General features: G+C 37.7%; 3 protein-coding genes across 4 annotated transcripts in view; 1 reads left to right on the top strand and 2 right to left on the bottom strand.

Annotated features, from left to right (window-relative positions):
• Window positions 1-5,628: 5,628 nt before the first annotated feature.
• On the top strand, window positions 5,629-6,428 carry LOC148201625 (uncharacterized). The gene is made up of 3 exons (XM_088109082.1): window positions 5,629-5,688; window positions 5,784-5,918; window positions 6,003-6,428. Exons 1-3 carry the CDS (start codon window positions 5,629-5,631, stop codon window positions 6,426-6,428), a joined length of 621 nt encoding a protein of 206 aa, XP_087965208.1.
• Window positions 6,429-7,716: 1,288 nt separating this feature from the next.
• LOC148201624 (protein FAR1-RELATED SEQUENCE 5-like) lies at window positions 7,717-12,240 on the bottom strand. The gene is made up of 4 exons (XM_088108763.1): window positions 10,087-12,240; window positions 9,919-9,993; window positions 8,078-8,431; window positions 7,717-7,992 (listed from the first exon to the last, which is right to left on the bottom strand). Exons 1-4 carry the CDS (start codon window positions 12,238-12,240, stop codon window positions 7,717-7,719), a joined length of 2,859 nt encoding a protein of 952 aa, XP_087964889.1.
• Window positions 12,241-48,729: 36,489 nt separating this feature from the next.
• The window catches only part of LOC124820789 (uncharacterized), a 15,863-nt gene continuing 599 nt past the window's right edge, over window positions 48,730-63,993 (bottom strand). The window contains exons 2-12 of one of the 2 annotated variants that reach the window (XM_047292553.2): window positions 63,688-63,786; window positions 63,142-63,285; window positions 62,062-62,937; window positions 61,492-61,579; window positions 61,329-61,402; window positions 53,219-54,257; window positions 52,578-52,864; window positions 51,774-51,880; window positions 50,233-50,383; window positions 49,605-49,757; window positions 48,730-49,114 (exon numbers count right to left, since the gene is read on the bottom strand). In XM_047292553.2, coding sequence (XP_047148509.1) covers window positions 48,980-49,114; window positions 49,605-49,757; window positions 50,233-50,383; window positions 51,774-51,880; window positions 52,578-52,864; window positions 53,219-54,257; window positions 61,329-61,402; window positions 61,492-61,579; window positions 62,062-62,937; window positions 63,142-63,285; window positions 63,688-63,786 — 3,153 coding nt within the window. In that variant the 3' untranslated portion in view covers window positions 48,730-48,979. Of the gene's footprint in view, window positions 49,115-49,604; window positions 49,758-50,232; window positions 50,384-50,928; window positions 51,369-51,773; window positions 51,881-52,577; window positions 52,865-53,218; window positions 54,258-61,328; window positions 61,403-61,491; window positions 61,580-62,061; window positions 62,938-63,141; window positions 63,286-63,687; window positions 63,787-63,993 lie in introns of those variants that run through there. The other variant, XM_088110349.1, reaches the window with a different exon arrangement.

Here is a 63,993-nt window from a genome sequence, read left to right as displayed (position 1 = left end):
CCAACCAAACCAAACCCCATTTTGTGCCCGAAAAACCAAAGAACAAAGGGTTTATGATTTTCTCCTTTTACAAATGAAATCACTTAGGAATGAACAAAATTTACTTACCACAACAATCAGCAATTCAACATATCTACAACATCGAACACTAAAAGATGCTTAGACATTCGAACTTCTTCTTCTCTGTGAATAACCACAACATTAAACCACTACACACCAAAGAAATAAAGATATATATTAAAGGAACAACATTCTAGACTTACCAGAGTCACTGAGACTGAATGACGGCGACCCAAAATCGGAGTGCGAGAACAACAGTCCTAGGGTTCCTCTGCAACTGGAAGAGTGCGAGATTAAGCCTATGATTGATGACAATCGCTTGATGACAAGAATGGCCAGAGAAGAACCAAATTTACTAAGCATTAGGGTTTGATTTACTTACCCGATCAAGCTACTCAACGCCGAACTACGACACCGTACCCAACAATGAGCCCCAACCACAGTGCTTGATGAAGGTCACAATAATAGACAGAGAGAGGCGACGAAGAACCAAAGCACGATCTACACCCACACCGAAGACGACTCCAAAGACCAACACCTACACCGAAGATGGCTCCACAGAAGGACACTGAACTGAGACCGAAGATGGTTCGAAAGAGAAAGTAAAGCGTGATGGTTCGACAGAGAAGAAATGTCCAGGGTTCAACAAAGAGAGGAAAGCTCGAGGTTAAGAAATGACACCCAGCTTCCCCTTAATCAGAAATATATTTTTTTAAAATAATTATTTCCCTTATCCGTATATAATATTCGCATATAACATCTGACTCTAATTACAAACAGATAATACCACTTATATACGGATTCCATCCTTGAGTAATTTTCCCACTATCACGCGCCAACCGTATATACGGAATTTATATACGAAACATCCGTATATAAAAAATCGTATATAATATCCGTATATAACATTTTTTCTAAATTTCGTATATCAATTTCGTATATAATATCTATCTTATATACGGATTTAAATCCGTATATAAACTTCTGTATATAAATCCATTATTTCTTGTAGTGATAGAATAAGTTAAACAAATCCATACCACATAGAAAAAACATTTACTATTATCTAATTATTTGTTGTATTTATATATTTATTAGGCTTAATACCTTATTTTGTCCCCAGTTTCACTCCAAAATGTCAAATTAGTCCATTCTTTAAAAAGTGCGTTAATTACGTCCTCACTTAATAAAATTTGCATCAATGAAATCTCTTCCGTTAAATCCGTACAAACGACGTTAACTATACGGATTTAACGGAAGGGATTTCATTGATGCAAATTTTATTAAGTGAGGACGTAATTGACGCACTTTTTAAAGATGAACTAATTTAACATTTTCGAACGAAACTGGGGACAAAATAAGGTATTAAGCCTGTTTATTAAGTTAATTATGCAAGAATAAGAAAGAAGAATTCTTACTCATAAGTTAAACAATAAAACAATAACTATATGCTATTTATTTTCCTTTATCTATATCTTACCTTTTACATGAATGGTGATTTTATGCATTTCATTACATTAGATGAAATTAAATTCGAGAAATGATAAATCAAATAAAAATATCATTATTTAATTTTGTAAAATAAAGTATTTATATTAAATTATAATTATATTTTATAAACTTAAATGTATACTATGAATATATTTTAGTTTTAAAAACTTTACTATATTACACGGATATAAATATTTAAAAATATTTGAAAACAAAAATATATAATATATAATCACACATTTATTTATTATTTATCTTTTCTAAAATTTAAATTCACAATTAATTACTTATTGAGTGAAATACAAGTTCATAAACATTCTAAATATTTAAAAGTTATTCATAACTTGTCAGTTATTTAGTTGAAATAAAATATTAGTAGCCCTAAAGCAATTGGGGTATATATATTTTTTGTTATGCTTCCTAATCTCAAAACCCAATTCTATTCTTCAATATAAAATTATAAAATATATGGAAAGGAAGTTCCAAATAATGTAAGTGAGCTTGTCTAAGATGAAATTATGCAACACCAACTATGTAAGCAAATCCCTTTGTCCTTATAATTTCTGTGGTGTCTGGCACCTCTTCAACCCAAAACCAATTACATCAATCACACTTGTTATGATGTTAAGATGACCAGAAATAAACAATCAAACCAAGAATAAACTTCAATAATGACAAGTATTGTACACAATTTTCACCTCGAAAGAATAAAATATTTTTTTAAATTGAAGGTGGAAACAACAAATAAAGAACTTACAACGGCCAGCTGTATGAAAATGCATGACGAACTTTTCTTTCTTCCTTCTTCAAATGGAAATTCAGAAATATTGTGTTTTGTGGAGAAGACAAGCAGTAGTTTGTGAGAGAACCACCTTTGGGCAGAGCAAGGAGAATCACAACACAATCAGAGAAGAGAAAAGCAAAAAGCATCCTAAATAGAAATACATTATCGTGATCTAAGCTGTTAATCTCTAAATACATATGTATGCCAAATCTTGTGCAACATTTTCGCAAAGGAAAATGATACTCGAACAACTTAATTTGACAACATTTGAACACGGCACACGTGTCAGCGTTTGAGCAGTCCACGTTTTGATGGGAAAAAGCTGCTGCATTCTGAGAAAACCTGCTTCAACTGTGACGTGGCGAGGGACGGGCACGGGCAGTTTAGAAGGTGCGTTTCAAATTTGAAATTGATTTTCGAACTTCGTAGAGAGAGAAGCGGCGCGAACATTGGGGACGGATGGTGTGACCTAGACAGAGAGACGAGAGAGTTGGAGAAAGGGTTCACGAGCGAGAGAGAGAGACGGAGTCCTTGCCGGAGTGCCGCCGTTCATTGTTGAAGGCCGTGTTCAAAAAGATCGAACCCCTCCAGGTGGGTCCGTTTCACGGCGCCGCAGCTCCGACGTGGAGCGCTCGACGCGAACACGGCATCGTGTTTCCTCCGTTCCGGCCCAGCGACTTAGGGAGGCGTTGAAGGTGTCGCTTCACCCCAGGTGCTTCCGTGCCTGTCCCGGAGTGCCGCGGGAGCTTCGCCGGAGTGTGGGCTGTGAGGTGGACCAAAAAGAGGGGTTTTCCGGGTTGTCCGTCCCACGCACACCTTAAGCAATCGTCTCTGTTCCAACCGCCACACGTCGTCTTCACCCAAGGTTGGTTTATTTTTTGATTTTTCAGTGGAATGAATGTTTAATACATGGATGATGTTGTTTTTGGATTTCATTTGGTTATGTATGAAACGTCTCCCAAGTGGATGTTGTTCTGCTACTCATTTTTATACATGTTCTTTGGTTAATCTTGCATTGTTGCTGTAATTCTGTTGGATTGGTAGTCATGGACCTAGTTGGCCTTGCTGTCAAAAAACTTCAACCTAATAACCCACTTCATTCGGGTTTGGTAGCAGTAATGTTGGTGAACCAAGGGTCCTAGAGAATGTATTTTTATGGGAGACGAATTTGTTAATAAAATGTTAAGAAATTGTTCCCAAATTACTTAGAAGTAGGTGAAATGAGGGAAAACAAACAAGCCACCCCAAAATGAGAGTGATGGACGTAGTTGGCCTTAGTGTGCAAAAACTGGAACCCAGGTACCCACTTATTTTGCCTAAGGTACCAGTTATGTTCCTGTAGCATGAGTGTTTGAAAATGTTGTTTTATGTGGCACGAATATGTTAAAAAAATGTCAACATGAGTGTTCCCAGATTACTTAGAAGTAGGTGAAATGAGGGAAAACAAACAAGCCACCCCAAAATGAGAGTGGTGGACGTAGTTGGCCTTGGTGTGCAAAAACTGGAACCCAGGTACCCACTTATTTTGCCTAAGGTACCAGTACTGTTCCTGTAGCATGAGTGTTTGAAAATGTTGTTTTATGTGGCACGAATATGTTGAAAAAATGTTAACATGAGTGTTCCCAGATTACTTAGAAGTAGATCAAATGAGGGAAAACAAACAAGACACCCCAAAATCAGAGTGGTGGACATAGTTGGCCATGGTAAGCAAAAACTGGCACCCAGGTACCCACTTTTATTGCCTAAGGTACCAGTTCTTTTCCTGTAGCATGAGTGTTTGAAAATGTTGTTTTATGTGGCACGAATATGTTAAAAAAATGTTAACATGAGTGTTCCCAGATTACTTAGAAGTAGATAAAATGAGGGAAAACAAACAAGCCACCCCAAAATGAGAGTGATGGACGTAGGTGGCCTTGGTGTGCAAAAACTGGAACCCAGGTACCCACTTATTTTGCCTAAGGTACCAGTTCTGTTCCTGTAGCATGAGTGTTTGAAAATGTTGTTTTATGTGGCACGAATATGTTAAAAAAATGTTAACATGAGTGTTCCCAGATTACTTAGAAGTAGATAAAATGAGGGAAAACAAACAAGCCACCCCAAAATGAGAGTGATGGACGTAGGTGGCCTTGGTGTGCAAAAACTGGAACCCAGGTACCCACTTATTTTGCCTAAGGTACCAGTTCTGTTCCTGTAGCATGAGTGTTTGAAAATGTTGTTTTATGTGGCACGAATATGTTAAAAAAATGTTAACATGAGTGTTCCCAGATTACTTAGAAGTAGGTGAAATGATGGAAAACAAACAAGCCACCCCAAAATGAGAGTGATGGACGTAGTTGGCCTTGGTGTGCAAAAACTGGAACCCAGGTACCCACTTATTTTGCCTAAGGTACCAGTACTGTTCCTGTAGCATGAGTGTTTGAAAATGTTGTTTTATGTGGCACGAATTATATGAATTAATAAATGACTATTATATTTTTGTTTTTTTTTTGTTGTGTTTTAACAAATGCTGACAATGTTTGTTATGATTTCCAATTTGTTGTTTTAGTTGATTGTGTTAGTGTAATGTAATTTCAGTTTTTGTGTTGGTGTAGTGTGATGGAGGAAGAACTTGGTGAACAAAGTGACAAAGGAAGTGATAGAAGGAAGAAGGTACGTAGGATTGTATTTGATTTCCAAACATTTGTTGTTTGACTGTATTTAATTAGTAAGCATGACTTCGTATGCAGTTAGTGTTCAGACACTACTGCAGAACCAAGATGATAGGTGTTTTGAACGAACGGTTGACTATTGAGCAGAAGGGTTACATTGAGAAGAGTGTTTTTGGTTGGTTGTTATACTTGCCAAGTTGTATTAAGATAGGTCAGAATTTGTTATCTAAGTTATGTGGTCAATGGGTAGATAACATGAGTGGGTTTTATTTTGGGGGCAAAGTTATTAAGTTTACTGAATTTGATGTGTGTCTGTCGTTAGGGTTGCCTATTGTTGGTGAAGTGATAGATTTAAATAAAGTTGGGCATCGTAGTGTTTGTAGGGAGTACTTCCCTGAGGGGAAAGTGGATGTCAGCATGGTATATGACTTTTTGTTAGAGGAACATGAAAATTTTCCAATAGAACATTTTTGCAGCTTGTATATATTGGTAGGGATATCAGAGTTCTTGCTTCCGAATCAAAGTAGAGTAGTATTTCCAATCATTTTTTACCTTGTTTGGGAGTTGGGGTGTGTGGCTAAGTACAATTGGGGCAGTTTAGTTTTTCAGTACTTTGTTGAAAGTGTGTGTAGTGCTTCAACAACAATGAAGAATGAAACAACCAAAAGCCATATTCATGTTCAAGGATGTGCTTACCTGTTGCAGGTATGTGTTTGTTATGTAATTGTTAGTGAAAGACAATGATTCTTTATTGTTTTAATAATTTTTATTGTCTTAGTTGATGGATTAAACATTTGCAGGTATGGTTTTGTCACCATTTTGTGACATCGAAGTCCATTTACAGTACACGGGTAACAAAATTCCCAAGGTTGTTGAACTGGATTGATATGAATATTGGGGATAAGTTTATCAAAACTGCTTTGGCAAAGGGATCGGTGAGTAGTTGTTGATTACAGGAAGGTGCAAAGTTATTTATGATTTGTGTTATTATGAAACAAAAATTGTTAATCACATTGCAGGTTGTTATTGATGTTGGTGTGTCCAAAGAGGAGCTTTGTTATGGTATGGTGAAAGACGCTTGTGAGAAATTTGGTATTCCATTTAAGAAGCAAAATACAGGAGATAAGGAAAAATTACTTTTTGTTGTACAAGAACAAACACGGGTAATCGCGAACATGCAAAGTAGTATTAACGATTTAAGAAAGTTGGTTGAAGCAAAAAATGAAGATAAGAATGAAGAATTTGTGGAAGAACCGTTGCGGGGAAGTGAAGATGGTTGTCAAAGTACACCGGTTCAGCATGAGCAGCAAACCCCTGTGGTTGAAGGTGGATTTCAAATGCAACAAAGCACAATGTATGATCGTATGAAAGCGCAACCCCGAATACGGGTTAAGAGTGTCGTAAAAAGAAGTCCTTATACTGCAGGTGTTAGAAGAAAAAAATGAGTACCTCACTAAGTTGTATTACATTACGAATTTAAGTTTTAGATAATGTTATCATGTTTGGAATCATGTTGAAATAGTTGTTTGAATTTTGAAAACATTGGAATCCTTTTTTGAATTGTCATGATTTCATTGTTGTTGTCTGTAATAGTTTATGACAAGCAGGGAGTTCAAATGAAGTGGGATGAACATGAAATCAAGTTCTTTGAAATTAAGTTTGTATGATATTGATGGGGAATTTGAGGCATGACAATGGAGTTTCTGTCATGGTTGTGGATAGAAATATGGTTTTCAAATTTATTATTATTTTTGTTACACCGGAAATCATAAAAAACAAAATAAATCGAAATATATTGTTGGTCATACAGCATCATTGTGCAAACTGAAGATTAGAAATTGATTAAATCCATGTTCAAGTAAGTATCCGTGGTGAGCAAAAGTAATAACATTAGTCCCCACTTAATTGAACGGTGATCCCATTTGTGTTTTGTTAGGTGCAGTTGTTGTTTTGTAACATAATTTTGGGACTTAGGTTGTCTTATATATTGATAATTTAGCACGCTTATTATATTAAAATATAATAATTTTTAACATGATGGTGAATATTAGAAGTTCAAACCGTTTATGAAATAGGTAGTGCACCGTATTGTGCATAAGTTATAAAGTAAGTAGCCAATCATATTAACTACCATCCCACAAGTTATTTTTTGATTTTGTATTATCATGATTTTATTTTTTAAATTTTCAAGAGTAGATGAAAACCTTGATGTCCAACTAAGTCTACCTTATTGGGCATTTATGTGAGGTAGAAAGATGTTTTACAAGTTCACAAACCCCTGTGGGCAAAACTGATAACGTAAGTACCCAAATATTTTAACTAAAGTCCTAGTTATGTAGAATAATTATATATAATATTTTGAAGACAATATATGACTTAGGGCATGTGTTTTGATGTGTAAAAGGTTAACAAATTTATAGTAATAAACCTTTTGTTTGTTAGAATGTTTTAGCTCATGTTCCAAAATATTATTTAGTTTTGATTATTTATTACTATATAATTCAGTAAATGGGAAATGTTAGTGATCATTTTGACAACAAATGTTTTATTGCAATGGTTTTAATGAATTTTTTTTTTTACCATAACAAATGAAGTTAAGTCAAAATTATTGAAGTTGAAGTACAACAATTGTATGAAGACCAACGTGGTTGACATAAATAAGTAATAATTGCATTTTCATATTATCATAAAAATTCAAAGACAGTAACATGAATTCGTAATGTAGATTATGATTTACACTGAGATTGGATGTATAACAGTACAGGGACATCCATTAATATAAACTTCAACTAAAATGTCATTTCCAAGATTGTTAACCTCAAAGACTAGCACGTCTCCCTCCTTCAACCCATATTCCGTGCAAAATTCCTTCCATCCTTTGCCAAACTTTGTGGAATTGCGAGTGACAGAAACCAAAACACTACACATGACGCCGTCCTTCTGTCCAAGGAGCATAACCTGTGTCAAGCCTTTGCTCCTGATAAGATTCCCAAATGCAATTTGCAAGTCCTGTGGCAGTAACAAAAATGAAGTAAATCACATTGTCCAATTTATGACAAGTATATAACAAAATAAAAAATTAGTTAGGACGTACCAAATGACTTCCCTGTGCTTGTGATTTTGTCAACTTCACCGGAAACAATGAGGTATCAGGATAATTGGTACCATCATAAATGAAGGATTCCCTACTCTCTTGGGAGCAAGCACCGAAATATATGGTGATATGGAAATTATTATTACCCACATAGTCGAAGCTTATGTGGGAATCATTCAATCTTTCAGGGTATATGTCTCTCATTTGACCCCAACCATTAGTTATTCTTGGATTGACGGTATCCATGTTATAAGTCACCACATGCGTGTGACCATTGTTGTCCAGCAAGGACCATGTCGGTCCTAATTCATTTTGAAAGGCCGCAGCAAAGTGCCTATCAACGTACCCAATGTCCTGAACAAGTTTTAACCAAGTATAAGGTCACTTTCATGAGAAGAAATTAATTAAGAAGAACATGCTTACCGAATGAGAAAAGTGGATGGATCCAAATTTCCACAAGACTCGTAATGTTAGAGCGGAGGTTGAGGCAGCCATAACTTGAAAATGAAAAACCAATATGTTTGGCTCTTTCCATTTACCGAACCCTAAACCACAAATATATCTACACAATGAAGAGGTTTGACGAAAAGTCAGAACAGTGCACCGTCAGACGTGTCCAATGAATTGGTAGAGTAAATTAATTGGTTCGTTACAAGAACGTTGAATGGCATTGGGAGAAGTATTGTTGTGGAATTTGAATCCGTTCAACGAAGCAGTAAATGTGTTGAACCGTTTCAACAACCATTTATTTCATAATAAATGAGTCGTAATAGTTTATGACGTGGTGGTTGGGGTACATTAAATGGATAACAGAAGAATAAAAACCACATTATGTGCACAGAAGTCAAAACGGAAACCGACCGCTACTAACATTGAGACCGAACGTTCTCCGAATAAGAATATCACGGAACAGGCGCCAAATAAGGACCGTCCTAACAACCAAGTTGACAAACCGAACGTTCAAAGTCAAAAGTAGAGCAAATGTCAAACCCCATCATTGCAGAAGAAAACGAACGATGCTAAGAATGGGCGAACGGTAGCTACATAACGAGCGTCATAGCAAGGAAGCACAGCACGCGGAAGGTTTAAAGTAAAAACTGAACCATAAGTAAAGAGGGATCATTGGAAGCACAAACCGAACGGCTCTAACAATGGGCCGAACGGTTACCATCGATAACGAACGGCCTCTTCAGGAACGACCTCTTAACGAACGGCCTCTTAACGAACGGCCTCTTAACGAACGGCCTCTTAACGAACAAAATAAAAATGCAACAAAGTCCATGGCAACGGTCAAATCAACGTAAACAGTACGTGAACTGCGGAACGGTCGTAGACGTGAGCGAACGCTATGAAAGTTACCAATGAGCGCTCTGTAACCTAATTTTGTGAAGTCGTTCGGCAGTTACTATGGCAGAGCGTTCGTTAACGCACGATTTCTAGTGGTCCGCTTAAGTGGAAGCTTGAACTGAAGAGTGAGTAGTGATTGAGCGGTCGTTCGTTGACGCTCGTTCATTGACGTTCGTTTTGGAGGACGTTCGGTGTCCATGCTTTGCGTTTCGCGAAATCATCTGAACAACGTTCGGTATTCAACACACGGTTCGGTATTAAACATTCCTCAGTAACCATATTCATGAAAAATAAATGTAACGAAGTAATATATTAATGTTATTTATTTGAATGAAAGGACACACATAATATTGAACACCATACATACCCCAAAAAATAAGTTTATACCCACAGTGCATGGGTTAAAGGTGTGTATAAGTATTTGGTGAAAAGTCATCATTGTGAACAATGTATTCTCCGGATGTTAATAAAGACATGAATTCTGATTGGGTGACTTGAGATTCAAACATATCCTCAGTTGGAAGTTCCTGAACATTGTGGACGTCCGTTATGTCTTGGTTACTTGTATCCTGAAATAAGAGTATTAGTTAAGGTTTAAATGAATGAAGTTGATTACTAATAAAACTACATAAAAACAAACGACATGTGTGTCTATTACTGACATTGGAATTCCTTGCATGTTTGGTTTTAGTAGCATGGGACTTTTTCTTTTTTGTAATTTTTTCAATTGTTGATTGCAATTTTTTTGTTCTGGGTCGACCTTTGCGTTTGACAGCTACAAGACTGCGCACAAGTAAGCCGTCAATTTCACAACTAGGTCGAACCTCTTCATTACAATGCAGACGTCCATCCATGTGAGATGCATCATTGACCATTGACAATGTCGTTGATGTACATACACCCAATTTTTTGGCTATAGAGTTTAAATCCGAAAGCAAGTTATCAGATGCAGTCTCAGAATCACAAGCAACCTCTGCGATGTCATAGAAACGCTTACACAAAGCTTCGTACCTTTGCATCTTAGGGTCTTCAATGTTATTGGTGTAAGATGCTTTAATGAGAGTATGTCTTCTACGGACGTTTTTGCTCCACCTACGCAAAACATATTTTGTTGGTACATTACGCACATCTTCCTGGCCTAGGACCAATAAGGAATGTCTACACAAGATTCCCCTAAACTCAAATAGTTGGCAACTGCAGTGAGTGTCGGTTGTCACAGGATCAAAGACTACTACATGAAATTTTGAACGACACTCACCCTCCCATATGAAGTCTTCTTTAACAGTGTACCTAGTTATTGTACCTTCTTTTGTCATGTTTTTAATGAAGCAGTTCATGCGTGACCGAAATTCGTTTTGAACTTCTACAAATTTTGCCTGTGTGTACTCGGTTTGGTATTGTTTTTCAATAAGAGATTGAGATCCACATGGTAGAGTCGTATTCATTGAAGAAAAATCGGCCTCAAGTTCTTTTTGCGCTTTTTGTCGTAGGGCGTTATCGTACTGCTGCACAAATTGTTGAAGTGTTGTACTTGAATTTATGAATCCATCAAAGAATGCATTCATGCCCTCACTTCGTTGGGTAGTTGACATTCCCGCCCAAAATTGATGTTTCATATAACAAGGAACCCATCGTTGTCTATCTGCATACAATGAATTTAGCCAATCATTATTCTCTAACCCTTGACATGACATCAAATTTGCCCAGCCTAACTCAAAGTCTTCATAACTGACTGTGTCATACACAAGCCTCTTAAGTTGACTTTTGATTGCTTTATAGCATTTGTAGCCTTGCAACTTCTCAGGTATTTTTTTCATTATGTGCCATAAGCACCAACGGTGTTTTGTGTTTGGAAACACAACATTTATGGCATTGGACATTGCCTTGCATTGATCAGTCACGATACCTTCAGGAGCCTTGTTTGACATACATCTAAGCCAAGTTGAAAATAACCATGTGAATGTCCTAGTGTCCTCTGCGGAAATCAAAGCACAACCCAGTAATATTGAATGACCATGATGATTAACACCAACAAATAGTGCAAATGGCATATCATATTTGTTTGTTAGGTAGGTTGTGTCAAACGACACAACATCACCAAAATCTACACATGTTGCGCGACTTCGTGCATCGGCCCAAAAGACACTACTTATTCGGTTCTCGTCGTCCATTTCCATATCATAGAAAAAATCATTGTTTAATTCTCTCATTCTTGAAAAATATCTTAAAAGTGTTTGGCCATCACCTTCCTTACAAAGAGTTCTTCTCTGCTGCCCAATGTAATTACGGGCATCACGTTCCACGAATTGCATATTTTCAAACCCACCGACCTCATTCACCAAAGATATGAAACTTTTGTTAATGCGAACACCAGAATTATCATTGATATTAAGGGTGTGCTTCGCATGCATATTAATTCTTCGATTACCACGTATAAGGTTGGAGTTATTTGGACACATGTCATGGTTGTGTTCAATAACAACTGTTCTCACCTGCCATCTTCCTTCTTTCATAACAACAGTTATTCCAGCTGGACATTGGTTTTTCTGACTTGGCTGGGTTTTCCATTCTGGAGCAATGGAAGATAGGTACTTCCCTTCCCTAGAGCAAACTAATTTAAGGAAGATTAAGTCGTTCTTCTTATTTCTCCTAGAAGTCCTTATCCGAACACCAAAACCACTCCTCACAGCATAGTCAGTGTAAAAACTTTTAACCTCTTCAATTGTATCAAACCACATATGAATTTGAGGGACAATATCATTCACATTCTCAGTGGAATCGTTGTTCACCGCACAAGCTACTTCTTCAGACGCCATAATATGTGACAAACACATTCAAATGCAACGCCTAATCCAACATGACATGGACGTCAAAGGTTAATGAAAGCAATGATTAAAACATGACAACAACATATTTGGTTTTCCGGGACCACTAATGTTCATGGCCACACTTTGTCATAACGACAAATTTCTTGTATTTGCAACTTTCAAACAATATTGTAACAAAAGCCAATATTTTTCTTTGTTCAATCAACCAGAAAATAACTCTTTAATAGAAGGCATAACATTTGAAATCAGTAAAACATTAACTTACTAAGAGAAGGAACGTCCTTTCACAACCGCTTCAATAAATGGCCTTCAATATCCCACCAAGGTCCAACGGCCAAGCTCCTGGGAATTAAATGCTCTTCAATGTCTTACCAACTTCATACACGGAAGCTGTTGCTTTCGGCCATACCCTCTAATTCTTGAATGAGAAAAGGTGAGTAATGCGAACAAACAAATTAATCACAAAAGGTCGGGTTTATTTGGCTTTATAGTGCATTAAATGGAAGTTGGTGGATGAGCGAGAAACTCCAACGGCTGGAACGCCTAAATATTAATTGCATGACAAGCCAATTAAGGGTTTTAGCTGCACAAACGTCATTTCAAAATAATATAATATTATTATATGATTATTCAATTGTTAAGTTATCCCTGCGTCAGTTGTGTTAAAAAAGTTTCAAGTGTAATTATGGCAATTTAAGTCAATATTATAATATTATATTCCTCTATATATTACAGCTTTCGATTTCCTATTGGCATAGCTCTTCAAAGTTTAGTGTTTTTTCGTTGGCCCATGCATAACCTAATTCGTTTTCAAGGATGCAGTTTGAAAGAATGGAGCCATGGGAGGGACTTGATATAGACGACAGTGATCTCAAAGCATTCTTAAAAAAGTGCAACTCAACTGCAACGTTGATACCAGGACCTGCTGGAAATGTACAAGCGGTCATGCTAAACAGGCTTACAGATGAACCTAAGTCAACACAGGAATTTGTTAATGACATTGCAAAGGCAACATTTGATCGAGATTTTAAATCTAATCCTTGGATATGGGCTGAGAAGTTCATTAAACACCATGGTCAACTTTTTCATTATCAGTGGACACGGTTATATAGTTTAAATGTTTAATGTTTTCAATAAGAATGGTATGATATTGTTTGCAGGACTTGTACAAGATGGCAACATTAACAACGTCACCCAACTAGAACGCGTTAAGTCAATGCATGTCCTTCCATTTGTAGCATGCATTGTTAAAGAGTGCAACCCAAATGGATTGGATGACATGAAAATTGTTGTCAAGGTCAATCACTAACAGGATTCAACTGCCACACTGTCTACATTGTTAACTTTGTTAAAAGCGTCGTATGTTAACTTTTTCGATATTCCTTGCTAACAGGATCAAAGTACACCATTGTCTGCTTCGGTTGACAACAAAGTCCTTCTGCATCCAGAGTTTGGGCCGGATATAGGAGTTGGTGCTGTGTTATTATTGCAAAGTGTAAACCAACTACAACTTCTAATTATAACCTTTAAGAATCATGCACGACGTTAACTTATTCGTTGCTTTAAAATGTTATACATGTCTTTACGCACAGGTTGGTGCATTGAGTCCTTTTGGCAGGATTTACTATTTGAATATAACAGTCCGGAACGTTGTGAAGGTAATATCGTCAACTCATAACTAAATCCTAATTATTTTGTTGGTTACGTACGGGCGTCGTATTGTTAAATTGACTTTAACCACTGTGTAGGTCTTCAAAGCTGACATAGGTCCTCCAACTGAGGAACTACTTAACGCTTCATCAAGACCTGTGATTCGACCCAACCCATGTGCCGAAAACAACAACAAAAACAAAGATGTTGGTCCATCTGAAAAGGCTTGTCCTTATGGCTCTAATAATAAAACAACAACCCCCATGGAAGATTGATGAACGTTTACAAATTAACGTTATGTTTGTATTTGAAGCATTAGTTAACATAAATATTAGTTATGTTTTCTAACGTACTGTATGCACTTATTTGAATATCAATGAAGGTTACCTATTGACAATTGAAAGAAAAGAATAACCATAATTTAGGTTTGACATCATTGTCACCCACCTTACCTAGGCTTGCTTTGGTTTCAACATTTGCTATTAGATCCATCCGACATCGTTCATGTCAAACAAATTGAGCTAAATTCATATCTAGAAGGCCTGTATGCAAGGACAACATACCCAACAACCAAGTCGTCCGTCCAAATCGTCCCACAAAACCCCACTTCATCGAACGAAATAGACGACATATTAAGGAAACTTGTTAGTCCCTGATGCGAACGTTTTCTTCTTAAACATTTACGCACATTATGTTTTCCGTCATGCTGTTACAATTAATTTTGGCTAATGTGTTCGACTTCTACGTAATTTCCAAACAATTATTTAATAATCTCCACTGGTATCAATGGCTAAATAAGTGGGTACTTAGGTTTCACTTTTTGCACAGACATGCGAACTTCGTACACCACAATCATTTATGGATGCCTAATGTCCTCACATATCATTCGTTGTGTTTGTCATTAATTTTGAAACAATTATTTCTTAATTTATTAACAAATTCGTGCCACTGGAAGCTCAATTGCTAACGCTCCACCTGCACCACCAGAACGAGTACCAAAGGGTAAATAAGTGGGGACTTAGATATAACTTTTTGCACACAAAGGCCAACTTCATACACCACAGTCATTTAGGGATGTCTAATGTCGTCTAGGTCATGTGTTGTATTTGTCATTAATTTTTAAACAATTATTTGGGAATGTATTAACTAACAAATTCGTTCCACTCCAAGGTCAATTGGTAACGCTCCAGCTGCACGACCACAACTGGTACCAATGGTTAAATAAGTGGGTACTTAGGTTGAACTTTTTCCACACAAATGCGAACTTGGTTCACCACACTCATTCAGGGGTGCCTAATGTCTTCTCCCTCATTGGTTGTGTTTGTCATTGATTTCGATACAATGATTTGTCAATTTATTAACAAAATCGTCCCACACCAACCTCAGTTGGTAACGCTCCAGCTGCAGGACCAGAACTGTTACCAAAGTCTAAATAAGTCGTTACTTTGGTATAATTCTTTGGACACATAGGACTAGTACGTACCTGGATAAAACGTTTTGCACGTGAAAGTCAAATAACTTCAAATCACTTAATTTGAACTACCAAATATATTTCTCAAAATTTTCAAAATTCAGATTGGATGTGCAACCAATACATAAATATCAAATGTATCAACAACTGTTCAAACATCATTAATCCCCTACATTGTACAACATGCCTAAATCTTCCAACACTTGATTCCTCCGCACGTTGTCGACATCCAAAATCCATTGACAAACATAATGCTCCCTAACTTGTTGTAGTTCTTCTTGCAAACACAATAATGCACAAAACATTAATCCAATGCAACATTTGTATCAAAGATGCACAACATAGAAATTTAGACAGCTTACAGTTGTGTAACTGGGCATTGTCTTTCTTTGATATTTGTCAATGTCATCCCACAACTCCATAATTTTCAAAACAATTACTCCACAATCAAATCTACATCAAAACAAGTCCAACAACGCGAGTATGATATTTAACATATGAATTATACAATAAAATATTATACTTACAAAAATCAACATTACAAACATACTTGTTTGGTTGGATTGGAGTATGCAAGTGTTGTACCTCCAATGATGGTTTTTTCTCTTCCGAACAATTCAACAAATGTCCAAAAAGCAATGCAAGATTATGTGCCTGGAAACAACAAACTTCCCTTATAAATTTGGAATCACAAAGTAAACATCAATTACTATACATACAATGACATTGTCAATCTTTTGTCGTTCCTTTCTTTTGTGCCCAAAAGAGTCCAGTGCAAACATTTCCAATGATGGAATCTTCACAGCGTAGCACCACCAATGCCCGTCATGGATAATTGGGACAAACAACTACAACAAAAATAATATCACACCATCAACTACGAATAACCATAAACATACTCTCCAAATTACTTAAATGAAATGTAATTGCACTAACAAATTCGGCATTAACAATGTCATCAAATCCGATGATATTAGACTGGAAGTAGTGAGAGTAGTCATTCAATGTCCAAACTTTGCGATTACTCTTTCTCTTTCTTGACTCAATTAAAACATGGGTCTGCAAGGAACTGACACGGTTAGCTTTCATTTCTCATGTTAATAGATTATTAAGAGCATAAAATAACTACTATTTTAACCTACCGCATATAATGGACTAAAACGTATCCTTTTCACTACTTCAGTACTCCTTCTTTCAAAGAACATGAACACTGATGTGGCAAACAAAATCCCCTACACAACCAACAACTTCTTAATACTATACAATTCAACTGACATATAAAATAAATCATAAATTCACACACCAAATTTGATTATTACCGTGTTGCCAACCTGCATCCTAGGTCCAAAAGAATAACACTCTTGGGTTCCAAATGTTTGACCGCAAATTTCAGAAACAACCCTTCAAACAAAAATATGACATAAGTCAACATGTTTCATCATCACAGTATTAATAAATGAAATTTAATAATTGCCAAATTCATTACCTCCAAGGAAGTTTAAACGGAATAACCAAGTTGTACAACTGTGTTCGATTTACATTCAATAAATTATCATCCTCAGTGTCATCATGTAGTGGCACAGTGCTTACAACAGGTCCAATATCCATAACGTCCTCAACGTCATCCTTCAGTCCTTCGCAACAACCACCCACATCAGTATACCTGAATGTTTGAAAACATTGCCCATCCCCATGTGCCCCACCATCACCATGAACATCACCATCCTCTTCTTTACCATCATTCCCTTTGTCATAATCTTCCTTCCCAACACCTACCAATGTAGCCAAACTTCTTAAATCTTTATCCATTGCAACCATTTTTCTTTGGTTGTCTTCAATTTTCTTCATGACCACTTCTTCCCAACTTAACCCTAACTCATCTCCATCATCTTCCGCTATTGACCCTTCTTCCAAATGAAGGGCCGCACAAATGATTGAGTTTTCACGGTCCTCCTCCCGCAAAAACCACTCCCAACATATCTATAAACATCCTTATATAAATAATCATTTAATAACAAAAAAACACAATTAATGTACTACATATCATAAAAATGTCAATTAAAATAACACCTAACTTACCTCTTTCCGTTTAAACAATTCCTCTATTTTGTTAGACCTTAACTTAAGCGAACGCCAATTCATTATTCGCGGGAAGACAATGTCATGTGCACCGTCCGCTAAACCCAAACGTTCAACCGCCCATAGCTAAAAAACAAATATTAACCAAAACATTAATCATATAATAAACAAATTATGGCCACATCAAATGTAATAAAATTTTGAATTTCTTACCTGCAACACTGCAACATTCCCACTAAGACCAAGGTCCCTTATGTCACCTTGCCTTATCTTCCTTGACGCATTTCATAAACTATTTACCACAAATGTGTGCACAGCTTTTGCCCAATTATATTCGTACAAATTATCAATGTTATCTAATACTGTAAAAGGCATGTTACTAACTGTCTTTGAATGTCTAGGAAAGTAGAAAACAATAAAACAAACTAAAATATACAAACGACAAACACAATCAACATTCGTGTCATTATTTTGTATTAACAACTTTATCCTATGTATGACATCTTTTCCAGTGAATGACTTTGACGAAAATTGATGACAAACAACAGCATCAAAGTTATCATCAAAATTTACATCTAAACCACCAACACCCAACCCTAAACCCATGCAAACATCGGCAACTGTAAATGGTACCATTGTTTGCTTCAAAACAAAAGATTCGTTGCGGCTAACCCAACGTCTAACCATTTCCTTCAACAAAGGAGTGCAGAAGTCAATTGGACTGTTCATATAAACACACCACTTGAAGGGAGTCATTTCGATACGTGTCCTATGACTGTCGCGTAGTATGGAATTAAGGTCCACTATCGGTTTTGTGTCACTCCATGCCCGCAACCGCAACTACAATTCATTTTCAAACAATTAAACCATCATATCCTGTTTTGAAAGAAAGGTTAAACTTTTCATATTATTAAATATACTTACATTCTTGTAACATTCTTCGTTATTGCAATCCATGACTACCAATCGAAAAGAATTACACCAACAATGTAAGATTAACCAGAGAACTTGTATAAAAATGAGTAACAGAACAACATCCACTTGGGAGACGTTTCATACATAACCAAATCCAATCCAAAAACAACATCATCCATGTATTCAACATTCATTCCACAGAAAAATCAAAAAAGAAACCAACCTTCAGTGAAGACGACGTGTGGCGGTTGGAACAGAGACGGTTGCCTAAGGTGTGGGTGGAACTCACAGTCCGGAAAACCCCTCTTTTTGGTCCACGGAACAGCCCACACTCCGGCGAAGCTCCCGCGGCACTCTGGCGACACTCCGGGACAGGCACGGAAGCACCTGGGACGAAGCGACACCTTCAACGCCTCCCTAAGTCGCTGGGCCGGAACGGACAGAACACGATGTCGTGTTCGCTTCGACCGGTCGACGTCGGACCTGAGGCACCCCTGAAACGGAACGGGCTGGACGCGTTCGATCTTTTTGAACACGGCCTTCAACAGTGAACGGCAGCACTCCAGCAAGGACTCCGTCTCTCTCTCTCGCTCGTGAACCCTTTCTCCAACTCTCTCGTCTCTCTGTCTGGGTCACACCATCCGTCCCCAATGTTCGCGCCGCTTCTCTCTCTATGAAGTTCGAAAACCAATTTCAAATTTGAAACGCACCTTCTAAACTGCCTGTGCCCGTCCCTCGCCACGTCACAGTTGAAGCAGGTTTTCTCATAATGCAACAGCTTTTTCCCATCAAAACGTCGACCGCTCAAACGCTAACACGTGTGCCGTGTTCAAATGTTGTCAAATTAAGTTGTTCGAGTATCATTTTCCTTTCGGAAAAATGTCAGATAACAATAGGGTTAAGAAACAAATTTGATATTTGAAAATGTAAAACATGAGAATGTACATATTTACATTTATAGTAGAGTGAAAACACCACATTTTTACGAAACCCGTGCCATTTTGTGAAAAAAATTAGAGTAAGCGAGAAAGAGGGTGAGATATAAAAAATAATAGTTTCACCCACATAAATTTTTTTATATTTATTTAATATATTTTTTCTTTTTTTATAAAATACAAAAATTTAGTTTTTATAATCATTTTATTTTAAACTGTATATCAAATAAATATAAAAGTATATTATCATACCATAAATCATTAAATATATCAGGGATTTTATATTAAACATCCTGAGAGCTGGTGAAATGCAAAAAAGAAACTTGATGAATAAGATAAAAAAGTAAAAGCGGGTTAGAGGAGAAATGTGTGATGTGTACACCATAAAACACATAGACTTCTTCTCCCGTGAACGGGGCAGCCGTATGCATTCCAACCATGAATCAACATTTTTTCTCCAAAATCGAATGAATAAAAAAAAAAGAATGTAATCACCGCTGCTTGTTTCTCCTTTGTATTTCCCACTTTTCCTAGCCGTGACCTGCACAATTAAAAGAAAAGAGAAAAGAAACGTGTTGTTCTCTTCAAGCTCAACGTGTACGTGCTTCCAGCTAACTATGTCCGTGTGCCACCTCCAGCCAATTGAAATGCAAAATGTAATTTAAGAAGAAAAAAAACGTTCTCAACGTGCTAGACTATTCTTCAATCAAATAGTGCGTGAAAAGCAAAATGAAAAGGCAAGAGTGAATTTTTGCAAATTGAAATAAATTTGGAACTCTCGTTCATGCTAGTGTAGCAGCCCTCGCATCTCTCATTCCATAGAAAACCACGTTCCCAGAAAGCTCCTCTCCTCTGCACCGTTTTCATTCAATGATTAACTCAAAAAGAAAAAAACTTTCTAGCCTTGACCATGTTCCATCACCGTGCACACCATTCCCACCCTCCAGAAAGAAAATCTACATCCTTCTGCTGCTGAAATAGAAAACCGAGAGATAGCCCCGTGAGTGGCTGTTGACTCCCTTCCTTTAATCACTCATGTGCCCTTAAAATGAAGAAGTGAATCCCCTCTCCGTGTGCTGCGCTGCTGGACCAACCTCCTTGCTTGTTTGACCGTGAATGAAGCCCTCCGTCGATGTGTGTGCTGCTTCTTCTTTGGACACCCCCTGTGCTTCCCATTCTCCGCGTGAAGCCCACCAACACCACTCCTCTATGGGTCTTGCTGGACATAACCCGTTGGACGTGTGTTAATTTCCATGTGCCCTCTTTGCTGGATGCGTGAATTAGCTACTAGAAGCGTGAAGTCCTTGCTGCTGTGCTGGACTAGGCCCTGCTGCCCATTTCTCTCCCAGCACCTCTCCAATTGAGTCCGCGTGCACCACTTCTCCCCAGGACGTCACCATGCAGCTTCAATTCCCCTTCACGTGTTGCTTTCTTCCCTTGATGGACTAGGCCGTGATGTCTAGCCTTTTCCAATGCTATAGCGCCACTCTTTTAAAAGCCCAAGAATTCCTTTGTCCATTGTGGGTATCGTGGCTTCACTCTCTGATGCTTGCTGGAATCCTCTTCTTTGTTGGACACTGCTAGACCAGGCCATGACACTTTCTCTCCAACGTGTTGTTTCCTTTGGCTTCCAGAAACAGCCGTGACTGTGGCTGCTGGACGTGCAGCCTCCGTGCCTTCCTCCATGCTTCTAGCTCAACTCCCGTGACAGTATGTGCACCGTTCCAGCTCCAAAATAATTCATGCGTGTCCCTTTTGGAATAAAAGAAGCACCGTCCTCTTCTTTCCAAGATGTCCCATGTGCACCCTTTTTCAACAAAATGATTCAGCCTTCCAGTTTTCCTTCTTGGAGACCGTAACAGCATCTTCAAATTGAATGTAAATTGCTTTCATTTTCAAAGCAAAATAAACATCACCGTGGTGCACTACATTTCTCCTAAGCCAAAAAGAATTTTCCAATCCGCGGCTCCCACTTTTATTCCAAAACATGTGCTTCGATGGATGCTTGCCAAAATAAATTTTCCATGGGCCCAAGCCATGTGTATCCTACTGCTGGTTCCGTGTGTGCATCATACAATTTTCAATTGGAAATTCAATATTTGCTGGCTTCTTTCCATGTGCAAAGTGAAAATAAATTTTCACTTTTGTTTCTCATTTTAGTTTAAATTGTAATTAATGAGAAATTTTTCTTTGACTCACAAAATATTATCCAACAATTTCTCAACAATTAATAATTCAAATAATTAGTCTCAGATAATTCAAATTAATTCAAATAAGAATTTCTGATCAAATTGAGCACAATTGGAAAAATGGAAAAATACTGGACATTTAAGTACAATTCCCTGATTAATTCTAGCACAATAAACTAAGTGAAGTGAAGAAAATATTGACTCATCACTCCTTTGTTGTTTAAATTTCGTTCTAGCTTTTACCTTTGGCAACCATTTTCGTTTTCTATTTGAAGCTTCCATTTTCGTTCTTCCATTTGCGTTCCAGCACAATGCATTTTCGTTCCCTAATTTGTTTTACGTTTTAGCATTAGGTTTTAGTTTTGTTTTGTGCATTGGGTTCGTTTTCAAGGTTGTTGTGGATTTTCCAGTTTTTTGTTTTGCGTTTTTATAATGCTTGGTTGCAGTTTCAATTCATTTATAATGGTAGTTTAATCAATTTGGGTTGGTCATTAGTTATTTTACGTTTTCCATGAGATTTGTGCTATTATTGTAAATTTGCTATTGTCACTTTGAATCACATTTAATCTGTTATGCACTTACGATTAGGACACGTTTAGTGGTCTAATTTGGGTTTATTATTGCTTAGTTAGTTAAATTTTCGATGTAGGGACTGATTAAATTGGTGCAATTCATTTGCTAAATTCGTCTTAGGAAAACCCAATTAATCTTCGCTTAGTTGATTGATTGGTGTTTGAATAGGGTGAGGTAGCGTCTAATTAATTGTTAATCGAGGATTGGAAGTGTTGTAATTGAGCTAATAACCAACTTGTCTTTGAATTGTGTTGAATTTCGTGTTATGGTTTGTTTATTCTAGTCACAAAATTGTCCACATAATCCCCCGACTACGTGTTTGATCTATTGCTTGAACCACAGTTTGGTCCTTGAAAGACGACCTAAAAGTCAATTCCTAGCTTATACTACACTTTATTGCATATTAATTTTGTTGATAGGGGAGCAATATGAGTGCTGAACCAAATCCTTGATGTGTTTGGTTTTGATGATGACAACACGTGGATAATAACAACACATAGATGTTGTCATGACACAACAGAAATGTGTTTTTGTGTGATGAAATACATATGTGGATATGTAAATGCTTATTGTTGATTAATGCATATGTTGACATATTGTTGTAATCGATTACAATATTGTTGTAATCAATTAAGTTCATCAGTCATCTTAAGTTTTAAACTATGGAAAAACAACAAGTTTGAATTGATTACATTAAGTGTTAAATCGATTAAAACTCGTGTCTTTACATACATTATTTTCAAATGTGCTTTGATGAATTTTTGAAGAGAAAAAGTTTTCAAAGTCTAGTTAACTGCTTAGCTTAATCAATTATTTTTAAATATGTTTGACTAGCATTAAATTCAAATCGATTACATTAATTGTGCATTCAATAGAGAGTTGTGTTAATTGTAATTCTGTTACATCTAAGTTTAATGTAACCGATTACATTACTAATGTAATCGGTTATTTTGCGGCTGATATGATGAAAACTATAAATTGACGCATTACTTGTAATTCTCTAACTAATGATCATTTATACATTTTCATATCTGATATCTTTGATCTGAGAAAGCTTTACAGATTACTTATTCTTGTAAAAACAACTTGAGTGATGTAAAGAAATGTTGCTGCAATGAATCCAACCATTCTTATCTCGAGTTCAATCTTATGCTAGTTTAGCAACTCTATCCTCTAACTCTCTTCCCCTTTGGAAGGTTGTCTGAGTTAGAAACTCACTTCACACCACATCTAAACTTTGCCACACATTTAATCAAATACCTTGCAAGCACCAGAACTTCTCCATTTCGCTGCCACTTCTGGTTCGCGAAGCTGCTCCAATCTTGAATGTGGAGCTTGCTTCCTTCAATAGACCTCTTGAACTTTTGCATATGGATTTGTTTAGTCCCTCAAGAGTCAAAAGTCTTGGAGGAAATCTGTATTGATTGGTGATTGTCAATGATTACTATCGTTATACCTGAACCTTTTTTATTGCTGCCAAAAGAGAAACTTTCAGGGTATTCAAGAAGTTTGCAACTATGATACAAAATGAAAAAGAGCTCAAAATCAAGTCTATTAGAGGTGATCATGACAAGGAGTTTCATAATGAACTGTTTGATGACTACTATGCAGAAATGGGGATTTCTCATAACTTCTCTATACCCAGAAATCCTCAACAAAATGGGTTTTTTGAGAGGAAGAATAGGACCTTCGAAGAGCTTGCAATGACAATGCTAAAGGAAAGAGGTTTGCCAAAGTATTTTTGGGAAGATGCAATCAACACTGCATGTTATGTACTCAATAGAACTATCGTCAGATTCATGCTAAAGCTTACACCCTATGAGTTGTTTAAGGGAAGGAAATCAAACATCACAAACTTGAGAATCTTCGGTAGTAAGATTTTCGTACTTAACAATAGTAAAGAGAGTCTAGGCAAATTTGATTCTAAAGCCGATGAGGCTATTTTATTGGATACTCTCTTACTAGCAAAGCATATATAGTGTATAATAAGAGAACTTTATATGTTGAGGAATCGATGCATGTTGCATTTGATGAATTCATTGATAATCCTACTAACCAAATACATTCAAGAATGGATGTAGATGCAGATGAGAATGAAACTACAGAGGTTACTAACTAATCTTATATGTACTATTGAGGTGTGTCTGTTGTGATCAGAAAAGGATTCTACAATCGTTTATTTTGTTGTTTCCCTGTTCGTGCATGACAGGAAGAAGAGTAAGGAGTTCTTGGACTTTGAGAGGTGTTTCTCAAAGGGTTTCTGCAGCAAGAACGTGTGGCTCTGTGTGCGTAAGTGTTTTCTTTTCTATATTTGATTGGATGTGGGAAAGGTGTTTACATTTGTGAGAGTGTGTTCTCTGTAAAACCTTTGGTGTAATTATCAAATCATTATAGTGAAATATCCTTCAATCTAAGGTTGATTGGAAGGGTGATTTGATGTAGGCATTAAGGCTGAACCATGATAAAAACCTTGTGTTTGTTCTTCTATCCCTATTTCTTTTATATTGAATTGCATACGCACTTCACTTACATTGCAAGAAAGTTTAAAGATCATTCTAACTTTTCAAAAAGATTTGAAAAGTGTTCATTTTTATAAATCACCAATTCACTCCCCTCTTGGTGTTGAGAAACAAGGCTCTTTATTTCTAACAAATTTGATTTAGGTACGGCCTCGGTCATCGATGTACCCACTAAAATAATAGAATAATTATAAGTTTGGGAGCTTTCTCTTGTACCCATTGTTTTCTTCTTGCACTCCAAATATTTCAAACTGGTCAAATTAGTTTTGTTGTCTTTAACTAAGATAAAGATTCTATTTCATATTATAGCTCCTAAACTATGGTAGAGAGGGTGCACAAATTTTTTTTTACAGGAAGAGTATTGGATTATGAAATTCAGTTAATGTCATCGAATCTCGTGAGATAGAATCGAATTATAAGTTCCAATTTGCAAAGTGTGTACCAGACTTCATAATAGAGTCCTAGTAGCTTGACATGCACACATGTCAATGACATTCATTTGACATAGTGTCACATCACCTTTTTTTTAAAGTGGTAAGTCTGAGCTGAGTGTAAAATTTGGAAGTTTCATTTGGTTTGAAATGAAATTTTATTTGGTATTTTCGTCTCGCACTAATTTGGAGGGGCTAGGTAAAGTTGGTGTGCACATTCGTTGTCGGTAGTTCTTTTTTACATCTTCCCAATAATCGTGTTTTAGGTCTTCGTCATTAGTTATTTTCATCCTCTCTCCCGATGGTTCTTTTTTACATTTTCCTGGTAATCGTTTTCGAGGTCTTTGTAGGTGGTTGTGGACTTGTTCTCCTCTAGTTGTGCCCACTAGCTTTTCTCTCTCAGTGGTTCCCTCTAGGTTTTCATTCTTAGTGTTGTGCAAGTTTTCTCTTTGCATGGTTTTGAAGGTTTTCCTTTATCCATGTCTCACCTCAGCGTACACTCCTTTTAGTTTTAATATTTTTGTCTGCATCTTTATCTTATTTGACTATGAAATTAAGTAAACTATTGAAGTATTTTGATAACCATTATTATGTAAGTTAACCGAAATTAGTAATCTTATTAATTTTTTTAGTTTGTCGGTCATGTTTCTCGATTTTAGTTAATATGATACTTGGATGAACAAACAATTGCTCATAGTTTTGAAAACTCAGATATATTGTTTGAATAATCTACTAAATTTAATCAGATACTAGTATTATATGCTTATCATATGGAAAAAAAAAAGTTTTAACAGATTACATTAATTATATAATCGATTAAAACACGTTCCTATGCCAATACATGATTTTTGAATGCATTGAAGTGTTTGAAATGGAAAATCTTTTGAAAATTGCATAAGTATGAAACTTAACCGATTACGATTTTTTCAAATCGGTTAAAGTGTGTTTTAAGTGGAAACCATTTTCTTGAAAAGGCATAACTGTCAATAAGGGTCATATTTTAAATGTGGCTTGTATGAATTGTACAATCGATTGCATGCACTTTTAATCTGTTAAATCTTGTTCATATGTAAAACTGTTAAAGTAGAAAGAAAATCTTAAGAGATTACATTAATTGCCTAATCGATTATATTGCATTAGTATTGAAAAACCTATAAATAAATGCATTGCTCTCTGCCTTTCAACAATTCTATGATTTTAATCATTCATAACTAACTTGATTATTGAGTTTTTATTGCAGGAGCGTCTTGATTTCTTGAAGAATCAAAGATTGCTATATTGAAAAGAAATCCATAAAGATTCTTGCAAGACAGAAGTGCTTACACATTACTGATCAAATATGCACTCTTAGTGTATTTTACTGTGATCATTATTCATCTACAATCTGGTTGATTGTGTCCTTGTTATTGCGCGCCAAGAAGAGGAATTTGTGAAGTTCTATTACTTAGAGTTGGAATTTCTCTATGGGTGACAAAAAGTGTGTGATCTTTGTAGCTTTGTACTATAGTTGATATTGAGTTGGAAATGAGAGTATATTTGAGAGGGTTGTTCTTTGTATGTATTGCTTGTAAAACTCTATCAACATAGTGGATCACTTCATCTCAGGTTGATTGAAGGAAGACTGGACGTATGCATTGGTCAAACTAGTATAAACATCTGTGTGAATCTTTTTATCCTTTATCTTTTGATATTGTTCATATTCTTGTTTGATTGCATTCAAAGAAAAGTTCAAAGATTTTGAAAAACCAATTCACCCCCACCCTTTGGTTGAGACAATTGGCCTAATTTTTTCTACAATTGGCACCAGAGTTGGGAATTCAAACTTTACTTAAATTTTAATCGATTAGGTTTTAAGTATAATCGATTAATTTGTTCTTGATGGGCAACATGTCTCTGATAATGAGCAAGAGTGAAATTGACGATGATTTCTTAAATGCAACAGGCAAAGATATATGTAGTTCTGTGATTAACAATTTCTATGAGCTTATTAAGACAGGAACATCATGGAAATCATCTTAAGAGGAGGAAAGAGTCACCAACATCTTGAGAATTCCAAAGAAACCAAAGGATGAAGAAACTGACTTAATGTAAGAAAGATTCTCAAAATTCTTGATAAATAAAAGGAAATCTAGTAAGAATCCCGCAAAAGCTCAAAAGCACTCTAGAGACCAAGATTTGAAGCAAAATGAAGGCAATGAAGTTTACTGCAAGCATTCAAAAAAGCAAACTGATTTGAGTATGATGGCTAAATCTGAAATAACTGAAATCAGTTAGGAAAAGAGTGAAAAAGGAGTCATATGGTATCTAGACGATGGATGTTCCAAACATATGACAAGAGATACAACAAGATTCATCAGCCTATTCTACAAGATAAGTGGCCATGTTACATTTGGAAACAACAACAAGGGTAAAATTGTTGGTATTGGTAAGATACAAAAACCTTCCTCATACATTATTAAAAATGTTCTACTTGTTGATGGGTTGAAAACTAATTTGCTGAGTATTAGCCAACTGTGTGATAAAGGATTGAAAGTCTCTTTTAAGCCTAATCATTGTTTGATCTATCATGCATTTTCTAATGAGGTCGTGTTGATTGGCAAAAGATTTAACAACATCTATATGGTTGATTTTAGAAAGAATTCTTTTAAATCTGTAATTTGCTTACTGTCTAAAGATGATGATTCGTGATTATGGCATAAAAGACTTACTCATATTTATTTGCCTCATTTAAACAAACTTCCATCTAGAAATCTTGTGATTAGGCTGCCAAGCATAAAGTATGATTCCGACAAACTTTGTGATGTTTGCCAAAAGGGGAAGCAAACGAGATCATATTTCAAACTCAAAAGAGTGATGTCTACTACTAGACCACTTGAATTATTACATATGGATCTATTTGGCCACTCAAGAATCAAAATTCTGGATGGAAACCTTTATCGTCTGGTCATTGTTTATGATTATTCTAGATATACTTGGATTTTTTTTCTTGCTTCCAAGAGTGACACCTTTAAAGCCTTTAAGAGATTCGCATCTGTCAACCAAAATGAAAAAAGATCTTAGGATAAAATCCAATAGAAGTGATCATGGGAGAGAGTTTCAAAATGAGAACTTTGAGAAGTATTGTGAAGAACAAGGCATTTCACATAATTTCTCTACCCCAGAACACCTCAACAAAATGGTGTTGTTGAGAGAAAGAATAGGGCATTATAAGAGCTTGCTAGGACCATGCTGAATGATAGGTCTCTACCTAAACATTTCTAGGTTGATGTTGTTAGCACAACTTGTTATGTGCTAAATAGGACCATTATTAGCCCTATGCTTAAGCTCAACCCCTATGAATTGTTCAAGGGTAGAAAACCCAATCTTACTCATCTTAGAGTCTTTGGTTGTAAGTATTTTGTTTTAAATAGCGGTAAACATAATCTTAGCAAATTTGATTCCAAAGAGGATGAAGCAATTTTTATTGGATACTCTTTGACTAGTATCCAATAAAAGAACTTTGTCTGTTGAAGATCAATACATCTTGCATTTGATGAGAATGTTGATTATATTACTAACAAAATGCATCCAAGAGAGTGCATAGATAAAGGAAACTCTGTAGGAGAAGAATCGGAGATTGAAGAGACTCAAGAAACTCACACACCTTTTGCCACAAAACTGCGCCTAACAATAATTCAATCAAGGAATTGAAGGCTACTAGAAACCTGTCAACAAGCAACATTATAGGGAACATTTAAATGGATGTATCTACAAGGAGGCAACTAAACCAATTATGCATGAATGTTGCATTTGTCTCACAAATTGAACCCAAAAATTTAAATAATGCCTTAAAGGATCATAATTTGTGCCTAGTTATGCAAGAAGAGTTGAATCAGTTCAAAGGGAACAATGTATGGGAAATAGTTCCAAGAAAATCAGCTTAGCATGTTATAGGAACCAAGTAGGTCCTTCGAAATAAAATGGATGATTATGGTGTGATCATCAAGAATAAAGCAAGACTGGTAGCAAAAGGTTACAACCAAGAAGAAGGAATTGACTATGATGAAGGATATGCTCCTGTGGCTAGATTGGAAGCCATAAGGATCCTTCTTGCTATTGCACAAATGCTGAACTTCAAGATATACCAAATGGATGTAAAAAGTGCCTTCTTAAATGGATGCATCAAAGAGGAAGTATTTATGGAACAACCCCCTGACTTTCAAGATTTTGAGTTTCCTAATCATATTTTCAAACTGAAGAAAGCTTTATACGGACTCAAACAAGCTCCAAGATCATGGTACGAAAGGTTAAGTGAGTTTCTTATCAAGAAAATGGGGTAAAGTTGACTCAACATTATTCATTAAAAATCTGGAAAACATTTATTGTTTGTACAAATATATGTTGATGACATAACATTTGGATCCACTAATCCTCTTTTATGCCAAGAATTCTCTAAGAATTTGCAGGAGGAATTTGAGATGTCTATGATGGGAGAACTAAACTACTTCCTTGGACTAAAAGTGAAGTAGGAAGATGTTGCCATTTTCATTCATTAATCAAAATATTGTGCTAATCTGTTGAAGAAATTCAAGATGAACGATTGTAAAGAAGTTGTCACTCCTATGGCTACAAACTGCTACTTGGACAAGGATGAAAAAGGTAAAGATGTAGACTAGAAAATGTACAAAGGTATGATTGGTTCTCTACTTTATCTTATAGTCAATCGTCCCAACATTATGCACAGTGTTTGTTTATATTCTAGATTTCAATATTGTCCAAAAGAATCACATTTAACTGTTGTGATAAGAATTATGAAATATCTGAAAGGGACTAAAACTATTGGATTATGGTACCCTAGAGGTGCAAATCTATCCCTTGAATGCTATAGTGATTCTAATTTTGGAGGTTGTAAACCAGATAGAAAAAGCACTAGTGGTACTTGTCATCTTTTGGGATGCTCACTAATAATTGGCATTCAAAGAAGCTTAAAGACAACCAACCATCATATCCCTATGTCTAGGAAATACTACTATTGGGAGAATTTCTTCGTGTCTAGATATATCTATATGTGTCCATACAAATAATATCAATCATCATGCAATTGATTGAGTTAAACAAAGCATGCATGGAGTATAGAAGAAAAACCCTAACTATTAATGAAAGAAAGCATATAAATTAAAGAACAAATTCAATACATGAGAGTTTCAAAGGATTACATTGATTCCCCAACAACAATAAAGGTTTAGTTCCCCATAATCATGGTGAAACTAGATGAAAAGTAATGAAAAAATGAAAGATATAACCCTATAATTTGAAGAGTGGAGCTTGAGCATCCAAAATCCTCTTCCAAGGAGTGAAGAAAGTGTATTCTGCTTCGTTCCAGCCAAAGATGACTGACCTAGGTCGACTAAAACCTTATATCTTATTCTAAAAATTACCGAAAAGTGGCCCAAGGCCCATAAAAATGGTGCTCAACGGTAAGTGCGCGTTCTTCTATTTGACGCTCAGTTGCATTTTTGGCCCTCAACGATGACTACGGGACCTCAAGAACACCACTCAGCGGTACTCGTGTCTTCTCCTTTTGTGCACTTTTCACTTCCTTTTCTGATTCCAACTTCTTCCTACTTCACTTCTTTCATCCAATTCATCTTAAAACCTACAAAAAAAACAAGGAAACCAAGCATAAATGTTGTCTTTAAGGTCAATTTTAAGTATAAAAATAATAGTTTTTCAACTGTTATCAAGGATCCAAGAGGAAGGATAAGGACCCAGAATGATCCTATGCCAACAAGTTTCTTTCCCACAAGCATGAGCGCCACTTCAAAGTTGTCCAAGATAGGAGGTTATTAATGGAAAGGAAGGATGGACTGATACCTGATTTTGCTCCACAGTTTGGAGAGCAACTAGAGAACAGGAACTAGGGAAGGCTAGCCACTTACCCTACACCAACTAACATAGCAGTGGTGAAAGAATTCTACACCCACGCAAGGAGGTTGGGTGATCCTGCTGGGGTTTATTTGAGCAATGTTAGAGGACACGCCATTCGGTGATCCTGATTCCATTAATAGATTTTTAGATACTAAATGGGTTGATGAGCAATATCAGTTTGCTCTAACCATGGAAGAAGGAGATGACTTCGGTGATGTGGAGAGTGTGTTATGTGTGCCTAGAGGACACTTTTAGAGAAACAAGAATGGTGCAGTTGTGAACTTAAGGAGAGCTGACATCCAACAAAGTATTGGATGGCATTTTCTCATGCCAACATCCAGTCGTGCTCACATGTCTCGGATATTACTTTCAGCAAGGCGCTTCTTTTGTACTGTGTGCTTAGAGTGATGAGAATTAACATTGGTCAGGTCATAGCCAATGAGATACAGGTGTGTGTCAACACTGTGAACAAGAAAGCACCTTTGGGGCATCCCTCTTTGATTACACACCTATGTGAGCTAGTTGGGGTGAATACTTCTGCTCTACCATTTGAGAGGCCTAGGAAAGCTATTAATGAGGCCCATTACAGACAGTATTATGGAGGTGATGATGCAACTCCATAATACAGAGGGAGAGGACCACCATAGGGCCAGACATCTAAAGAGCCTCATGAGGCAGAACCATTTCAGATGAGGGACATGTATATGTCTCTTATAGATGCTAGGATGCAATCCATTCACATAGGTGATAACAGTTGAAAAATCGTTATTTTCATTCTTAAAATTGATACTAAAAGCAACCTTTAACCCTTAGAAACTAGCTTGAAATCATGCTTTTGGTCATATTTTCAGAAATAAGAGAGCTGGGCAGGTTTATGCTTGATTTCAGTGTTTTTGTGAGGTTTTAAGGTGAATTTAGTGAAGGAAGTGAAGAAGGAGAGAGATGGAATCAGAAAAGACATCAAAAAGTGCAAAAGGAGAAGCCGCAAGTACCGCTCAGTGGCAGTTTACTGCAGAGCGGCACTCAAGAGGTCACGATGGATCCGCTGAGGGACAAAATGGCCGCCGAGGGGAAGAAACCAACTCACGCACCTACCGCTGAGCGGCAGTTTACCACTGAGCGGCACTTTTATGGGCTTGGGCCTAAATTTTCTGTATTTTTAGAATAGTATATAAGCTTTAGAACGTCCTAGGGTTTGTATCTTTGGCAGAAACGAAGCAAATACTCTCTTTTCCACCCCTTTGAAGGAGGATCTTGGATGCTCAGGCTACCTCTTCACCTTTCTAGGGTTTTATCTTTCATTCTTCCATTATTATTCATCTAGTTTCACCATGAATATGGTGAACTAAACCTTGTATTGTTGTTGGAGAATCAATGTAGTCTTGTGAAACTCTCATATATGGAATTTGTTTTAACATTTTACTTTTAAGACTTATGCTTTCTTTCATCATTAGTTAGGGTTTTTCCTCTTTGCTTAATGCTTGCTTTGTTTAACTCATTCATTGCTATGATTATTGATTTTGTCGATACGGGAACGTACGGGGAAATCTAGATACGGGGAAATTCTATCAATAGCATATTGGTTGCCTTTAAGCTCCTGCACTTCAGAACTAATTACTAGGAATTCTAGGAATTGTAGGAACTCGTAATTAAGGATAGGCCTTCTTGCAAGGTGATTTAGAGAGTGACATTAACAATTGATGAAAAGAATGTTGAATTCCTAAACTATATGAGAGTGGATAAGATGAAATTGATAACCCCAATAACATACTCATCCATCTATTTCATTGAAGTGTTTGTATTCTGTTTTCGCCATTGATCAAATTCATGCATACATGTTTATTTATTGTCTTTTGCATATAAACTATAATCAATTTGTTCTTAAGTCTTAAATAATCAACAAATCACATAACTAAACTAGGTCGTGAGTCCTTTGGGAGAACGATACTTGGTCTTACCGAGTTTTATTACTTGAAACGATTCGGTCACATTTGTTGATTGTTAAACAAGTTTGTGGCGCCGTTTTTTGGTGTTCATAATATTGTCATCAAGTTTTTGGCGCCGTTGCCGGGGACTCGTGGTTTAACTAGTTAATTTGTGTGATTATTGATTATCTTTGACTTGAATTTTAAATTTTTATTTTTATTTTTCGTTTTTTATTTTATTTTATTTTATTCTTATCTCTGAATCTTATATCTTCTTTTATATCTTTTTGTGCTAACCAATTCTTCTAGGGTTTTGTTTTCTTGTGTATGCAGGAGGCAATTCGAACTAGGAGCAAGAAAACTGCAGAACCTCTTCTTGAAGGTTTAGACAAGAGTAGACGGAGGAGAAGAATCCGTACATCTAGAGAACTTTTTCCTCCTCCAGAAACTCTGTTGCAACCATCACCACAAGGTTCTGACCATAGCACTGAGAACATGGAAAATAATAATATCAGAAGAACTCTTGCTGATTACACAAATACAGTTGGACCTCAGCATTTTAACAGCATAGCAAGACCAAGAGTCAATGCAGCCAACATGGAGGTCAAACCAGCGTTGATCCAATTGGTGAAAAGTAATCAATTCAATGGGTTATCTCACGAAAGCCCATATGAGCACCTCACGACATTTAATGAGATCTGCAACACAGTGAAAATAAATGGGGTGCTGGATGAAGCAATCAAACTTAGCTTGTTTCCATTCTCATTAGGAGGCAACGCTAAGCTTTGGTTAAATTCTTTTCCAGAGGGAAGCTTTACAGAGTGGGAAGCAGTTGTGACAAAATTTCTAAATAAATACTTCCCACAATCAAAGGTGAATAAAGGAAAGCAAGAGATTTCTTCATTCAGGCAAGGCATGAAGGAATCACTGGGTCATGCATGGGATAGATACAAAAGCTTGTTACGAAAAACTCCCACGCATGGATTCGATGAAGTGGAAGTAGTCCTAACCTTCCTTGGAGGTCTTGGTTCACAAACCAAGATGATGCTTGACGCCTCAGCAGGAGGAAGCATCAAATGGAAAACTCCAGAGGAAGCTACAGAAATCATTGAAAATATGGCTACTAGTGACAACGAGCAAAACAGTGAAGGAGGAGCTCCTATCCAACAAAAAGGAGTTCTACAATTACAAACAAATGATGCCTTGCTATCACAGAATAAAGTTCTAACTCAACAACTGGAGACTCTTACAAAAACACTTGCACAATTGCCTAAAGAGTTGAAGACTGTTGCACAGGTACAATCTCAGTTGTGTGAATTATGTGGGGGCGACCATATCAATGGTCAATGCGCCTTTCCAGCAGAAGCCGTTGAGGATGTTAATTATATGGCCAATCAATACCGTCAAGGGAACTTCAATCAAGGGTGGAAACCACACCCAAGCATTGGTCAAGGGCAAACTGGGCAAGCTGGGCAATTTAACAAGCAACAGCAGCAACCAACCTTATGGCAGCAGATTTCTATACTTAATGAAAGGTCAGTAAGGATGGAAGAAACTCTTAATCAGTTCATACAGAAAACTGAGTCTACCTAAAAGAGCACTGAAGCTGCTATCAAAAATTTGGAGATTCAGATGGGGCAGATCACTAAGCAGGTGGAAGAGAGGCCAGATAAAAATTTTGGGGCTAATACTGAGGTTAACCCCAGAGAAGAATGCAAAGTGTTAGAGAGTACTAAAGATGAGATAGTTGAGTTAGAAAAAGGAGAGACAGAAGAGAAAAGAGAGAAAAGAGAGATAGAGAGTAAAGATATTTTTCCTTTTCCAATAAATCAAGGGAAACAACTTGATTTTACATAATTATTCAAGATGGTGGACAATGATGCACCTTGGGAGGAGATACTACAACAAATTACAGTTTATACTAAATCTGAGGAAGATGTCTCTACAAAGAAAAGACGTAGAGATGATGAGGCAAAGAAGTGTAAAGCTGTTAAAAAGGAGTCATTCCCTCCAAAAGCGAAAGATCTAGGAGGCTTTTCTATTCCTTGTACCATAGGAAAGAAAAGGATAAAAAAAGCTCTACTTGATTTAGGTTCAAGTGTTAACTTGATACCTTATTCTTTATTGGAGCAGATTGGTGATGTGAATGTGAAGCCTGTAAAGGTTAACTTAGTAATGGCAAACGAATCTTCAAAGGAACCATGTGGAATTGCAGAGGATATTATAGTTTGTGTAGGCAAACTCCAGTTCTTGGCAGACTTTGTGGTGATGGAGATGGAGACGGAAAAGATACCTATTATTCTTGGAAGACCGTTTATGAAAACGACCAAAGCCATCATTAATGTGAACGAAGGTATAGTGGTGCTCCAAGACCGAGAGGAGAGAGTTGTTGTAGATGTCTTTAAAGATGAGAGGCAGATACAGGAGGAAGAAGTTAGTCATAAAGTTGCATTTCAAGATGTACACATGACTAGCCATCAAGATGAAAAGCCCAAGGTTAAAGGTAAACATTTTTTGTTGTTTTAGGTGCAGAAAGGAGAAAAGATTGGAAGAGGAAGAAAAGTTCCTGGTGACTGGATGAAAGGAAGACCCCAACTTGGTACACATGTGAGAATCATAAACAAGTTGTGGGTTGTGAAAGGCTATAAAGAAAAGGAGATGATAGAGATAGAGTCTCCATATTCTAGAAGAGTCAAAACAATACACAGGAAACAGTTGAGGAGTTGGTGGGACAAGAACATCAACTATGAAGAAGGAACTTGAACTTTATTGGGTCAAGCTAATGACGTTAATAGAGCGCTTACTCGGAGGCAACCCAGTGATTTAAGAACTTTTGATTTTATTTTTATAATTTTTAATCTGTTGGACATTATTTTTGTAAATATTCTGTTGGATATAGCATCTACTAAAGGATGCTAGGTGGTTAAGTATCTACTGAAGGATACTAGGTTTGTAACACCTAGTGATGGGTGTTGGTAAGAAAGTTTTGCACCTACTGATGGGTGTCGGTGGATTTTGGGTCAAGCTCGTGACGTTAAACAAGCGCTACCTGGGAGGCAACCCAGTTGATTGATTGTTTCTGTTTGTTTCATTGTAGTAGCAATATAGAGTTTTGCATAAGTAATCTGAAAATTGAATTGCAAGGAACCAGTGAGGGGCATGTTTAGGAGGCACTTAGGTTAAGCAAGGAAGGAGAAGAGCACTTCACGAAAGTGCCGCTGAGCGGCAAACTACCGTTGAGCGATACTATCACAGAATGGGCTTTGGTTGCCCCTTAGCGGGACCCGAGCCCATTAGGGTATTTTTATACCCTAAGCTGCGCATAAGCTTCTATTTTCAGGCTCTTCTCTGCACACACACTCCTACATACCTTTTCCAAGGTTTTCCATATCTTTTCCCTCTTCCCTCTTGAGAAAATCTCTCTTTCACTCACTTTCTCACTAGTGTTCCATCTAAGTTTGGGGTTGGAAGAGAGCATCTTAACTTGGAAGCATTCCCATTTCATCTAGCATCTCCACCAAAGTAAGTCAACCATTTTGTTCATTCTAGGGTTCTTGAGTTTGAATGTGATTGTTAAAGCATGAAAATTTAGGGGTTTTAATTTCTATGCATGATTTGATGATTTAATTGATGTTTGAACCGATTGAACTGCATGATTTTGATCTGGAAAACTGAAAATTGCATGTGGGTGGAGTTAGGACAGGTTAAAAAGGATTTTTCAAAAATCTGCAGAGTCACCGCTCAGGGGTAAATTGCCGCTGAGCGGCACTCTGCCAGACTTAATTTTTTTTGCTGCATTGTGTTTTGGATTGATGCACTGGTGGCGCTGAAGGGTGATTTTGACCCTCAACGGTGGTTTAGCTTCGAAATAAGGAGTGTTCTGTGTTTTACTAATGATTAACATCATGTTTTGTGGTTTTGTATCTGTGTTTGATTGTAGGAATGGCATCCTCTTCAGGCAAAAGATTGAAGACCATGGCATCCAAGAGAAAAGAAAAGGAACCGGAACAACCCCATTCTAGTAGGTTCCTATCTCGCAAACATGAGAAGCACTTCAAGGTGGTCCAAGATAGGAGACTTCTTATGGAGAGAAAGGTTGGAATGATACCTAACTTTGCTCCTCAATTTAGAGAGCAATTGTTAGGGAATGATTGGGGAAAGCTAGCCACATACCCTGCACCTGCAAATATAGCTGTGGTAAAAGAATTCTATACCAATGCAAAGAAGATTGGTGATTATCCAGCTGAGAACTATCTAGGCTATGTCAGAGGCCATGCTATCAGGTATGATCCTGATTCCATCAACAACTTCTTGGATACTGTGTGGGCTGGTGAACAATGCCAATTTGCTCTCTGTATGGAGGAAGGTGCTGATTTTGAGGATGTGGAGAGAGTTTTATGTATACCTGGAGGACATTTTCAAAGGAATAGAACTGGCTCTGTGGTGAACATTAGGAGGACTGACCTGACTCCTCTTGCAAAGTATTGGATGCATTTTCCCATGCCAACATTCAGCCATGTTCTCATGTGTCAGATATTACTCTTAGCAGGCCACTCTTCATCTACTGTGCAATCAGGAATTTGAATGTTAATATTGGGCAGGTGATAGCCTATGAGATCAGGGTGTGCGCTAATACCACAAATAATAAAGCACCCTTAGGACATCCTTCCTTAATCACTCACCTCTGCAAGATAGCTGGGGTGGATACTAGAGCCATCAGACTATTGTGCCAATTGGAAATGTATTTCCCACCCTCATTCTTTGATATCATGGTTAATTTGATTGTTCATCTAGTGAGAGAAATTTGAATATGTGGGTTGGATTTCTTGAGGTGGATGTACCCAGTTGAAAGATACATGAAGATCTTAAAGCGATATGTTAATAATCAATTGAGATCGGAAGCTTCAATTATAGAGCGCTACATTGAAGAGGAAGCCATTGAATTTTGTTCAAGTTATATGCCAAGTTGTGACCCAATAGGACTTCCAAAGAAAATACATGAGAACAGACGTGAAGAAAAGGGAGGTCGAGGAGTAAGGATTGAAAGTGCTAGTGGAAAAGATGTTAATCAAGCACATTTTGTACATTTTAAACAACACAGAGGATGTTATTCCTTACATTTCACAACACATTGATGAAATTAAGTCAGCACATCCACGTATGAGTGAAAAGTGGACACTTAATGAACATAACAAATTCTTTTTAGCTTGGTTTGAGAAAAAGATTTATGCGACTGTGAAGGTTTTTGAAAACCTATTAAGACTAGCTCGTGGACCTAACACTGATGTGATCACTTTCAGCGGCTATTACATAAACAATTACTTGCTCTATTCAAAGGACGAAGATGATAAAAGTATAGTTCAAAATAGTTGAGTTACCCCACAAGCTGAGGCTGTACACTTTTCTAGTTCCAAGGATAAGAATCCAATTACAACATCAATCACTTATTTTGGAATAATACAAGAAACTTGAGAAATTAATTATGTCACTTTTAGAGTTCCAATTTTCAAGTGTAAATGGGTTGATAGTAATTCTGGTGTGGTGATAGAAGACCTCAGATTCACTTTGGTGGATCTTAACAAAATGAAATACATGGATGAATCATGTATTATGGCTAGTCAAGCAAGACAAATATTTTATGTCACTAACCCAATGAATCATAAATGGTCAGTGGTATTGGAAGGGAGAGACATGCACACAACTGATGATGAAGACTCTCTAGATATACTTGAGACAAGTTCATTCTCATCAAGAACCATTGAAAATAAGGTTGATGATTTACCCGATGAAATACATCCAACTCGACGTGATCACAACGAAGATATATGGGAGAAATAAGTGTCTTAACATTATTTTAATTACTTGTACAATTTATTTATTTTGTCTGTTCTAACTATAACTTACTAACACTCTGTAAACATGTATGACGAGCTCTAGATCAGTTCCAACAGGAGGAGGTGGTAGATCTATGAGTCAGATGCCTGATGTCACATCCCGTCGGGTTAATCATAAACCAGTGACGGTGGAGTTTGATCCCCGAACATTTGTGCCTATTGGGGCACATGCAGCATCGTTTAGTACTTGGGTAGGATTTCTTTTCTACCTTCCTTTTTTCTTTTTCCATGTTTACCCATTTTGATTTTGTGAATACTGCTTATTCTGCCAGTGCCTCTGATTATGATTCTCCTTCTGCATGTTACTCTAATTGTAATTCATATTCTGCTAATTTTTATGCTGAGAACAATATGGCTCATCCTCCGACTTCTGAGAGTTCTCTTTGGGAACCGGTTCCACCTATTGAGGATGATGTTCATTGCATTCTCAAGACTGGACTGATACAATTGTTGCCTAAGTTTCATGGTTTTGCAGGTGAATGCCCACATCAACATTTGGAAGACTTCCACATCATGTGCTCTTCAATGAAACCTCCACATGTCCAGGATGACAATATGTTCTTAAAGGCATTTCTGCAATCATTACAAGGAGCAGCAAAGGATTGGCTTTATTGTCTTCCTTCAGGGTGTATCACTTCTTGGGAAGATCTTAAGCGATTGTTCTTGGATGAATTCTTCCCTGCTTAGTATGGTTACAGCAATAATCCTGGAAGGAATGACGCTAACTTGGGATGGCCGGATACCCCACAACAACATCATTATCAAGAACCACTAGTCCAGCAATACCAAAGTCAGCAATATGATGCTCGTGCCCAAATAGCTCCTCAACCTTCTACTTTTGAGTCTACATTGAAGGAGTTACTGAGGCAAATGGCTATGCAGAACATTGAGTTCATGCAAGAGACTAGAGCATCCATTCGGAGTTTGACTGATCAGGTAGAGCAAATGGCCACTCAACTCACTGAGGAACAGTATCAAGATTCAAAGTTACTATTTCAGACTGTTCAGCTTCCAGATGATGTTAGTGTCATTGACCTAGGAGATGGGAACCAGACTGATGAAGATTTTGAGGACCAGGCAGGTATAAGCAGCAATTTTGAGATAGGTAGACCATCTTCACCTTCCACCACTCTACCAATCTTCAGGGAAGTGGAGGTAAACATACCTAAGATTGATTCTATTCTTGATGATCATGTTGTTGATAGGTATGTTATTGATGATTATATTTTTTATGAGCATGCTTTTAATTCTACCCCTCTGCATGATGAGAACCACTTTTTGCCATCCTATCTGAATACTTCTTATCCATATACCAATTGTTGAAAATAGAATGGCTTAGTTTCAATACCAAGAGGGGCGGTGAATTGGTGAAACACAAAATAATGTTTTCTTTAAATTTTTTTCGCAAAGTAGATTCCTTTAAAAGCTTTCTTGAAACGGAAGGAAAAGACTTTGTACTGCAGTGAAATATAATGGAATACGTAAAATGTAAAGTCGACTGAATGTAATAGAGTAGGGATAGAAAGATCAAACGCTGAGTTTTTATATTGGTTTAGCCAAGCCTACATCCAGTGTCCTTTCACCACAGGAAGCAAATGCACTATAATGATCAAGGTTTTTACAAGAAGGCTTTTATAGCGACATCCACGTCAAAAATATAAAACACCTCTCTAAAGCTCTAATCAAAATATAGGCATATACAAACAAAGAACAGCAACAAGATGTCCCCTCTCCTGCAGTCTTTAACACTTTGAACAATCCTCAAAGTCCAGAACGTCGCACATTTTCTTCCTGTAATCACAACAGGGCAACTCTAATCTTCACAATATTGATAGAAACTGATCACGAAATAGACACCTCAAGTGTAGGTTGATCAGGCAATAAGAGCACACAGATTCTTGCTCGTAAAGCAATCACCAAAGATGAACACCACAGTCTTCTTGATGAATTCTTGGAGCTTTTACACTTTCTGCAATAGATCAATAATCTGAAAGAAATCAATCAAATCGTAAGAATCACAAAAGTTCTTGCAAATTTCAAATTCACGTCAATTTATAGCAATTCACAACTCTGAAGAATTTTAATCGACTTAGCTATTAATGCAGTCGAATACAACACTTATGTCAAAGCAATTAGTAATAATAAATGTAGTTAATTGAATTGACAATTAATGCAATTGAATCACAATAAATGTTTGGTCAACATATTTAAAAATATAGTCGTTGTAACATTTAGTTCAAGCATTAACAAAATTTCAAAAGGTAGCAAACTTAGTCGAATGCAGGTTGCATGTAATCGACTATACAACACAATTAAACAAAGTTTTGAAAAACTTTCTCTTCAAAAATTCTCACAGCACACTTTGAAAAAGTTTGTGCAAAGCCACGAGTTTTAGTCGACTTACTTCATAATGAAGTCGACTTAAAATTGTTGTTTTGCCACATATTATAAGTTCAACAAAAGTGCATGTGGTTTTCCTTTTCTCAAATATATGTCATGCATTCACAAATAAGATCTCATGTGAAACACAATGAATTGCAGTAATGATAAACACAAACATGTTCTCAAATAATCATAAACTTAAAAGTTATGAACATGTAACACATAAACACATGTGTTATTAATAATGTGTTGTCATCATCACATAAACCCCTGTTTGACCAACCTTGACCAGATTCAAATATGTTGACCAGCTTTGACTCATATTGAAGTGCTTATGCGTTGCTCACCATTGTTGATGTCGTGATTTTGCTGCTTGATCGCACTTAGGAATCTGTTTCTAGTTCTTTCCTTTCCTTGTCGGCTTCATAATATCTGGGGGAGGACGAACATGGCAGCAATGGCGTGATTGGGTTTCAACAAGCTTTGCGTGATAGTGTGTCAATGGAGGAGATCGCGACTTTAGCATTTGGGTTTTTCTGAGTGCAGGTGCGACGCTGGCGCGAGGTTTTCTGGGTTCTCTACTGTTTGACGCTAGAGAAGATGAAGGTGCAAGATGGTGGTTCGAAGATGCGACCCGGTTCTCACAGGATGCGAACTCGAAGATGATTTGGGTGTTTAGTGTTCACTTGGGTTTTGATTCTGGTTTAATGATTTTTCCTTGCAGGTCGCGAATGGAGAAGACAGCCATGCAAGGAGGAGAATGGTGGTTGTGCAAACGAAGAAAATGATGAAGTTGATGGCACAATTCTGCGACGGTTGGTTGACGGTGGTGTTGTGCGACGGCGGCTATGTGTGAGGGACTCGCGATGGTGTTGATGGTGGATGTGCGTGATGGACGGTGGTGCGGCGGAAAGGATGGTCGTTGGTGAGGATGGTTATGCGGCGGCTAGGGTTTGGATTGGGAATTAGGGTTTCATGGGTGGAAGATGATGAGGTGACAGAGGGGGTGATGTGTCAGTATGTGGTTGGATAGTACTTAGGGTTTTAGATTGCCACATGGCATGATCTGGTGGAGGCTAGTTTAGGAGGGGTGTATATAGGAAACTTAGGGAGGTGTAGGAGAAAAGGCTTAGTGTTTGGGCTTACTTGTTGGGTATGTTTCAGAAATAGGAGTGTATATAGGGAAATTGAGGAGGTGCAAGGGTAAAGTCTGTTTGACCCATTTGTATATTATTTTCCAAACAAAATCTGATTTTGGGCCTTGAATTGTCATTTAGACCAATAAAACTTATATTTCAGCTGTAAAAATAAATGTAACAATATCCAAGAATAATTTATGCAACTAAAAATTACTTTTTAAGTCCCTTCAATTTTCAAATCCAATAAATCTAATCGTCACACATTCACTTTAAATCAATCATTTAAGCACAATTATCCCATCAAAAATTTGAATTTTAAAGCATAAATGTGAGCATAAATATTCACTTATTAGTGGGTCGTCATTTTCACCATTCTCTTTATACCTCTGGTAAGGAAGTATTCTTTTTCCAAGGTAAAATAACTATGAATGTTAGTTCGTCATGCAATTTGCGGGTAGAGGTGGCGAGGCATGGAGGGCAGAGATGATTAGTCTTCGTCCCCGAGCTCCGTATCGTCGTCTTGTCTTAAGAGATTCGAACGGGAAAAGGGTTCGGAGCCTCAGTCTCCCGTGTACATTGGGAAAGGGTTATCAACGGGGTAGCTCTTGAGCTTTATCGGGGTAGGGTCGATATTGATAATAAGGTGGAAGAACCTGAAGGTGGTTGGTCGACCGTCCGGGGATATGAGTGGACGTCACATGATATTGGTCTTTACGTATCTGACTATGATACTAAAGAAGATTTACAATGGTGGGTCGACCGTTCATTCGTGGTTCAAGATGAGGTAGACGCCCGCTTGATACGATTGGGTGTTAGCCAGCGGATCAAATGAGTTTTTCACGGGAAGGGATCCCAACGTAGAGGATTTTTTCTTCGTATATACCTATCTGTTTAACCATATGTTCGTTCGGGTGCCTTTTATGGCCTTCCAATTGGTCGTCCTCCGCGAGCTCAACGTCGCCCCTTCTGAACTTCACCCGAACAGTTGGGCCTCCATGTAGGCCTTTGTAGCTGTTTATTCTGCCCTAGGGATTACCCATATCGTCCCTTTTTTTCTCCACTACTTTAATGTTCACCCATTTGCCAAGCGAGGATGGGTATCTTTGACATCCATCAAGGATTATTGTTTATTCAAGTCGTTTTCTGACTCTTTTAAAAATTTCAGAGATATTTTAAAATTATAATAAGGGTGTCCGGCCAGTCAGAATTCCTTGACATAGCAGGGCTTCCTTTATTTACTTTCTTTTAGACGAGGAACCCTCAAAAGATAAAGGCTTGACCGATCGGCCTTATGTCTCTCGCCGAGGTGGAGGCCGTTAGGATTATAAACGGCTTACCCTATCACCTCTCTGCTCGCGGCCTTGTTAAGTGTCTTGGCCATGAAGATTTTGATCAAATGGCGTTCGCTATGGTATTTTCCATTGATTTCTTTGTTCAGTGCTTTTATGTTAACTTAGCTAAATTTGTGTTTTCCTTTCAGGCATCATGTCCATTCTCGCTCCCCGAAAATTCAGCTTCTTATCCTCAAAGAGACATATGGGCGGCGTTCCTTCAAAGAACTGAGATCCTCACTCTGCCTCATCTAGTCGGGCGACTGTAGCAGCAAAGGATCATCCATCCAATGCTACTGAAGAGGCTTCTCAAGTCGAAGTTCCTCAGCCCACCCATATGGTCGTCCTCGAGCAATCATACGGGGCGACTACTACGACGACCGTCCCTCTAGAGAGGAAAAGGAAATAACATAAAGAATGGGATAAATCCTCTTCTAAGAGGAATCACCACGAACTGAGTGTCTCCCGACCCCTCCTGGCCAGCATATTCAGCCTTGAGTTCAACGTTAGTCATAAGATTAAGTTTCATATGAACTCTGTTGAAAGGGAGGTTGTAGAGTCATTGTTAGAAGGCGAAGTGACCAACGTCGTTCTGGAGCTATCAACCCAGGCAACATTGTTGGTATGGTACCTTCGGGAGTTTGCCGACTGACGCAATGCGGAGCCGTAGAAAAGAAGATCTCAGCCAATCTTTCGTGTCGAGGTGGAAGTGTTGAGGACCGCCCATGAAGAGTGTGAAAAGAAGCAAGTTGATCTTCAGCTTGAGTTAGATGAGGCCCAGGGGGAATTGACTGAGGCCACCGAGAGGCTTTGAGCGGCACAAGGGAGGGGAGACCGGCCAGTCAAAGAGTGTGGTCGGCTGAAGGCGACGACAACAAAACAAGCGTAGAGGGAGAAAGAATTGGTTGCTCAAAACAAGACCCTTTTCGCTAGACTTGAACGGGTGGACGAGAGGGTAGCCGAGTTGAATGCCTTTGTTGTGATTGAGCAAGGTTTCAACAAAGCCCTTCGCCAAGCAGCCTTCTTGCTCGGAGTCGTTGATCAGATGTGATGAAATAGGTTTATGGGGGGGGGGGGGATTTAATCCCTCTTGACGAGGTACCTGGTGATGAAGAGAAATCGTCAGCTAAAGAGGAGATGCCGGATGAAGTGGAAGAACCTGCGACTGAAGATTGCGACGGTGACGCTGGTGGCGAGTAAAGCAGGCTTAGTTAGGAGGCGCGGGGGTTAATTTTTTTTTTAACATTTTTTGCAATGTGCCTAGTGGTAAACACTTTAGGTTTTGTTAGTGTTTACTCCACTGGCCCATTGATACAATTTTTTGTATACACTAAAGTTATTATTTTAATACAACAGTTTTCGTTTTTCTTTTTCGCATAATCGCTTTAGCGCTTTATTTCAGGTGATGGTCGTTCGGTGACGTTACGATAGCATGATGCGCTCTTTATTATTTTGCTTGGGTTTGGATTGTTCTATTCATTGGTCGTACGTGCCAGGCGATAGTGGTAATTAATGAACCCGTCGTTCATCATCCAGTTAGGTTAACCTCTTCCTTTTGGAATATTCCTTTCTTTGGGTTGCGTTATGCGTTCCGGGTGGTAGTGGTGCACTAATGAACTCATCGTTCGCCGCCCGACCAAGTTGACAGTGGTTCCTTTCGGAACTCTCCACTCATCAACTTTCGCATTGTTTACACCAAGCAGCAGTGGTTCTTTAATGAACTCGTCGTTCACCACCTGACCAAGTTGACAGTGGTTCCTTTCAAAAACTCAATGTTCATCAACTTTGGTTTTATCTTTAATGAATGTATTATCTGTTCAGTCTCGGTAGTCTCATCATGCAATTCTGTTATGAATGGAATACTCTTAATATTATATTAATCTTGACAAAAAGGAAAAATACAATGAGTAATCATTTAACTGAGTAAAAGTTTAAATAGGAGGCGTTCCGAGTATTTGGAATCGTTCTGTCGTTAGGATGAGTGAGGCGGTAGGCTCCATTTTGGAGGGTTTATGTGACCTTGAAAGATCCTTCCCACTTTGTTGTTAGCTTGCCATGCATAGCCTTCCGTCTTTCTTCACTGGTCTTGCTCCATACTAAGTCTGCTTCCTAGAAGCTCCTAGGTCGTACCTTGGTGTTATATCTTCTTTCAGCCAATCGTTTGCAAGCTTCTGCCCGCACAGCCGCCGATTCCCTCCTCTCCTCCAGAGTATCTAATTCCACTCTTAGCTCGACTGTGTTTAGGTGGGTGCTCGACTGCATTTAGGTAGGTGTGAGGAATTACTATTTTGTACTATTCACTTAGCTTTCCGCACTATATTATATTAGTGAATTGTGTTTAATTCTCCATTATTGTCTCACTTTCACTATTTGGGCTTAATTTCATTTTGTAATTTTAATTATTTTATTTTTGGGTTAAACTTTATGACTTTGGACCCATTTTAGGTCAATTTTAGGAGAAGCTCATGCTAAGGGCATTTTCGTAATTTGGGGGCTATAAACCCCAAATCAGATTTCACTTTCCTATCCCCCCACCCCCCCCCCCCCCCCCATTTACACGTTTTCTCTCTAGGGTTTTAGGCTCTTGGGTGTTTGGCTCACTACTATTACGTTCGATTTCTAGCTCTTCATGCTTTTCTTTTCCTCTCTTATACTGTTTGGCTTTTAACTTTTCCTCTGCTTTTCTTCTTCTCTCCCTCATCCAGCTGTAATAATTTGCACCGTTCGGTTCCTAACACACTTCATTGTTAGGATCGTTGAGTCACTGTTAGTACCGTTCGGTTTCCTTAATAATATCGTTTGGTTTCTCTATTTTTCGCACCAGTTTTTATGTCTACATTTAATTCAATGTTTCCAATTTTGTTTGGTTGTGTTAATTTCGTTTTAATGTTAGCTTAAGTGTGCTTGGTTGGTCATTATAGGATAAATTGTAATGATGTAAAAACTGTTATAAGTTTTCATATTTAGTGAGTCATTGCGCAAATAATCGATTATCGAGAAGAATAATCGATTATCACGAGCCAATTTGGAAGAGAGTTGCTCGCGCAAATAATCAATTATTACACAAAATAATCAATTATCACTGTTTCATTTAATATTGTCCAAGTCCCTGGAATAATCGATTATTGCTCAGGATAATCGATTATCACATTTTGAAAACCCCATAACGGACACAAATAATCGATTATCACTTATGATAATCGATTATCAGTGGCAATTGGGAGATGTCTTTTCAGTTTTTGACCATGCACGAAACTAGGCTTATAAATAGAGAATAAAGGTCTTCACAGCTCTTAGAAAAAACTTTTCCATTGAGAGTATTAAAGCTTTGTGCCTAAGGGAAGCTCTCTATGAGTGAAAAGGATCTATGACATTTTGAGAATACAGTTTGTCTGAGAAGTTCTCAAAGTGATAAAGTGCTCTTGTCTGGTCTTATGAATAGGAGAAGCTCGCACTTTGTGTGTCAAAGGTTGGAGCATTTCTTTTCAAGTTGGCAGAGTTGTTGCTTCCGGTTCGTACGTGATGACAAATTTATGAACACTGAAAAACGGCGCCAAAAACTTGTTTAACAATCGGCAAGTGTGACCAAATCGTATCAAGTAATAAAACTTCGGTAAGACCATGTATCGTTCTCCCAAAGGACTCACGGCCTAGTTAGCTATATGATTTGTTGATTATTTAAGACTTATTATCAATTGATTGTAGGTTTTAAATGCAAGAGACAATAATAAAACATGTATGCATGAATTTGATCAATGGAAAAGAGGAATACAAACACTTTAGTGAATTAGATGGATGAGTATGTTGTTGGGGTTATCATTTTCATCTTGTCCACTCTCATATACTTTTAGGAATTCATCATTATTTTCATCAATGTTAATGTCACTCTTTAAATCACCTTGCAAGAAGGCCTATCCTTAATTACGAGTTCATACAATTCCTAACATTCCTAATAATTAATTCTGAAGCGCAGAAGCTTAACGGCAACCAACCCTCATATTCCTATTCTAGGCAATATGCTATTGGGAGAAATTCCCCAGATCTAGATTTTCCCGTACGTTCCCATATCGAAAAAATCAATAATCATGGCATTGAATGAGTTAAACAATGCAAGCTTTAAGCAAAGAGGAAAAAACCCTAACTAATGATGAAAGAAAGCATGTATCTTAAAATAAGATGTTAAAACACAAATTCCATATACGAGAGTTTCACAAGACTACATTGATTCCCCAACAACAATACAAAGTTTAGTTCACCATATTTATGGTGAAACTAGATGAACAATAATGAAATAAGGAAAGATAGAACCCTAGAAAGATGAGTAGGTAGCCTTAGCATCCAAGATCTTCCTTCAAGGAGTGGAAAAGTGAGTGTTTGCTTCGTCTCAGCCAAAGATACAAACCCTAGGACGTCCTAAAGTTTATATATTATTCTAAAAATTACAGAAAATTAGGCCCAAGCCCAAAATAGTGCCACTCAGCGGCAAACTACTGCTCAGCGGCAAACTACCGCTCAGCGGTAAGTGCGTGAGTTGATTCTTCCCCTCAACGGCATTTTCACCCCTCAACGGATCCAACGTGAGTTCCTGAGTGCCGCTCAGCGGTAAACTGGCGTTGAACGGTACTTACGGCTTCTCTTCTTTTGCACTTTTTGATGTCTTTTATGATTCCATCTCTATCCTTCTTCACTTCTTTCACCATATTCACCTTAAAACCTACATAAAACACTGAAATCAAGCATAAACCTGACCAACTCTCTTATTTCTAAAAATATGAACAAAAGCATGATTTCAGGCTAGTTTTTAAGTGTTAAAGGTTGTTTTTAGTATCAATTTTAAGCATGAAAATAACAGTTTTTCAACTGTTATCAGTACGTCGAAGGAAGCTCTTCCAGTTCGTTTATCGAAAGAAGTTACTTGTTGCACTTTTCTGATTCGTTTGTCGAAGGAAAGTGTTTTCTATTCTTTGCTTGTTTCATTATCTTGTAATATGTACATCTATATTTTTAGTGAAAAAAGTTAATCACTGTTTATAGTGATTAACGATTGGACGTAGAATCTTTTGATTTGAATCAGGATAAAAATTCTGTGTTGATTTTCTTAATCTTTAAACTCTTAGTACATCAACTATTCGATAAAAATTCGCTAAGAAAATCAATTTTTGAAACCGACTCTTTTAACTTGTGTTGTGATCGTTACACGCTTTCCGTTATCTATATTTTATTCCGCTGGGCGACTCTATATCGGTACTGATTGTTCCGAAAAAATTAATATACATTAGTTTTGTTCCCTTTGAAATTTAAAATTTCTGAATCCTCCCTTGTGTTGCCCTTACATATAAATCTTGATAAATCGCATCCCTGGTCACCATATTTCCTAAAAGAAAAAATTATATTTCTTGACTCATATCCGAAGAACTGGGAAGTTCGGAGACTTTAACAAATGGCAAAGGATGTATGGTGTTTTTTTCCGTAAAAGGAAGCAACTTTCCAGAATATAAGCTCTTTATGATCCAGCTAAATGGCTGCATGAGAAGTCAACAGAAGATTAAGTAAACTCAACACCCAACAGAAATATACATCACGTACATAAAATAGAGCATGATAAGTGAGAGACGTTAATCATAAAAATCCAAGATTGAAATGTCAAGAATTTTCACATGACAAACCGTGTATGTGCATACACCGAACGTACGAAGTGAGAAAAGTGTTTGTATGAGAGGGTGAGATGTGGAAATCTAACTACACTTGGATTATTAAAATTAAATTAAAGTAATGTACTCTTTAAGTGGTTATGTGATTATTAAATCTTAAACCATAAAAGATCATTGAAGGATAAGATTAGAGCTGTGTCATTGAACTTTTTTAAGAGGTCATGTGATCACTATATATACAGTGAGATAGAAAATGGAAAAATTCTTGAGCGTGTTGATACACAACCAGCAACTTCATTTTAAACAAAATATGGAGCACCGTAAATAATCTTCAAATCTGAAATACGGAATTACCACTTACCATCATTGGAATATTCCGCTCTTGGGCACAATGCTTCAGGTGACGTGATATTGTAGCTTTATCTTCAACTACAATAGCTTCAAACCAAGTCCCTTCCTCCTCAATGATCCGTACTAACCCTTGAAGAGTTTTGAACACGTGTCCACCTCCATGCTGCAAAACAAACATACGAATCCACATTTTAGAAAATGTTGAGATATTGTATCAAAGCACTATTATTATAATCTGTATCAGTACTTACACACCTACATTCCATGTTTATACCTACATTGTTACATTAAAGTAGATTTAGATAGCTTCATACTAGACATGTATGATATTTGTTGGGATCCTTGGATGCATAGAAGATATATTAGTTACATCAGATTTCCTTACATTCCAAAGTTATCAAATATGTATATGTAAATTAACAAAAATCCACCGATTAGTTTTAGAAACAACCATTAAAACTAAAGTTGCGGTCAACTAAATCAAAAAGAAAAATTCACTTCTTTTCATAATAAAATAAAACATAAAAACAAATAACAATTAGTAAAAAGTGAAAATTTTACAAAATTAAAATAGAACATATCAAGGTGCAACTTAAGATGAGTGAAGAAAAAGAAAAAGGTAAAAAGAAGGATCTTACCTTGATGATGCATGCCAATTTGGTGCAGAAACTAGGCTTCCCATGAAGCAGAATTCGTACTCTTTCAAATATATGTCTCTGGTTTCTTGGATGAATTGCCGTCCCAATCCTGGACCACTTCATGTCATTTCGATTGGGAAGAATCAAGTATCTAATAAAACAAAACCAGAATCATTAAACAATGGAGAAGGAATTGAAGATCTTGACAGCACGTATACTTAAAATTGGAGACACTGTCAAATATTTCCCGATTCAAAAACAATTTTAAGCAAGAGATCTATTATTAAGAAAAGCAAACCTTACATCAGCTAAGTCATTGCAAAATAATACTAGATGTGTGATTAGAAAGTAATATAGACAACTAACGTAAATGCCAAATCAAATATGATTGCAAATAAGTCAAATTTCCAAAATCTGTAAGTTGAGTGTCTAAAATTGTATAAATCTTTCCACAACGATTGGCACATGCAGTATAAAAAGCTATCAGCAGAAACTAACAATAACAGTAATATTATTTAGGAAAATGTTTTTTTAACCACATTTTTTTCATAATTTTTTTACGATCATTAGTTTGTGATTGGTCCATTTCAATACATGAATGCTATATTGACACAGTTTATTATAAAAGAACTGTTAAAAAAAAGTCATTAATGGTCCTGTGTGTTATGTGTTATATAGAAGTGAAGGATATGAAGGTAACAATAAGAACAAAATAAGGAAGAGTAGACAATTTTGAGGAAACAAAAAACGGCAACGAGACTAGCCAATAAGAACAGTACAAAAGGAAACCCTATATTTAACTAGGAAACCCTAGAGATAATGCTAGAAAAGACAATCAGGGACCAGAACGAAGTGGTGCAGGTCGGGCGAGCACTGTTGAAGTGACGCGACGACGCTCCGGTGAATGGAAGGCAGCGTGTGGTCTTCACGTGCGAAGCAGCAGCGAAGGGAACGGGGCGCATGGCAGCGAGTGGACGTAATTAGGTTTCGGGACCGGCGGGATTGGTCGTCGCAGAAGGAAACTGGAACAGTGGCCAACAGTGAATGGTAGTCGGCGCCAGACAACGAACGGCGGCCAAAAACGATGCTGGAGAAGACAAGACCAGTAGAGCGCGATCAACCCGCTCTCATACCAACTTAAGATTAAAAAAGAAAGAAAAATAGATTTTAAAGGGCGTCTTTTATTTTAATGATAGAAATTTGATATTAAGAGAAATGGAAGATCAAAAGACTAAACTAAACTCATAAGTATAGAATTAGGTACAGGAAAGTAGTTCCCAACACAACTACTTTCTACCCAGATTTTAATAGTTATTCTAAGAGCGTCGAACCTATAGTGCTGGCTTCAAATCCCAGGACAATATACATGTGCATTGTCCTAACCCAGCATCTTTGGGCAGTGTGTTAGACTATCTAGACCAGCCAGGACACCGGTTATTAATTCGATAACATCAGTATACTTCAATGCCAACTTATCCCATAACAAGGTACATAAAATTTAAGCGAAGCACAAGTCAATTACCAGTAATGATGCAACTTACTTTTCAGGTTTCAAAATAGTTCCAGATGCAACACAATCAATAAGCCAGTCAACTTTTAGTATTGAGGCACCAACAGCACAACCATATAAGAATTTGGTGGTTTGCAGCTGAGACAAACGAACAAAGACTCCATCAAACAATGCAATCATTATATAACAAAAACATAATTAATGTTGTACAATTTGTCCATTAGTTATTTTAACAAGGAAAGAAATATTCTTTCAGTTTTGCATAAAATATTCAGCTTCTAGGTGCAGTCTTTCTTTCACACGAAAATTTAGCTTTGGTTAATTAAGTTACCCTGTTGCTCCACGTGCTCTATTGCTAATGTTTGTGTAAAAACTAAACAGCATAAGCCTTCGGGTCAAATGGTTTCTGAAACACACGTATCGATAGCTATTGACATACATGGGAAGACTAAGAATGAGAATGAGAGGTGACAACCCAAAAACCATTATCTGTTTCAAGCAATTACCAGGCCTTAGTAACCTTAATAATAGAAAGCCTCTCATAATGGGTGTCTAGTGCGTAAATTATAGTTTTTTAACAAAAACTAAGAACCTAATTCTTAATGATAAGTCACAGATATAAATAATCAATTCTTTATCATTAGATTGGCATCTTGTGTGTAATTTTAGTTGTTCGGGTACACTTCAATCATTGAAATGAATCCCTAGTGCCATAAAGCGGGAAAGAAGAGATTAACAAAAATGCAGAAAGAGAGCAATGGCATAATTAGCACAAGTTTTAAGCATTAGTATTATGATAAAAGACTAACGGTTATATTGATCATTGAACACAAACCTTTCTCATACATAGAACAATGGGGAAATGCGATAAAGTTGAATGTCGCTTGCCCCCGGAATTTTGAGAGGGAATATCATAAAGAACCACTCCACCAGAACTCCTTATAAGTGCTTCCATGTCCCTTTCCTTCTCACTAGATAATCCGGTTAGAAGGAACTCTATACCTTGAAATATATATTCATTCACTCTGTTTCTGCAATAATTTGTCAAAGAATGTTTCATACTTGGCACAGAATTGGTCAATGACTTTGAAACTCGTTGCCTTTTTGCTCTGACAGATGAACCTACATTTAGCAAAAATTAAGTAAAACAGTATATAAAAACTGAAAAGATACATTTCAACTACAGAATATTGATGTAATATAAAACCATTCGCATGTCTTAACAACTGAGGTTAATGGGATAATTGGTTCATGATATGGTATTAGAGTCTCTAAGACCAAGTGGTCCCCCCAAAATATCAGTACAAGGAAGGTGGATTTGTTTATTATCAACAACTTAGGCCCAAAGAACTCGTTGTTGAGGGAACATGCTAACCATGAAATTTAAGCCATTCATACGTCTTTACCTAACAGATTAAGCTTTTGGGATAGTTGATTGGGCTCTTAGCAATTAGATAAACTGAACAAAAGACTTACATCTTTTATGTGAGGATTCTAACTTTGATACTTTCCTTTTCGGATAAAGCCCCTCCACTTTTTCTGAGAAATGAACTTTCTTTCTGACTCTAACATGTTCACTGGGGAATTTATTGCTCTCAAACTGCAGTTCATTAAGAGTATTGTTCTGTTGATTTTGAACGACAGTTTCTGGCACCACATGTTCCTTCCTAATTTCCTCTGCACTGACATCATTTGCAACATTCATAGGGCCTAGGAAACACCGGCGTATCCGATGGTTTAGAATAAGAGGTGTATCTTGTGTTGGTTCTGCTGTAATGTCATTTTCGTCTGCTGGTTTTAACTCATTACTACACTTGTCATTTATTATTTCAATAATTGACTTATGATCAACCAAATGCTGATTATCTTCTTTATTTTTGTTTCCATCTGCGTGCTTTGAAGCAGATAGGCTCTCTGAAATCTTCGTGCCCAAAGATGCTGCACTACCCATACTCTCATCAATTGGAAGTGCTGTCAAATTATAGTTTGGTAAAATTGTGCTATAAGTCTTAAGAGAAGTATGTTCAACCCTTGCTAATTTCCTAGTGACTTGTTCATCCATCGTTGCTTCAGTGATTGGAAGATCCTTATGATCACTACGGTCAAAATTAAAATTCTTTCCCGATATCCTTTGAAAATTATCCACCTCAAATTCAAAGACAGATGGGACAAAATCCTCATAATCATTTCCTTTGTCAATATGAGTATTGTAATCGGCATGCTCTAAGGAAAGGCTACACGGAACAAATGAACAGAGAGGATCAGTCAATGATGGACTAGAACATCTGATCACATCTTGAGACTGCAATATGCTCTCATTAGCTTTGTTGTGTGAGTCTTCAGAAGGCACACTTAGTTGAGAACCAATGGCACAGTTGGGGTCATGTTTCAGCACACGAGAATGCTCATCAGGAACAATATCTACGGATTCTGTAAGAAAGCTTGTCTCTCTAACAAGAAAATTTGGAATCCATTGTGCTGCATTCTTTCCTTTCAATGAAGATGAATCTAATTCCTTCCAAAAGGGAAACACAGTAAAAATACATGAAAAATAAGATGCTTAAATCCATGAATGAATATAACCAAATACAATATAAATAATGAGAAAAGGAATGCAAATTTTTTAAATGAACATAAACTGTAGGGATAGAGTACAGAAAGTAAAAAAGGAACAAAAAGAGCAGACACGTAGTAAAAGAAAGAAAATAATTTGGAGGAAATTTTCCTCCAATCATAGCAGAAGTTCCCCTTCTACAGATGACAATTTAGAATTCCACACAAGCAACTGATAGAACAGTGGTTTATATGCCATCAACATGGATGAAAATCCAAATATGTAGAAAATCATATGTGCTTAGATTCTTTTTGTTCCATCAGACAAGTGTTCATTAAATAACATTAATACAGAGTGATGGCAACAATAAAGCGCTGACACATTCTTGATGGAGAAATGCAACCAACAGCCATGAATAGATAGCTCACCGATTCCTACTGTTCATCAGGAATTTGCAAAATATTCCCTTCTAACATCGAAAATTCTGTGAACCGTCCCTTTCTTCCATCAGATACTAACTATCCCTAATAATTAGCCAAATATCTCAATAGAAAACTGTGCCACCCAAGTTGATGATTTTAGGCAAAGTACAAACTCAATATAAAGAATATTTGTCTTCCATACTTCTACTCTGAAAAGAAATAAGCATTAAGCTTTTTCTAAAGAACCAGTTCTAAGACTCGTCATATTTACCACTTTTAAGATTTTAGAATCATTAACACATCAACAATAGAAATCAGTTATTATGACTATATTGGTTTTGTATGTCAGGTTGCAGCAATAAATTTCAACAAAGATTACAACAACTTCAACTTTACTACGATGTTACTGGTTTCTTCACATCATACTATGAGCTGTTAACTACAAAAGAACAAATTATTATTATTATTAGGTTTGGTGTGCCAAATTATTAGGGAATTTTACATGAGAGTTTGCAAGTAGATGGAGCAGCTGCCAAAAGTGTTACAAGAGCCGATGAAATCAGAGTTGAGATTTTGAGGACTTCACAAAATTGGGCTAAAAGAATCCAGGAAAAGTGGAAGTCATTAGAGGAGGATCTCTCATGTCGACACCACCCAAACCCCAGATTTAAAATTGCAAACAGTAGCAGTGGTATTGGATGGTTTGACAGTAGTAACAGGGACTGGGAGTGGGAAAGATTTCATCCAAGAATTCAAGATGTGGTTGTCACAAACATATAAAACACCAGAAGACCAATGTCAGGGATATTTCTTTGCAGGGCTCTAATATAACGTTCAGAGGAAACAGTTTAGGGTTCCAACCTTGAGGACAAGGTTGTTTTGCATTAGGGTGTAATGTTAGGATATAATGTGTGCAGAATAAAAGGAACTAGATTAGGAATTAGTTGTTAGTTGGTTAGTTGGTTAGTTGGTTAGGGGGGTCTTTATAAGCAGGCAGGAAGGCCTTGTGTCAGGGTACTTTTTGATAAGTTTGTAGATTGGGCTTTGGCTCTTTGTGAAGGGGAAACCCTTGGAGGAGGGAGTGCTCTCCTATTCCTGTATTTTTTGGTTACAATAATAATACAGTTCTGTTAGGAGGTTAAGAGTGTATGAAAGAAGAAAGAAACATTAATTAGCCTAACTGCCTTGGCAGTTAGGAAAGGCGGGAAGGGGTTGTATAAATAAGCATTGTATTGGGTTTAGGGGGAACTTTTGGGGAGAATTATAGTTCGACAGGAACTCTTTAATCCTGTAAGGGGGGAGGTTAAGCTCTCATCACGAGTATACTTTGTATTCTTGAATTGTTGATAATACAAAGAGAGGTTATACAGCATTCTGTGAAGTCTTTTGGGTGTGTTTGTGTGCGTTTCAATAGGTTTCTATATCAGAAACCTATCAATTTGGTCCGACATGCCGGATCGAGTGTTGGAGGAGAAAACCATGGAAGGGAGAATGGAGACACTGGAAATCACAATGGAGGGGATGAAGGCGGAGGCTGCTGCTGTGCGACGAGATATACAGCAGATGATGCAGATGATGGGGCGAGAACGAACAATCACGACGGAAACTCGGAAGGGAGTGACAGTTTGGTGAATGATAATGGGGGAAGACCTGATCAGGTGGGTATACCGCACAATTGGCGAAAACGGGTGGATCTACCATCTTTCGAAGGGAGAACCTCACAGCTGGATTAATCAGGCAGAACGTTTCTTTCACATTCAGAAGCTGGCGGAGGAGGATAAGGTGGAGCTTGCATATATTAGTATGGAGGGCGGTGCGAGTTACTGGTTTAACGTTTGGAAGGAAAAGCCAAGATTCGTTCTTGGACAACCCTAAAAATGGCATTAGTGAATCGATTTGGAGGGGGATCCAGAGGATCTGTGTTTGAACAGCTTGTGACAATGCGGCAAGAGGGATCGGTGGAGGAGTACGTCCAGAGCTTTGAAATATTAATAGGTCAGACACGGGGGTTATCGGAGGAGCTGGTGATGGGGTTTTTTCTCGCCGGTCTGCGAGAAGACATAAAGGGACAAGTCCGCATTCAAGATCCTCAAGAATTCATGGTTGCGATCAGGATCGCGAGGGATGTAGAAGATGCTATGATGAGGGCGAAAGGATGGGGCTGGAACGGGATGAAAGTTAGCCCATCGGGGTCGTGCATGGCAGGAGCGGTAATACGTGGCAAAACCGAACGTCAGTCCACGAACAGGACAGGGGGAACGGAGGGTAATGGATCAGCTAGGAGAGAGGGAGCGATGTCGACGAGCAACTCGAGAGGGAGTGTGACCGGAGGCGCCGATAATCGGGGAAGGACGATGCGAAACTTATTGTATCCTGAATTTCTTAAAAGAAGAGAAGAGGGTCGATGTTTTCGATGCGGAGGCCCATTTGCTCCTGGCCACCGCTGCTCGGAGAAGAGTTTGCGAGTATTGGTGTTGGCGGAGGATGAGGAGGACGACGCGGAAGAAGGGGTAGATCAAAATCCAAAACCTATGGAGTTATCGGCTTGTTCCGCAGGCGAGTTAACCCAACCTAAGACGATGACATTGAGGGGAAAGATTGGGGACAGGGAGGTGTTAGTCTTCATCGACAGCGGGGCCAGCCACAACTTTATTAGCCACAGACTGGCGGAAGAGCTGCAACTACTCATAAATGATACTCCCCCTTATCAGGTGAAATTGGGGGATGGACATAGGAAAGAGACTAGAGGGTGTTGTGAGCAAGTAGAGATCATTCTGGCAGAGGTCGTGGTTGAGGAGAGGCTCCATTTATTTGAATTGGGCGGAGTAGACATCATATTAGGGGTTGAATGGCTAGCTAAACTGGGAGAGGTGATGATAAATTGGAAAGAAATGACAATGGGATATAATGTGGATGGCAAGAAGGTGATGATACAAGGAGACCCCCAGCTTTGGCCCGACAGCTGGTGGAGCCTCAGTCTTTATTAAAGTTAACAGATGTTGAGCCATGGGTGATAGCTTGGGATCTGGGCCGAGTGGAGAAAGAGGTGGACGGTGAAGGGCCAGTGGATTTGACGGGGGAGCAGAATGCAAAGTTGGAAGCCGTGTTGCAGGCGCACTACCAAGTTTTTCAAGAGGTGCAGGGATTACCACCATCTCGGGCTATGGAGCACCGAATTATACTGAAGGAAGGAGGGGGATCCAGTAAATGTACGTCCCTATAGGTACCCCCACCTGCTGAAAGAAGAAATTGAAAGACAAGTGGCGGACATGCTGAAAGCCGGGTTGATCAGATCAAGCACAAGCCCTTTTTTCTAGTCCGGTTATTTTAGTAAAGAAAAAAGACAACAGTTGGCGGTTTTGCGTGGATTATAGAGCTCTAAATAGAGCTACAATTTACCCGTAATCTAAGAGCTCTTGGATGAGTTGAGGGGAGCTACCTATTTTTCGAAAATAGATTTAAAAGCGGACTATCATCAGATTAGAAGGGGAAAGAAGACATACAGAAGATAGCTTTCCGCACACATCAGGGCCACTACGAGTTTCTAGTGATGCCCTTTGGTCTCACAATGCGTCATCAGATTGCGATGAATAGTCTCCTGCAACAATACCTAAGGAAGTTTGTACTGGTTTTTTTTTATGACATTTTGGTGTACGGTACTAGTTGGGATGAGCATCTTGGGCATGTGGATCGGGTGCTAGGCATATTAGAAGGGGATGGCTGGGTCGCTAATAGAAAGAAGTGTGAATTCGAGAAAAAACAGATAGGTTACCTGGGACATCAAATCTCAGAGAAAGGAGTTGAGATGGACACGGATAAAATCAAAGCTGTTTTAGAGTGGGACGAACCTAAAACCCTGAAAGCATTGAGGGGTTTCCTCGGTCTAACAGGGTACTACAGGCGATTTGTGCAAGGATATGGGAAGTTGGTAGAGCCTTTAACAGAGTTGTTAAAGAAGGGCAAATTTGTGTGGTCGGAGCAAGCTAGAGCAACGATGGAAGCACTGAAGGTTGCGGTTACTTCTGGCCAAGTTTTGACTTTGCCAAATTTTACTCAGGTGTTTCATGTGGAATGCGATGCTTCTAGAGGAGGGTTGGGGGTCGTGCTGACTCAGAAGAGGAAACCTATTGCCTATTTCAGCATAGCCCTATCGGAGGGTGCCCTAAGTAAATCTATCTATGAAAAGGAGCTAATGACGGTGGTCCTGGCAGTCCAACATTGGAGACCCTATTTGCTAGGAAGAAGGTTTGTGGTCCACACTGACCAACGCAGTTTGAAATACCTACTGGAGCAGAGGATTACAACCTACAGTCAGCAAAATTGGATAGCCAAGCTAATGGGCTATGACTTTGAAATTGTATATAAGACAGGGAGTTCCAATAAAGTTGCAGACGCCCTGTCCAGAAGAGAGGAAGGCAGTAAGGAGGAAGCAACCTTGCAGATGATATCCAGGTCATATTGGCAAGACTTCCAAGAAGTGTTGCGAGAGGTAGAAGAGGATGAAACGCTGGCCAGAATCATAAGAGATATTAAAAATGATCCAAACTGTCATCTAGCTTATACATTGGAGAATGACAGATTGCATTAAAAGAGTAGGCTCATAATATCCGCCAAATCAGCTTGGATTCCCAAGTTATTAGCTGAGTTCCATGTGACCAGCACGGGAGGCCATTATGGTGTTTCGCACAAATAGGAGGATCGCCCAAGCTTTATATTGGGTAGGCATGAAGAAAGCAGTCACGGATTTTGTGGCAGGATGTCAACAGCACAAGTACATGGCTGCCTCGCCTCAAGGGTTATTACAACCCTTACCGATACCTCAGGCAGTATGGGAGGAGGTCAGCATGGACTTTATTGTGAAGCTACCCAAGTCTCAGGGCTATGATGCCGTATTGGTGGTGGTAGATAGGTTGAGTAAATACGCCCATTTCATGGCACTCAAACATCCATACTCGGCAAGAACAGTGGCCGAGGTGTTTATTAAAGAAGTTGTCAAGTTGCATGGGATTCCGGTTTCGGTTATTAGTGATAGAGATCCCTTATTCTTAAGCATATTTTGGAAGGAGTTGTTTAAGATGCAGGGAACTTAGCTCAAGATGAGCACAGCATACCACCCATAGATAGATGGGCAAACGGAGGTGGTGAATAGAATTGTGGAAGGATATTTGAGGTGCTTTTGCTCGGAGCAACCCAAAAGCTGGAATGCAATGCTACCTTGGGCGGAATATTATATAATACCAGCTATCAGGGGGTTGCGCGGTGCACACCATTTGAAACGGTGTATGGTCGGGCTCCTCTATCTTTGAGCAGGTTTGTTCCAGGAGAGACGCCGGTGGAAGCTGTAGCCCAAGATCTAATGACACGGGATGAGGCATTGAAGCAATTGAAATTCCATTTAAATCGGGCCCAAGATTTAATGGCACAGCAGGCAAACAAAAGGAGGAAAGTGGTGGATATTAAGGTGGATGACTGGGTCTATTTGAAGATTAGACCCCATCGACAATCGAACATGCCTACTAGGTTGCATCCCAAACTTGCAGCTCGTTATTTTGGGCCGTTTCAGGTGATTCAACAGGTTGGTAAAGTGGCATACAGATTGTGGTTGCCTGAATCCGCAAGGATACATTTAGTCTTTCATGCATCACAATTGAAGAAAGCCATGGGAGAAAAACAAGTAGAGAAGGATCTACCAGCTGAGCTGCAAGTAGAAGGACCAACGTATTGGCCGGTGAGAGTTCTGGGGGGTTAGACAAAGGCAGCAAGGGGATGATATAATACAATAAATTTTGGTCGAGTGGCAAGAAGGAGGCAGAGAAGGAGCAACCTGGGAAGATAGGGTGACTATCCAGGATCAGTACCCTGAATTCAACCTTGTGGACAAGGTTGTTGAAGGGGAGGAGGGTAATGTTAGGAGGTTAAGAGTGTATGAAAGAAGAAAGAAACATTAATTCTAACTGCCTTGGCAGTTAGGAAAGGCGGGAACGGGTTGTATAAATAAGCACTGTAATGTGTTTAGGGGGAACTTTTGGGGAGAATTATAGTTCGACAAGAACTCTTTAATCCTATAAGGGGGGAGGTTAAGCTCTCATCACGAGTATACTTTGTATTCTTGAATTGTTGATAATACAAAGAGAGGTTATACAGCATTCTGTGAAGTCTTTTGGGTGTGTTTGTGTGCGTTTCAATAGGTTTCTATATCAGAAACCTATCAAGTTCTGTTTCCAGTAATCTGGTGAGTGAGTGTGTGCTGTTTTGAGTGATAGTTAGACTTCTTGACTAAAGAAGCCTAATACACACATGTTTATATTGACAACAAAAATATTCCTAATAACTGTTAGTCGTAATCAAATCATACAGACATTAAAATGTGACATGTACTATTAATATTTATAAAGTCTAAATTAGGAAACATGTGGAAGTGATATCCTTGCACCAGACCTTCCCTCTTCTCTAGAAGAGGCAATAGCCATTTAATTTCAACAAGACTCAAGATGAATTTGAGTGTCGGTCTAAACTAAAGACAATTTTGTTAACTAGAATATAAAAAGGAAATGACAGTTTGCATGACTAACAGAAATGGTAGGTGAAGGAAAAAGAAGAACCACCACACCTTATATGTCCACCCCCCTAACCAGCGACTTCTAAACCTTTCAGGAGCTGGGTAAGTTGCCCAATTCTCCTTTTCTGAATCGTTTAACAAAAGAAAATAGATCAGCTTTAATCACTGGACAAAGAAAGCAGATTAAAATGATGAGTAAGATATTAAAACTCACTGAAATTTCCAGAAATCTCAACAAGTGACGAATGTACACTGTTTGGTGGCTTGATAGAAGTCAAGTCAAACACAGTCAACCCAACTGTCTGGAAAATGGAAATCAATGTAGCATCAATTACTTAATATCAAAATTATGTAATAGTGGAGATATAATGCTGCTCAGAAACAACTGTGATAAACAATACAAAAAGTGAGACTGCTAATTTGTTTTCTTATTCATTAAATCATTCTTTCAATACAAACACCCCGTATATCTTCACCATATCCCTTAAGCCTTCAATATAATTGATATGGAGGCCTCTACAACCAAGCGGTCTCAGTTACCAATAACCAAGCATCCCCATTCTACCAAAATGTTATATTTCAATTTAAGGTTGGTGGACCTATGCACGCTTAAAGCCCAAAGAACTCTTTCATGGGGGGATATGTTAAAGATATAAAGTAAAAGCCAATAATCTACCCCCACGTAATAGCCTAAGCTTTTGTGATAGTTGGTTCATAAGAAGCTAAATTTTGAATGCTGTGTCGATAGGTGGAAAAAAAGCAAAAGGAAAAGAAGATACTTTACCTGGTTGGGGGCCACAACATCGGTACTGTTCCCTATGCATTGGTGAGAAATAGGAGGACTGTTATCAAAATGTTTGAGTGTGTTTTCACCCAAACCAGGATCATAAAAATGCGTCTCCTTTTCACAACTTAAAGAATGATGAGGTGAGTCTGCATTTTGCTGCATCTCCTTCTCCACGTTAACTTCTAACTGCTTTTGTTTAGATTTATCATCAAAATTGTGAAGCTGAGAAGCATGCATACCATCACTATTTTTATTACTGCTTCCTCTACCTTCTTGAACATCAGACACACCTTTTGTTTCAAATATAGTTGAACTGCATAGAGTATTCTCAACAGGAACACCAATAGGCAGCCCTATATCTTCATAGGCATCTTCCATAATGAAATCATTCAAATCAGAAAGAGAATCACTATAGTCAGATTCCTCATTTGAGGATTGGAAGCCATCTTCCAATCCCTCAAGACGTGCCTGCTTCACACGAAGTGCAACTTCAAGTACAGCTTCTGTTTGCATTGTTTCTAAAACTGAGTCCAGCTTCACTAAATCATGTATGACCAATGCCTCAGATGCAGCAACAGAAAGTTCAATTGCATTACTTACATCAGCACCTTTAACAGAATCAATTGTATCAACGAGAGATTTTGAAGCATCCTTTTCCACAGTTTCTGGGATGAAAGCAGCCGGCAAATCTGATTCACAGGTAAGACGATCCATTCTCGAATGCATGTTTTCTCTAAAATCAATAGAAGGTTGAATAGCTTGCAATGACAAAACAGTACTTGGTGCAACTACATCTTGAGATTCATTCAAATCTTGGGTCGGGCAAAAGAGTGAACCAATGTCTGAAGAAAGACAAAGATTAAAGTGAAACACCTGCTTCAATGAATTATGAATACATCTTAGTCTTAATAGAGTTAACAGTTTAAGTAATTTACCCAGTAGCTAAAAATAAAATTTACAGACACGTTTCACAAGAATAAAATTTAGAAGGAGGAAAGTCCTCGATAGAAGGAAGCCATATGTAATAGATGTACCATTCTTTAAAATTTGATCGATTAAAAAGAAAAATAAACTCACATTTTCAGGAGATGAAGCAACACTAAGAGGTGAACTATCATCTCCAGATAAGAATAAATGACAACTTCTATATCGACCTTCTTCCCTTGACATTGCATTGAAATCTTCTCCAGCATTACCAGTTTCTTCAGAAGGTCCTGGATCCTTGTTCATTCCAAAGAAGAGAATGCATCAACAAAAAAAATTGACCAATCTAACACTCCCATAGACTTTCAAAATTGAAGAACAAACATAGACGCAGTGAGTAAAACAGCTTTGTACAGCTAACTATCCTCTATCCATGTAAAGACGGACTATGTACTAAGGCATCACTAGAACTTAAACATACAAAACCAATCATCAATCACTCATGTACTGGATGTTATAAACTTTTATTTTCTATGCTTTGGTCTTCTACTGATTTAAATGAAACAACTGGTAGAGTGGTATAATGATGTATCTTGTGATATGTAGATATTGAACATCTCTGAAGAGTACCTGAATATAATAGTGCACCCACGCAAAGAAAAAAAAAAGGAGCACAATCTCAGAAAGAGAAATTCTAACCTTTGCTTCTTTGTATGAATGGGCTTGAGATTCCTTAACAAATTCAATAGACCCATTAGTTCCAAGACTCTGCAGCCAGCATGGAAGCCAAGCTACTTCCTGCAATATGCATATGCAACATAAAATTACAAATTGAAGATATATATATATATATATATATATATATATATAAGATAATAATAATAGAACCTATCTTATATGCAACACCGTAAACAAAGACCAAATCAGTTATTAGGACGAACACAGATAAATACATAAACATGCAGATACACACACACAACAATTATAATTTATAATCACGGTGAT

This window comes from Vigna umbellata, chromosome 3 (genome assembly GCF_029865625.1).
Source record: "Vigna umbellata cultivar VRB3 chromosome 3, Vumbellata_1.0, whole genome shotgun sequence".
In the NCBI taxonomy this organism is placed as follows: Eukaryota; Viridiplantae; Streptophyta; class Magnoliopsida; order Fabales; family Fabaceae; genus Vigna; species Vigna umbellata.
Note: the sequence above shows the minus strand (reverse complement) of the source record. Positions and strands in the feature narration are given on the sequence as shown.

Coding starts and splice junctions, on each gene's coding strand:
- LOC148201624 (XM_088108763.1), bottom strand. CDS start 12,240: ATGGCGTCTGAAGAAGTAGCTTGTGCGGTGAACAACGATTCCACTGAG. Junction 8,432..9,918: donor AGGATATGTTTGAATCTCAA/GTCACCCAATCA, acceptor AAACTTGTTCAG/GACATTGGGTACGTTGATAG. Junction 7,993..8,077: donor AAGCACAGGGAAGTCATTTG/GTACGTCCTAAC, acceptor TTACTGCCACAG/GACTTGCAAATTGCATTTGG.
- LOC148201625 (XM_088109082.1), top strand. CDS start 5,629: ATGAAGAATGAAACAACCAAAAGCCATATTCATGTTCAAGGATGTGCT. Junction 5,689..5,783: donor GATGTGCTTACCTGTTGCAG/GTATGTGTTTGT, acceptor AAACATTTGCAG/GTATGGTTTTGTCACCATTT. Junction 5,919..6,002: donor CTGCTTTGGCAAAGGGATCG/GTGAGTAGTTGT, acceptor ATCACATTGCAG/GTTGTTATTGATGTTGGTGT.